Below are 72089 nucleotides of genomic sequence, written 5' to 3' on the forward strand. Positions count from 1 at the left end.
AAGTGAAGTAAAGTGACACTATAACGGCTCACAGCAACAGGTGTAGGTACTCTGATACCTCCCCCTCCCCCCCTTTACCCCCCCCTCACTCCTTTAATCTGCACTCGATCAAACCTCCTTTACATGCACTCTCACTTGATCACTCGCCCTTCATTCGCTCATTCACTCCCACTCGCTCACTCACGCACTCGCTCACTCAATCCCTTACCCCCTCACGCCACTCCCAGTCTCTGTCATTATTATCTCTCACACGTCTTACCAGAGGGGGAGGAGGGGTGGTGCTGGGGTGTTGAGAGCGTGCGTGTGTGCGTGCGTGTGTGTGTGTGTGTGGGTGCGTGTGTCGTCAGGCTGGTGTTGCAGTCTCCTCCCCCCCCCCGCACCCACCGACGCATGCCCCCCCCCCCTTGTCGCACTCTACCACCTGTTCGTCATGCGGCCCTCCTCTACTCTAGCACTGCTCAATATTCCACCCCATGGCTCAGTTTACCCCCCCCCTTCCCCTCACGGGTCAGTATGCCTCCTCATAGCTCAGTATACTCCCTCTTACGGCTCGGTATACTCACACGACTCTATACCTCCAATTTGACTCATACAACCTTGCACGTGACTCAGTATACCTCCCTAGGCACACTTCATTGCACTTATCAATGGTTCAGTATACATTGAATATGCTTTATTATACCTTTTCTATGGTACAGTGGGTTATACCTTGCACATGGCTCCGGCCATTACTGGGCCAAGGTGTGGCACATATGTAGCAAACAGGCCTATCCAACCCAGGGGACAGGGTGTTCCATTCCCTTCCCATAACTTAGTACAACTATACTACCCAATAAAGTTTATATTGTCCATAACTCTATTACACCAAACACAGGGTTCAGTATACCAAGCCCAGCGCTCCGCATGACACCTACATATATACCTCACACAATATACCTCACTCATGGTCAGTACACCACCAGTAAACACATATTATACCACCCCATTTGCTCGATATTGATCCATCATACCTTGTTTGTCACCCCTTTGGTTCAGTATTCCACCTCAACATTTTCCTTGGTATATCTATACGCAGTTGATGAGTCACAATGACGTGGCTGAAGTATGTTGACCAGACCACACACTAGAAGGTGAAGGGACGACGACGTTTCGGTCCGTCCTGGACCATTCTCAAGTCACAATTGACTTGAGAATGGTCCAGGACGGACCGAAACGTCGTCGTCCCTTCACCTTCTAGTGTGTGGTCTGGTCAACATACCTATACGCTATATGCTCCAGCTAAATAACCCTTTTAGCTCAGTATAGGCCTGTACCCCACCCCCCACCACCACCACGGCTGGCGTCCAAAATACCCTCCAAGCAACCACTGTTCAATGTAATGCCCGCATGGCATTACCAGGAGGTATATTCACTAATACATGAGCCCCATTACTAAGTATACCTCCTTGTGGTTGAGTATATCCCGAGGGTAGCGTGAGGAAGGGTGTGGGAGGGAGGCAGCATAACACCAGTCTTGCTTCAGCGTGGTGCAGGCACCCGGGTCATGTACCACACACACTCTGCATCACAGTATCCGCACCGTCTCTCTCTCCCACAGCTACAATTACACCCTAATGAGGCGCTCCTGACCTCCTCCTCATCGTCCACCATAAGTGTCTCATGCACAGCTACTGGACTTGCGGCTTGTGCATCACTGGCGGATTGGCTCGGCTCTTACGTGCGATTGTACTTTAATGTATTGTTGATAAGTGCTCGAAGTGTTCTTGAGTAGCCTGGTCTACTTGTCCTCCTCCTCTTCGACTCACCTTCGGGAAGGTCTTCCCGGATTCTGTTAGTATGGTCCTGGTGGTTGGTCCAGACCATAAGGCTCTGTCCAGCGCCTGGCCACCTTCTCTCTGCTCTCATTCCTCGCTTCTTGCAAGCCTTAACTCTCACTCATGTTTACTGCCTCTCCCGCTTCCCCACCCCTGATGTTTATTGCCTCTCCCACTTCCTCACCCCTGATGTTTACTGCCTCTCCCACTTCCCCACCCCTGATGTTTATTGCCTCTCCCACTTCCTCACCCCTGATGTTTACTGCCTCTCCCACTTCCTCACCCCTGATGTTTACTGCCTCTCCCACTTCCCCACCCCTGATGTTTATTGCCTCTCCCACTTCCTCACCCCTGATGTTTACTGCCTCTCCCACTTCCCCACCCCTGATGTTTATTGCCTCTCCCACTTCCCCACCCCCTGATGTTTACTGCCTCTCCCACTTCCCCACCCCTGATGTTTACTGCCTCTCCCACGTCTCCGCCCCCCTGATGTTTACTGCCTCTCCCACGTCTCCACCCCCACCGTGGTACTTATCGCCTCTCCCACTTCCCCCCCCCCCTGGTGTTTATCGCCTCCCCGCCCCCCTGCTGCCTGCCCCTCATCTTCCCCCTCACCTTCCTGCTCCTGCTGCTGCTGAACCAGACTGGCTGCGGCACCGCCGACCAAAATATCACCTTCCGTGTAAACTGGAGCGCTTCCTGTTTTGAGCGTGAGTCCCCCAAGTCAGGTGGGCGCTTTTAAAGAGGGGGAGGGGGGGGGTTCCGTGTGGCTGTGAGTGAACACACTTTGGGGGGGAGCAGCAGCAGTGGTAGGGAGGGGAGGGGGGGCCGACGAGGCCGTCCTCATACTCATTACCGCTATTACCTGACAGCCCCCTACACCACCCCCCATTTGCAAGTGGCAGACGCTGGTGGTGGGGGGATGGGGAAGGGGGGATTAAATCCCCCCTCCCCCGGGGGGGATAATGAAGACACGTCTGTTTGCAAGGCATACGCCTAGACGTACACGGTAGGGCAATACGTACACAGAGACGTACAGAGGGCAGCGGGGGCAGCTGACACTTCGCTGGCTACCACCACCAGGCACGCGGGACCCCCGACCCTCCGCCTCACACCGGCACACACCCCTCACACTCTCCCTCACTCTTAATCCCACTCTCACCTAACTGTCTTACACCCTTCATCATATCCATCATAGCACTATGATGCACGCGTACTTGACAATGCATCGTGCGCTGTTAGAAATAATATTTATAACATGCGAGGCTCAAAAATGGTGGAAAGAGTTAGAAAATGTGTGATGCGGCTTAAGCCACTCTGGTCGGCGGCCCGGTTGGTGGTTACAGAGGAGCGCAGTGGCGGCCGTCACAAAGGCACAGAAACCATAATGTCAGGCTTGGCGCAGGCCGTTGTGGCTCGGAGGTGGCCGGAGGCGTGTGCGAGACATGGCAGGCGAGCGGCGACGCCTCTCCGCAGACAACACGCGTTCCAACACATTTCGATTGTTCACCAGAGAACTTCAGCCGCCACAAAGCCAACTTCACGAGGCAATAGATTACCCAGAGTCAGTTTTTCACGGTGCAGCCGCTGGACGGCACACACCGGCCACCACTGCTTCAGGGCCCCTAGTGTGTTGCCGACACACACACACACACACACACAGGTGAACGAAAGTTTGAGGAGTGCCACCCACGGCCTCGGTTAATCTGAAACTCCACATCCTTCTCACGGCGGCCGAGGGTCGTAAGGGCGTCACGCTTACATAAATCACTTAAGACTCGCGCCTTTCTAGCCCTAGGAGGGTGAGCAGCAGCAGCAGCAGCGGGCCGGACACACACACACATACACACAGGCGGGCCGACCCAGATGACTCGCCCCGTCCCGTAGCGAGCAGGCGGGCCAGGGGGTGGTGGTGGTGGTGGTGGCGGGGGACGCCCACCCATCAGGGGTGGCAGCGGCGGCGGCGGTCGGGGCAGCGAAGGTTCAAGGGGACTGTTAGAACGGGCACGCCTAGTTGGGAATGAACCTCGGCATGATGCTGGTACTCCACGACACGCCCTGCAAGCGTGGTGGTCAGCGAGTCTGCCGCGAGAGCCAGCCATGATGGCACATCATTAAATGTCACATAATTGCAAGTGGACTGTCAATTATCTACCACCCTGTTTACGCGACCTGCACTGCGGCAAGACGTGAGCGCTGGAACGGCATACTAAACTGTTACCGGTCGACTACCCCAGGTGTGGTGGCTGTGCCACGGGACATAACTGCCCAAAGTTCCTTGAAAGATGTGGGTGGGTGGAGGGGGGGAGGGGGTTGGGTGACGGCGACTGAGTAATGGGCGAGGTCTGCCAGACGGCACCCGGCTGCTATGGGTCAGATATCAGCCAGACTACTCCATCCGGGCTCTGGCTACGTCGAACCTTAACCAGAGCTGTTATTGAGTTATCTAGAGGGCTCCTAGCGTACCAGGATAAGGGCGGGATGTTACTTAAAGTTGATGCGACAACGAGAACGGTAATTATAGTCTATGCTACATAACGCATCACTATACCCCAGATGTCACTGTTCCCGCTACACACAATGACATACATCGTGTTCAAGCTAACATATTTTGCTTTCAAAGTGGCATAATTCTAACACATGACAACATAAAAATATAATATATTTGTTTACCTTGTTTGTTCCAGTCTGGACGTATATGTCTGGATACGGGTCCTTGTCAGGGTTGTAATCGAGTCCTGGCGGAGGGGTGAGCTGGGTGATGACCGGGTCTTCCACCACCCCGTTCATGTACCCTGGCGGGGGACCGATCCTGAACCCTCGACCCTTCACCCACAGCTTGAACTTGGAAGTTTCGTTGTCAACGTAATCTCCGCGAAGGATTTGGAGAATTCGCTGATATTTATTCCGGGTTATGGTCTTGGTCTTGGCAGAATCTCCGTAGGTCTGCAGGACCCACGGCTGGTAGGTCTCATACATGCCCAGCCGAGACATTTTGGTAGGAGGAGGCCGGATCTCTCCTTTGAATTCTGTCGCCCTCATATCTTGAAGCTCAGGCCCGCCTCCCGGAGTTAATATGAGGCCGGCGGCGCAACGGTCCCGTTTACGAGGGGAGCGATCCTGTACCTGGTGGACCATCTTGTTGGTGGGTGGCTCTGCGGGTGGCACTGGGCACGACCTACTGTTTACAGGCCACCAAGGACTCGAGAATATGTTGACAGAATCACTCAAGTTCCCCGTATACTTTAAGATGTGCTGGGGATCCACCTTGTCAAGTGTGGGGTCACTATTTTACAGCGTTTCACTCCAGTCTAACCCCCGCTCTTACTAGAGTATAATGACTCGACACGAGGATAGATCACACCCTGCGCTTGGCAAGTGCTGGCTTTCTCTGAGGTGACGTTAGTAACAAGGAGAGGTGTGTGGGGGAGCCGGGTAGGCAGGGTTCCCCAGGTGGGGCTTGGGCAAGGAGCCTCGTCAAGCCTGTAGTGAGGCGTCTGGTCGGCAGCCTATACTTGGATCAACAGGTTCACTCACACAATTTGACTCTGTCCTCTGATTGTACCAACTCTTCGCACTTTTTTCCAAAACACAATATTTAATCTATAGTTACCATGTAATTTTTTTTCTCTCACACTTGACGCAAAATTGCACTGCAACTTAAAATTTAATATATTGTTACATTTTATTTCACATTGTTAAGTACACAAAAACCAAAGCCTCACGTGGAAACAACACAAGAAATCACAATACACCGAAAGTTGCAATAAATCGCGGCTGTGGAAGTGTGTGGGGCTGGAGCGGCGAGAGGTCGCGTAGCGTGTGACAGGGTGACTTAGCGACGGAGCGGCCATACCCTGACGTCCTCACTCTCCGGCCGCCAACCACCGTCTGGCTGGCCGGCTCACCGTCTCTACGGTTCACCACGGTCACCGCGCGGACCCAGCGGCGGCAAGTTCAGGCACTGGGACAATCCCACACCACTTAACCTTCGCACATATTGTGTCACTGCGAGCACGGCTCACGCAACCGCATCGCCGCCGCGCTATTCTTATACCTGCGGTACGTGGACTGCGTACTATACTCCCCGCCTCATTCGCATCAGAGTGAACACCGCGTTCTTGTTCTCCCTGACGCACAATGATCATATATATATACTCCCGCATGTTTAACATAATAAATAAATATATGTGTTGGAAAGGCGGCGTGATCATGCGCGAGGCGGGAGGTGTTGGGTGGCCACTTCTGGAGGCAGGCATAATGAGTGTGACAGTGGGCGCCCCGGGACACAGGCGGCACAAGAGAGAGAGAGAGAGAGAGGGAGAGAGAGAGGGAGGGGGCCGAAGGGAGAGAAGGGTCCATTCTCAATACCTTGAATTTACTGAGGTGCGGCGGGGCTGTGCTTACCCGGCCTCACCACCCTGGCCACACGTCCCACCCCACCGCTCAGTATGCCGCCCACACCCTCTATGCTGCTCCCGTGTTCTTACCCACTGAACCGTTACAACTTTTGCCTCTCCCCTACTCTTCCCCCACTCCCCCCCCCCCACTCTATCATGTTACTCCCCACCCCCTGTACATTGTAACTACCACATTATGCGGTTACTCCCACCCGGTATGTTGTTGCTACCTCCATCCTGTTTGTTGTCACTCCCATCCTGTATGCCGTTACTCCCACCCTGTATGTTGTCACTCCCACCCTGTATGCCGTTACTCCCACCCTGTATGTTGTCACTCCCATCCTGTTTGTTGTCACTCCCACCCTGTATGCCGTTACTCCCACCCTGTATGCCGTTACTCCCATCCTGTTTGTTGTCACTCCCACCCTGTATGCCGTTACTCCCACCCTGTATGTTGTCACTCCCACCCTGTATGCCGTTACTCCCACCCTGTATGTTGTCACTCCCACCCTGTATGCTGTTACTCCCACCCTGTATGTTGTCACTCCCACCCTGTATGCCGTTACTCCCACCCTGTATGCCGTTACTCCCATCCTGTTTGTTGTCACTCCCACCCTGTATGCCGTTACTCCCACCCTGTATGTTGTCACTCCCACCCTGTATGCTGTTACTCCCACCCTGTATGCTGTTACTCCCGCCCTTATGTGGTTATTCACACCGTATATGTTGCTACGTCAAAGGTATACCAGCACGTGCTGTTGAGGTGTAGTGAGTACACCAGTGTGTGTGTGTGTGTGTGTGTGTGTGTGTGTGTGTGTGTGTGTGTGTGTGTGTGTGTGTGTGTGTGTGTGTGTGTGTGTGTGTGTGTGTGTGTGTGTGTGTGTGTGTGTGTGTGTGTGTGTGTGTGTGTGTGTGTGTGTGTGTGTGTGTGTGTGTGTGTGTGTTGGGAAGGTGGGTGTAGTGAGCACACAGCCAAGGGGAGCGAGTGTGCACGGTTCATATCTATATTTCAGTTCATCAATATAGCTATACGTGATGGCAGCATTGATACTTGAACTCCCCCCCAACCTACCCCGGATGTAAACCCCACACTAGGACTACCTAAATTGTTGTATATCTATAGGCTCACTATCCAGCTTATATGTTAATATAATGTATCTCTTGGATATGTTTGTGGTAGACAGCGATGCTATCACTAGCAGTAGTTCTTATAATATCAACAAGGATTATTATTCAAATTACAGCAATTAATATAGGGAGGATAAATTTGTCAAAGCTCATTAGATTTTGTTTATCTACATTTTGGTATAAAAATACTAGCATACAATGTTTACAATTTAAATTCGTAAAAAAATTACTAGGATAGTTAATTGTCATAAAATTGGAGACTAATTCATTTTTCCCACTGATATGTGGGAAAACATATATGAAAAAATATATGTATTATATATACATATAAAATAAATATATATGAAAATGTGATATGTCACTAGGCTCAGTAGATTGCTTCATCTTGAGTTTCTTTGTTATAGGGCGCTCGTCCTAAATATACACCGTCAACCTACAATCTGTTCTTCACTTTACACCAGAATGCATAAAATCAGAAAATAAGCTTCTCCTACCACGGGTTAGGCTTGACAGAGAACTATAAATATCCACTGAATGAAATATTGATGCTAGGCTCTCAAAACACTAAATCATTCACTTGATCGATTACTAAACCTCACATGAAGTTAAGCCATAAGTACAGAACAATACACACATCACACTACCACTGTGAAGATTGAATAATTAATACTATGGCTGTTTTCTCAGTCAACCAAAATTCTCACAACTTGATCAATCAGGAGGAAGTTTAGCCAAAATTGTATGGTCATGGCCACTCTTATATGATCAAGTGATTCAATGTCTGTGTCTCCACGTGGCAACTTCTGGGATTTGGGTGCCATGTCACTGTTTCACACACACTCTTGTATACCCACTTTCAGGCCCCAAGATTGACAGTGTTTCGTGCTGTTATACCTGAGACTAAGTGTCTGAAAATACTCGAATTACTTTGAAGCCTCGCAGATCGTCACCGTATTGTGAGTGATGTATACATGTTACTGTTGCAAAGAAACACTCTTAAAGCAATTCAATATTACTTTTACCTAAATTGTAACACTTTATAGGCTTTTGAAATAGTGTTTCTTTAAAGTAGGTATTTGTAAGAGGATAGACACCACAGGTCGGCGTTTCCCAATACTGTACTTCTATATATTTGCCTTATTGAAAGTTAAAATGAGTTTAGGGCAGTTGTTCTAAAGATCCTAGAGTCCCACCATAGCAGTCCCAGGCCTTTTCGTATTCTTCCCACCATTTGTGATATAGTGGAGGCACATCGTCCACCTGTGTATTCAGAATACAGAATGAATATTCTGTATTCGTTCCGAATGGATTCTGTATTCAGTATTCTGAATGACTCGGAATACACTTGTGTATTCTGAGTCAACACAAGTTGTCAAGCGTCACGTGTAGCTTAACAGATGTAACAACTTTCTACTCATATTTTCCCAGAAATAAATATTATTTCCTTGTACTTTCCTTATATCACATATCAAGAAATACTTAACAATAATATATATTCAAGCGTCTAGGTAAAAACTACAATGAATTACAAAAACTGGATTTTTGTTTAACCTGACAATACCTGTACGTGACGAGAGGCAACCCGCGACAGCCGACTACAGACACCCGTTTTCTTCCACTTATATCAATGAGAGAAAACGGTGAGCCTTATATTCCACAAATAGTTAAACTGTATGGAATAGGTGCATCCCCCAGCCTATCCAACACAGTATTAATTAGTTAAAATATTATTTCAGATTGTAGTATTTAGCCTCAGTAAAGCCTCACCCCAGACATAATCTAGTATATTTTAAACATAGCCATACATGTATATTTTTCACCAATGATCATTACCAGCGCTAGTTATTCAAAATACCCACATGGTAATTCACCACATAGTGAATTACTACATACAACACCTTGCTCTATTACGCATCAGCCACCAGCCTCGACAGCTAAATACTTACTACTCGCTACTTATACGCGTTCTTGCTACTTACACATTCGAGGCATTGCGTCAGACTTGACACTTATGCAGTTTACCTCTACCTTTTGCTTCTGTGCCGCGGTAAGCGTATTGGCCACTTGACGTAGGCTTCAGACGTAACTCAGGGGGTGAATACCTGCCACTGCTTATGATTCCAGTATCAAGAGGTACTCGTCCAACCTCTCAGGACCCACGCCTATTATGTCAGTTGGAGCTGAGCCAGATGCGTGAGGCTTCACCAGACACCAGCGTTCTCAGATGGGCCACACTTGTACAAGATTCTTTTTTGATGGCCAAATAAGGTCTTCAAAATAGGCTTCGACCTATTATGTCAAACGCATTAACTCGTTGACACATTCACTCGATGACAAAAACATATTTACTTGTTGACAAAACTCATTCACTCGTTGACACAAAACACATTCACTCGTTAATAAAAAATATATTTACTCGTTGACAATGGTGTGGCGAGCAGCGGCAGGGCGCTTGTGTTTCCAGTTTCCTCAGCTTTTCTGAGCTTACGAGGCTATCGTTGTCCACCTTATCTATTCCTCTCAGTATATTATATGTTGTAATCATATCCTCTCTACTGCTTCGCTCTTCTAGGTTTATGAGATGGAGTTTCCTTAACTTATTCTCACAACTTAACTCTCATAGGTTTGGAACTAATTTTGTTACAAACATTTGTACTTTTTCACTTTTGGGTTTACACTCTACAAAATATGGATTACAGGCCGGTGCTGCATATTCCAAAATTAGTCTAACATGGGTTGTGTAAATTGTCTTAAAACGATTCCTCATTTAAGGTTTTTAATGAAGTTTAATGTTTGTTAACTTCCCATACGCTACCGTTGCCGACTCGAGCAGACTACAGGAAGTTGAATTTAGGCACCGTTGGTTGACAACGGCAACGGCTTTCAACTAACGATGCCCACTGAGGCCACACGCCATGGAAATATGTGACATGCACTGCAGGCGAGGAGTCACAATAACGTGGCTGAAATATGTTGACCAAACCACACACTAGAAAGTCAAGGGACGACGACGTTTCGGTCCGTCCTGGACCATTCTCCACGACTGTGTGTATGTCAAGAGTGTGACCTACACTCTTTGTTAGAACACTTGACTCCACGTCTTCTTGTGTGGGGTACAACATGCTGGAGCCTTAACAACGCAGCCGGCCCGCCTAACCAAGCCCTCCAAGCAGCGCATCTCTCCCCCTCCTCATATATTATGCAGGTCAGAAATTTCGCCCGACACTGGAGCAGGATTTTAGAGCGGTGAGCTGAGCGCCACGCACCAGTAATCCTTGATACACCCCTGCTTATATCTGGGGTCCTGTGTGTGTATATACCGTTGCTAGGTTCTTGGTGCATTCTCTGTTGCTAAAACCTGTATACGCTGTTGCTAGAACCTGTGTACATTGCTTATAGGTCCCGTGAACGCTGTTTCTTGGTCCTGTGAACATGTTTCTAGGTCCTGTATACACCGTTATATACATTCACTAGATCATTCCCTCACATACACACACACACACAACCTAAGAGCCAAAGCTCAACCCCCTCAACCACAACTAGGTGAGTACACACACACACACACACACACACACACACACACACACACACACACACAAAACAGTGGTTTGTGTTTGATAAATGGAATGCATTAGGAAGTAAGGTGGTGGAGGCTAGGTATTCTGTGCTAGGCCTTGTTTCTACAGACTGTTGCTAGATGCTGTATGTATACACACACGTACATATGGGTAACTTGTGTTGGAGTAGAGACGTTATTGTGGCCTAGTTGTGCTTGCAGGGGGTTACACTTTACCTCTTTGGTCCCGCCTCGCAACCTCTAATCTACTGGTGATCGCTGATTGAAAATGGTGAGATACAATGATATCAGGCGCCAGGGCTGTGAAGGAGTGACCAGGCACTCTCCCTGCCCTCTCGCAAGACGCCAAGGGTCTGAGGGAGAGGGATGAGGCACTTTCCCTGGCCTCTTACCAAGACTTGAGAGTAATTCTTTAAGAAATAGCAGCAAAGAAAACCTTTGAGCAAGATTAGGCTAGAATATATTCAGTAATGTTACGGCATCTTTTCTCCAAAAAGCACACGTCCAATAGGCTTGTGTTCAAACCTTATATCCAATTGTTGTTGTTTTAGATTCAGATACTGGGAACAAAAAGTTCCAAGTAGCACGGGCTATGGTGAACCCGTAGTGAACTTCTTGTATCCAAATAGCAAAACTTCCCATAGGTTTGTATTCTAATAATATTACGGTGAAGCAAACACTACTGGTGAAGGAGAGGTCGCTGAGAGTCAGCCTGTGTGGCAAGAGCCATGTTGACGGTCGCTGGCTGCTGTGTGTTTGTGTCCCTGACTCTTCTCTTAGTTCCTCTAAAGACTTTTATATTCATTTTCTTTTTTTTTACGACAGATTAGGCATTGTTCCAAGATATGACATGGTTGTGTATGATAGCGGTGCGTGTGCTTGATAACACCTGTGTACTCTGGGCTTGTGGTCACGGGTCTCTACTGGTCATCTGCAGTGGTGGTGTTGAGGCAACACTTATGGTGGCGAGAGGCATCACCAATGGTGGGGGTAGCGTCACCAGTGGTGGTGGTGTGGAGGTAACTGATAGTCAACACGCAAGTGACCGCTAAGCTGTTATCTCTCCTCACTCCACCTCTGATAAGCCCCCTGCAACACACCCCTACGGCAACACAAGGATCCTGTTCCTGGCGGCGCAGGAGCTCCGCGGTGGCCAGGCCCGACGCCCGGCGGAGGAGAGTCAAAAACCTTCCTCTGAACACAAACACAAGCCAGCGAACAATAGCCAGGCTGCCATAGTTTTTAAGGGCGGTTGGCGCGCACCGCGCCTCCCATCAGCGGCCATTGTTGACGAATTAAATGTACAACACAAAGGAGAGGGACTGTATGACGATCCATTTACAGATGAGAACCTTTTGTGCTGTGGATTTAATTACGGTAATGACACGTTCAGCGAGTGTTCTGGCACACTACTTGACACCTTTACCTGGCACCTCCTCCATCTGGCACCTCCTCTATCTGACATCACCTCTACCTGACATCTCTACTTGACACCTCCTCTACCTGACAACTACGGTATATCTGACACCATCTCTACCTGACACCTTCGGTCTCTGGCAACAGTATACGTGACACTTTCACTGCCAAACACGCCCTTTCTGGCCCAAATGGTTGGAGAGCAGTTCTCAGGTGTGGCGCGCACGCTCCGCAGCGCCTCCCACACACACCTGCTGTCCTCCAGTACACACCTGCACTTTGGCTGTGTGGACTCAACATATGGCAGCATGCTGTAAGACCCGAAGCTCAACCCCCGCAAGCACAACTAGGCGAGTACACGTGAACATATATGTGACAGCATGTTTTAACACACACACACTAGCATGTTACCTCACACACCTGAACACATGTGGTAACATTTGGACAGTTAAAAACCTACTTTTCACCTGTTTCAGGCAACCCGTTCTCGCAAATTTAATAAGTCAATATTGACTTATTAAATATGTGCATAGGTGACATACTTAACATAATAGATACCCTTAAAAAGAGTCATAGAAAACACCGACCTTACCTAACCTTGTTAGTATCTTAAGTTTCAGGTTACGGGCTGCTTAGGGAACGCGCTGATTCAAGAAAGGAAAACAACAGTGATTGAGGGGAGACTTAGCTTAAACACTCACAAACATAATTGGTCTTGGTGGCCATAATCGCCATGTTCTATACTTCACAATGTCAACTTTACATACGGTTCACAAGAATTAACATATGTGGAATACCAGAGAGAGTCAATCGACTTGAGAATGGTCCAGGACGGACCGAAACGTCGTCGTCCCTTCAACTTCTAGTGTGTGGTCTGGTCAACACCAGAGAGAGTCGTTCCATTCTTTTTGTACGGTCTTTCTAAACACATTTATTACTTAGAAAAATTTAACAGGGGAGATTCCGATAGCACTTTCATCTGACTGTTCTGAGTGGTAGACAGGCGGCCCACGGTGGGCCAGGGCATGATTGACAGGCGGCCCACGGTGGGCCAGGGCATGATTGACAGGCGGCCCACGGTGGGCCAGGGCATGATAGACAGGCGGCCCACGGTGGGCCAGGGCATGATTGATAGGCGGCCCACGGTGGGCCAGGGCATGATTGACAGGCGGCCCACGGTGGGCCAGGGGCATGATTGACAGGCGGCCCACGGTGGGCCAGGGGCATGATTGACAGGCGGCCCACGGTGGGCCAGGGGCATGATTGACAGGCGGCCCACGGTGGGCCAGGGGCATGATTGACAGGCGGCCCACGGTGGGCCAGGGGCATGATTGACAGGCGGCCCACGGTGGGCCAGGGGCATGATTGACAGGCGGCCCACGGTGGGCCAGGGGCATGATTGACAGGCGGCCCACGGTGGGCCAGGGGCATGATTGATAGGTAAAGCTCAAACAAGTCCCAACATGGACTCGTATTAATGTGTTGAATACATTATGTCCAGAGTGGGTAGAGATGACGTCACACTCACCCCTCAGATGGTCCACAAGTCTCCCGGTGCTCAGATGGTTCACAAGACCCCCGGTGCTCAGATGGTTCACAAGACCCCCGGTGCTCAGATGGTTCACAAGACCCCCGGTGCTCAGATGGTTCACAAGACCACCGGTGCTCAGATGGTTCACAAGTCTCCCGGTGCTCAGATGGTTCACAAGACCCCCGGTGCTCAGATGGTTCACAAGACCCCCGGTGCTCAGATGGTTCACAAGACCCCCGGTGCTCAGATGGTTCACAAGACCACCGGTGCTCAGATGGTCCACAAGTCTCCCGGTGCTCAGATGGTTCACAAGACCCCCGGTGCTCAGATGGTTCACAAGACCCCCGGTGCTCAGATGGTTCACAAGACCCCCGGTGCTCAGATGGTTCACAAGACCACCGGTGCTCAGATGGTTCACAAGACCCCCGGTGCTCAGATGGTCCACAAGTCTCCCGGTGCTCAGATGGTTCACAAGACCCCCGGTGCTCAGATAGTTCACAAGACCACCGGTGCTCAGATGGTTCACAAGACCCCCGGTGCTCAGATGGTCCACAAGTCTCCCGGTGCTCAGATGGTTCACAAGACCCCCGGTGCTCAGATAGTTCACAAGACCACCGGTGCTCAGATGGTTCACAAGACCCCCGGTGTTCAGGTGGTTCACAAGACCCCCGGTGCTCAGATGGTTCACAAGACCACCGGTGCTCAGATGGTTCACAAGACCCCCGGTGCTCAGATGGTTCACAAGACCACCGGTGCTCAGATGGTTCACAAGACCCCCGGTGTTCAGGTGGTTCACAAGACCCCCGGTGCTCAGATGGTTCACAAGACCACCGGTGCTCAGATGATTCACAAGACCCCAGGTGCTCAGATGGTTCACAAGACCCCCGGTGCTCAGATGGTTCACAAGACCCCCGGTGCTCAGATGGTTCACAAGACCCCCGGTGCTCAGGTGGTTCTTTCTTTCGAGTTTCTTTCACCCTATGCCCCTGTTACCTAGCAGTAAAATAGGTACCTGGGTGTTAGTCAGCTGTCACGGGCTGCTTCCTGGGGGTGGAGGCCTGGTCGAGGACCGGGCCGCGGGGACACTAAAGCTCCGAAATCATCTCAAGATAACCTCAAGATAACCCGGTTATCCAGAACTGCAGTTTTAACATCAAGCGGTGAGGTAGTGTACAGTCATTTACTATGCAAAGGAGATAACTATGGTAGATATATATTTGTTCTATTCACAAATGATCTTAAGCCTCCATTTATCCATTTATAATCGTGGCAGTGTGCGGAATCCATAATATGATAATTAATTTTTTTTAACAATCTTAGAAACTGAATTATAACCAATAAACTCGACAAATATTATCTAATCATTGCCGACGACCTTGACATAGTTCTGTGTCAACAGATGGCCCTCAAGTAGACAGTTCCTTATCTCTATAAACTCCTGCCTGCATGATAATACCCACAATAACTACATCCATGAGAATTGTGAATTTCTGTGGCGCAGTGGTAAAACACTCGCCTTGCGCTTCGCGAGCTATTTGGCCTGAGTTCGTATTCTGGCCGGGGAGGATTAATTAGGCACCAATCCTTGACTGTTACCTCTGTTCACCCAGCAGTGAATGGGTACCTGGTTGATAAATGAAATGGCGGGTCGTATTCCAAGAAAAAACTAAAATTAAGGACCTGCCCAAAACGCTATGCATGCTAGTGGCTTTACAAGAATGTAAGAACTCTTGTATATATACATTAAACAAAAAATATTACTGATATCTGCGTCAAGTGACTCAACCTACGACCACATCTGATCACTATCCCACTATAATGATCACTGTACCTTTCTTATAACAAACATCAATAACGCACACGTTTCAAAGACGTGTAGTGGGGTCAACTTCGACGTTGAGAAGGTCATCGGCTCCGGTTCCGTCTTGGGGCGTCGGAAAACAGGTTGTGATTATTACCTGTTGGGCCTCTGTAGTGTTGTGAGACATTCCTCCAAAAAGCTGGAGAGAGGCACCAGCACTGTCTTGGTCAAGAGGTGCAAGAATAATAGAGGTAATCTGGTATGTACTCGGGACGCGGTGGGCGTTTTGTTCTTGCTCTGGCCCGGGAATTATTGGAAGATGCTGCTGCATTTTTGCTCAACTAGTTGAAATTATGGAGTTCGAGTAGATTAACAAGAAATTTTGCAGCACTTTCCGGGTAACCCCAGGTAGAGCAGGAATCAGACGTCCTCCCAGTACAAACGCTGAACCAGAAATCAATGGGTGTTAGTGTTGTTGTTTTTGTTGATTTAGAGGCGACAACGACCGTGGGATCGGATCCGCCTCGGCATACCCGTGAAGGGTTAATCGCGAAGCCCGGAAAGGTGAATCGCCAAGCCGAATCGCGAAACGAGTGACGCCAAGCGCTGTAAACTAATATGCCTCGCGGCAAAAAAACGTAGAAAGGCAGATGATTGGGGAGCCTCAGGAGTCCCTCGGGGTGACAAGCACCGGCCCCGCCCCACACAGAGAACACCAGGTAGCAAAACCAAAAACTCGGCCCCCAACTAAAACGCAAAAGTCATCCAGTGTCCCCCGGCAGAGCAGAAGCCAGCCGCCCACCACGGCTAAGGGCACATCAGGAGCCCACCAAGACCCACCAACTGCACCTGGTGAAGATGGCGTCACCTACGATATACTCAATGCACTGTGTGAAGTGTCTGGGAATCCACTATTCCACCTGTTTAACAAGTCATTCCTAAGTGGAGTGTCGCCCACATAATGGAGACATGCAATAATTGTTCTCATACCGAAGCCCAATGACCCTGGTAATTACAGACCTATCAATCTCATGTCATGCACTTGCAAGATGCTTGAAAGGATCATCCTAAACCGACTGCTGCACAAAATAGGCAGGTTAGGGGAGGGGATCAATGGATTTGTTACAGGACGTAGCACAGCAAACTGTATAGTTAATTACTTGGCTAATGACATGGCTAGGTACTCCTGCCCGAAACGCTTTGCGTAATAGTGGCTTTAGGCATTGTATGTACTAGCTCTATCTATAAACTCATCAATATTTGTATCACCCCTTGTATGTATGTACTTTACCTGAATAAACATTTGACTTTGAATTTGAATTTGTTGACATCAAAGGAGCCTTCGACAAATCGCAGGGGATTGCGATCCTGGACGAGCTTGTATGCATGGGTGTCAAGGGGAGACTCTTGAAATGGGTTGAAGATTACCTCACAGGAAGGAAGGCCAAAAACTGAGTTCTGTGCTACTTTCAGAGGGAAACAGGAGAAGCAAAAAAAGGCCTCACAGATCAGTCTGCTACCTCGAAGAACTTCACCTGCTTGAGCAAGCCCGTGAGCTCCTGCCTGTAGAGAGGTTACCTCCCTGGGAGGATGACTCATGCAGGATTATCATTAATGAAATAGCAACGAAAAAAATCCAACATACCACAAGAAATGAGGCACAAGTATCTCGAGGAAAACTGAGGAAAGGAGGATAGAAGCACAAACCAGTGAATCTGTACGATGGTACAACATGGTTGCAGCTGGCAATCCCAGTCATTATGGACGAAGAGGAGGAGGACGCGCGATAGAATCAGTAATAGCGAGAATCCGTCTTAGATATAAATATCCATGGAGATACGGAATGGAAACAACAGTTGATTAGCGAAGTTGCAGAATCTATGATGAGAGTGACGGACACCGCCTTGACCACTATCTACGTGAATGTGAACACCTGAGAGACATATGTGTAGAATAATAAACCCCACATTGTTTGAGTTAGGAAAACACTATTAGTCAAATATTGTTACTGTCCTTAAAAGATTCCCCCATTTTGCACCTACAAGATAACGTAAGCTTTTAAGGGTTGACAGATGTTAATCTTCTTGTTTGAGGAGCTGATCACCTGAGACAGTTAAGCAAGTCCCAGCTGTGTCTGGGTACAAGTGACAGGATGAACAACCCAGCGAGTTTTCTTTCTTTTGGGGAGTGTTGTAGATGCTGCTATGGCAGTATGTCCACTCACAAGATGAGTGGCGCTGCCCAATAAACTCGCCCCTCGGGGCAAAATTTAAATTAAAAAATTTCCCTGCACCTCTCGGCCAAACCGGCGCCGGACACCGTCACCCCCGCCAGGAGAACCAGCCAGAACACGCGAAAAAAAACTATCAACAATCCGGTGACCCAAGACGATATGTGCGCCAGGCGTTGTACAACCGGACCGTTTAATACAGATGCCAAACGGCAGCTATCAAATCCAAAATCGCAAAACCAAACGTGATCCGGCGATTCCCAGGCGGAGGAGGCGTCAAGGTTGAATCAGGAGTCCATGGGTGTTAGTGGCTTTGTGGGAATGTACCATTATTATGAATATGTGTATAATTATAATATAATCCCCCTGTAAGTAAAAGAAAACTGTGTACAGAACATCACCATAGAAAATGTAACCGGTACACCTGCCGAAAACGATTCCCTGAAGGGGAAGCTTTTCGGTCGAACATGTATAGTGTTGGGGTGCCCTCGGCGGCCTCCTGCTCCTGCAACACCTTCCCTCCTCCCTCATACTGCTCCTGCAGTACCCTTGCAACTGACGGTAGCCTCGAGGCTTATATCAACCTAGCAGCTGACTAAGGCCACCGCTACCGTACTCCCCAACTAGCCAGCAAACTACATTACAGAAGCGAAGTTAAAATACAAATATAGAGCCAGGATGTACGGAGAGTGAAGGGGGACGGGTATGGGAGGTGGTGCAGGAGTGCCGGGCCCCACCATGAGGTCGGGCTTGGGCCGGTCCCCCACAGATGGCGCCCCGCAGCATCGTCTGCTAATTTAGCATCGGTGTTCGGGAGTCCCTCAAGTGCCCAGGTGAGGCGCTAACACCTCCTCCTGCAGCTTTATTAAGCGATTGTCTTAGTGTTTAAGAGGTGTAGAGTGTGTGTAGAGAGACGTGACCTGACCCAGGGGCGAGGCCACCTCCCTCCACCACCCAGTCTTTACTGTAGTAAACTGTAGTAAACTCCTCATTTGAAGCTGGTGCCTTGTTGACAACTAGTTATTAGTGGTGCTTATCATCCTCAATGGTCCCAAGATGTATAGTTCATGTGGGTGGCTGGGAGATAAGACCATTATGCAGGTTAAAAGTGTGATCATACTTGGGAAGACACGAGAAAATGTCTTTTAAGTTACCTGAAGCAACAGTTGGGTGTAGGAGAGGTGGTGGTGGTGGGTAAGACGTTCCACTATGGTCTAAGGTTCTGAACATCAGCCTAAAGAAGAAGTCAAGTAGCTTTGGTTGCTGTCCTTAGTATACACCTGGCAGGGTCAGTAGAGAGGCAGTACTGGTAGTTAATATAAAAATAAATAAATATAAATGTTTATTCAGGTAAGGTACATACATACAAGAGATTTTTACAAAAATTGCAAGGTTTATAAATAGAGCTAGTACATACAATGCCTAAAGCCACTATTACGTAAAGCGTTTCGGGCAGGAAAAACATTAAAGACTAAAACTTAATACTAATTGAGTTTAAAGTATAAAATGTGTTGAGAACAAATAAAAATAAGAAAAGGGGGGAACATGGCTGAAAAAGCAGCACAAATATAATTAGGTCAACAAACAGCGGTGTTTAAAAAAAAACAGACATGGGTTGACAGTACAGGGGTAAGGTAGTTATATAAATCTTTAGCAGTCTCCGTGGCGTAGTGGTAAGATGCTCACCTGGCGTTGAGCGCTTTGTCCTGGGTTCGTATCCTGGCCGGGGAGGATTTACTGGGCGCAAATCCTTAACTGTAGTCTCTGTTTAACTCGATAGTAAAATGGGTACCTGATTGTTAAACGATTCTTCGTGGGGGTCGTATTCCAGGAAACTTAGGATTAAGGACTTGCCCGAAATGCTATGCGTACTAGTGGCTGTACAAGAATGTGACAACTCTTGTATATATAAATAAAAAAATTAATAAATATAAAAATATAAAAAGTACAATTGAATAACCCCTCAAGCTATATATTACAGTAATGTTTGACACTTCCTAAATGTTTTGTTATTTTGTTCTTTGTTTTTTGCAAGGTTGGACTGTACCCCCCCCCCCAAAAAAAAAAAAAAAAGTGCAGTGCTTTCCTATTAGTAACTGAAGAATAGGGTGAATAATTACTTTTACCTAACCTAAAAGTTTTGGAATATATTCTGGTTAAAGGCCCATAAAACTCTGCACTTGGGATACAGGATACTGCAGTGTGAACATATGTTATTGGGCTCAATACATTGCTTTGTGTCCTGTATCTAAACAATGATTTACTATTATAAATCCAATGTTTGCCAAAGTTATCTCCCAGCTGTGTCATGTTTTCTTCCTGTTAGGGGTGTTGTACATGTTGCTATGGTGATACGTTCACTCATGGGCTGAGTGATGCTGCCCAATGAACTTGCCCTCTTGGGCAAAATTTAAAAGGACAGTCCCTTATAGGCCATTATTCAAATAGTGCAGCATGTTACCTAAGGTAACCTCAAGGTAACCTTTGCCTCTGCAATATACATCCTCAATCTTAGATTAGGCAAGGGTTAATTTTTCAACCGATTCTTAAACTCTGAATACGTGTTAAAAAATATCTGATGCTGTCTACTGTACAGTGATGCACAGATCATCTTTACTAGTTTCTAGGTACCACGATGAGACACAGCATGAGTGCTATGGTAATCAAGGACAGGTCACTGCCCAGAAGTTCCAGGTTCAGCTCTGCAGCAGGACAGCAGCATTTGGGGAACATTTCATATAGTACCTGATATATTCACCTAGTTGTATTCACCTTGTTGTACTTGCGGGAGTTGAGCTCTGCTCTTTTGGCACGCCTCTCGACTCTGTCAATCAACTGTTACTAACTACTAATTTTTTTCTCTCACACACACAATCCCCCAGGAAACAGCCCATAACAACTGTCTAACTCCTAGGTACCTATTTACTGCTAGGTAACAGGTGCATCAGGGTGAAAGAAACTCTGCCCATTTGTCTCTGCCGACACCGGGAATTGAACCCGGGCCACAGGATTACGTGTCCTGCGTGCTGTCCACTTAGCTACCAGACCCGATGTGTGTTCAGCTAGCAGTAAATAGGTACCCAGGAGTTAAAGAACTTTTGAGGGTTCTCCTAACAAGTTTCCTGTCCCCAGCAATGGAAAATGGGAACTAACTTGTCCCTTCCATCTAGTAATACTTATTTGGATGAGTTAGGTTACAATGAGTGGTTTAAATCGAGAGCAATTTGGAAATATGGCAACTTGTTGTGAACTTATTCGCTGCTTGATATGGCTGAATTGATACTTAAACTGACTGACTGATGTGCACAACAAAGAGATGTACAGTAGTCAAAATAAGAACCATATTTGGTAATACAATTTAATTTCTCAAACCCTAAACAATCGTTTGTTGGTTTGTTGTGTCGCGATGTCTTTTTTTCAATTAATACTCAGTACTGTACTCATTTTGAATATATCGTCTGTCCTCTCATAATTGTGTAACTAATGTTTGAGGAGTTGCATGTAAACTTGAAAGTGTGGTTGACCTACTATCGTTGGGAAGATATGGGCCTAGAGAAGGAAGAACTGTAGTACTATATGTAAGGAAAGAAGAGAAACAATATTAACTAATGGCACCTATCCATTCACCATATTTTCACTACACTGCTTCAAAGAATGAGTGGCTCCACACTCCACACTCCATCACTCGTATGTATACTGTATAGTGATCCTTGTGTGTTGTAAAGTATAAATATTTCAGACATTCATTCATCCTTTATGAACCTTGTCTTGTTTGTTAGCACATTCACTTTTCACATATGGTCCCTGCTTTGTGACACTTGATCATTGTGACTCTCCGTCTTTTTGTTGTCCTCTGTATTTTAGACTGTAAACTGTGTAACACCCTTTTAAGAAAAGTATGTCATGAACATTCTGTTTACAAAAGACCTCATTCTACATACTGTTTTCCTGAAGAATTTATAGTGATAAACTTAATGGTCCTAACATTAGTGATAAAATTTGATCTAAATACAGTATTCTCCCGTTGTCAGGGACAGACTTCCTGTCCTCGACAGTAATTCTCCCACTGTATTCTGGGTATGTCTTTTCACACTAATGGAATCAATCTTTCAACAGATACAATGCTGTAGTCATCAGAGCTAGGACCAGGGATGGATTACCTTATCTTCCTGGCTCAAGAGAGAGCAGAGTCTGTACAGGTGAAGCTCTATAATTCTTTTTCTTATGCTAACAAAAAGTTTATTCCACAGAGAGTAATCACACTAATGTGATGTGTCAGTGAAAAAATCCGTAGGAGCTAACCATGTCATGGCCTAGTTGACTAGGGCGTGTGCATGGCAAACCCTTATTACAGCTCCTACGGATTTTCTCAAAAAGTTTATTATTACAGTACTTTATTATTCATGCAATTTTTAAAACTTACTTTTTGCACTTTACTTTTTTCATGAAGCATACATTTCTGCTTATCACAGCAAAAGGGGTTAAGGAAATGGCTTAAAAATTGGAGTGTCAGTGGATTATGCTATACTGTACAGTAGTTATGTCTTATGGTGTATAAATATGGATTAAAGCAACCTCCCACATGGCTATTTATTCAACATTTGAATATACAAGATTTTGTACTGTATTTTTTAGCATTTTATTTATTGTTACAATATTTAAATTATTAATTGTTTAATCTTATTATGTGTGGCAGTAGCCTATGAGCATTATTATTTTTGTTATTAATAATAACAATATACTACTGTATATACTGCACAGCTTTCTACTAATGCCTAAGTGTGTCACATAATTCTTGACCTAGTTTTGTGTGTGCGAGTAATTCACTCCCAACAATAAAGTTGGCTGGCTGTCAGCCACCTGCAACAAACAATTCTGTATTGCCTGCATCGTTTAATAAATCTAAGCCTGGAAAACGTGAGGAACTCTTTAAATGTATTATAATAGCATGTCAAAATGTGAAAGATGTCTGAAAAGGAGTAATTGTAAGAATTTTGTTTTGTTGTGTGTGCTTGCTTCTAGTAAATATTTAAATTTGTTCTTCAAATACTAGGTGCTCTATTTTATTTTGTTCTTTTATATTTTCTGGCAGACTGACAAAAGTTTATTATAAGGGTAACATTTTAATCTGACCCCTGATGACTTGAGAACCAGTGGCCAGTTACCAAAATCTTGTCCTTGAAAACATTAAAACGTTCTGAAATTGCTATTCTACCTTTCCTATTAATATCAGATATTAAATTATCAGTTGTTCTCAAGAAAGAAGCCATTGACAACTTTACTGGGTATGGTGATGGTGTCAAAGTCTTGAAAAATGCCAATTAAAGTAAACTGACACAGTGCTTCATAGTACAGAACATTAAAGTCCATTACATTCATTTGGCTCATTTTCAGTAATGTAAGAAGCATCAAATGTTGATGCATTTGCTATGTTGAAGGTATTGGAACCTATGGGGACCCCACCTTAGTTATTGAAGCCAATACCCATTACTCCTCTAGAACAGTAAAATGAGATAGTGAGAACAGGTTGATCTGATACACCCCATGTACCCATTGTACGTGCTTGTACTTATTGCATCACCTGTACTCTTTACTAAACTCTTGGAATAATCAAGTGAATCTTTGATTACAAAGAAAGAGTTCAGCACAGAGCAACAAAAATCATCCCAGAAGTTATGCCCAATCTTTACTTTCTTATACACTAACTTGCCTTGCATTTCCATCTTTTCTGCCTTTCACACTTGTTTCTACCCTCATATTTGCGTAAATATACTCTCTCCACCAGTCTACCATCACCCCATTCATTCAGTGTGCACAAATGATTTCAGTACACACACACACACACACTGCTCAATCGTGTGATTTGCCTACTTTTGCACTGTGTACATCTTTCAGTGACATTAAAGGTAATGTAGCTTTTAACCAAAATATTATTAATTATAGTGTTCTGCTTTACTATCCAGTCTAAGTGTTCTTTGTGCATTCCTCTCCTTGCATTATATTGTACACTACGGTACTTCCTGCACACCCTTCTCATCTCCGTGCATCAGTGATGTTGACCATAATTACTGATTGTTGTTTTTCCACTTCAGCAATAAGTTGATTACCTACAGTATTTCATTACTGTTTACAATTACCATATCTAAGTATGTAATGTTTGGATTGATTCTTGGTGCTAAAATTGCGATTGTTACTCACAGGTAACTTTGCACTCGGCTACAACTCATTTCGCCAGTATTCTTAGATCTTTGGGACTTGGGGCCAAAGCATCCTTCAACAGTGCTCTCGTTTCTATTAAGAACCAAAGGATCGGCAGAGATGTGGCAGAAAAATTTTGCGACTGGCTTGCTAAGCTAAGGGAAAGATTAAGTGCTTTCTCTCCTTCTGAATTTTATAGCAAGTTTTTAATATTTTTCCTAACTGAAGGTATGTTGAATTGTGTATATTATTATTATTATTATTATTATTATTATTGTTTTTCTTTAGTATAGTAATAATAATAGTAATTGTTATTTAAAAATATATAAACAATTATACAACAGTAGTTGTATAATTGGTATAGAATATGTATATTTAATGAAGCCACTAGTATGCACAGCATTTTTGGCAAATTATTTATTAAATTATAGATTCTGTAATAATCTAGATACTGTATTTGCCTTTTGTTACCCTACATTCAGATTTTATACCATGAACATGAAGTATAAAGAATATTAATCTATAATTTGGCTTTATATTTGTATGAATTACAAAACATTTTGTTGCTAAGACTAATAAGTTGGGTGAATAAATAGATACACCAGTCACTAAATTTTTGTTATAGACCTCCAGACTTCATGACTGTTACATAGGATTGAAAATAATTCTGTGTATAAATTATTTTAAAAGCATAGGCCTCTTGGTCACTCCACTAAGCAATATCCCGCTCGTCATGACACATTGTGAACTCCAGCCTGGGTCAGAGTATGCTCTGATGCAATAAATTATTTTAAAAGCATAGGCCTCTTGGTCACTCCACTAAGCAATATCCCGCTCGTCATGACACATTGTGAACTCCAGCCTGGGTCAGAGTATGCTCTGATGCAATAAATTATTTTAAAAGCATAGGCCTCTTGGTCACTCCACTAAGCAATATCCCGCTCGTCATGACACATTGTGAACTCCAGCCTGGGTCAGAGTATGCTCTGATGCAATAAATTATTTTAAAAGCATAGGCCTCTTGGTCACTCCACTAAGCAATATCCCGCTCGTCATGACACATTGTGAACTCCAGCCTGGGTCAGAGTATGCTCTGATGCAATAAATTATTTTAAAAGCATAGGCCTCTTGGTCACTCCACTAAGCAATATCCCGCTCGTCATGACACATTGTGAACTCCAGCCTGGGTCAGAGTATGCTCTGATGCAATAAATTATTTTAAAAGCATAGGCCTCTTGGTCACTCCACTAAGCAATATCCCGCTCGTCATGACACATTGTGAACTCCAGCCTGGGTCAGAGTATGCTCTGATGCAAGCATGCTTTGATCTTAAGTCCATGTCCCTTTTTCCAGACTTGGTCTTGGGGTGGGGTTTTTCCTGGGATTCTCCTAGAGCAGGGATGGCAAACCTGTGGCACACGTTCACAATATTCCTTGGGGAGCGAAATATTCCTAATTGAGCACCCGAGTGACCAGCCCAGAGAGTAGTGTTTCCACTGCACTCTACTTGTTGTATTATATTGTATTATATATGGGCACTTGGCCATAACATGGGATTTTTCAGTGACACGAACTCACATATACTTCGGTGGAGCGTGTTTCTTTGCTGGAAGCCTCTGTGGCATCTTGCTGGGAATGAGGCTTCAGAGTAGTATAGTTGCACCCCAGCGCATGAGAGCTGTAGTGGCCAACAGCTACAGAGGATTGGAGGTAAGCTAACAATGGTGTGTAATTGTATTTTTCAAATATTTTGTACATGAAATACCATTACTTTATTCAAATAAAAAGAATTAATGTATGGTAAACCATTGCTTTGTGTGGTGAATGTACAGTATTCTGAAAGGCTCATGCAGAGCAAAGCCATGCAAAATGACCTTTATATCTAGAAAAATATGGTTACTTTCATGAGACTGCCAGAAGTTCACATGCTGAGCTAGAATTCTGCCACTCCCATAAATATATCTTCCTGAGTGTCTATAAAGCCTGTGAATTACAGTTAGGCAAGCTTAATATACAGGCATCTTTGGCATTTTGCACCGTGTATTGTTATGTAAGGTGCATTACTTGGGAGAACTAAAGGCAAACTCTACGGTCAGAATTATTACCCACAAACTATACATTGTGGGTAATAAGGATTAACTCCCATTAACTGGACATGCTTTGGTTAATGGGGGTAGTGTATTGAAAATATTCATGTCTGGCTAGTCTGGCAAAAGTTGTTGCATATTTTTTATTTTATGTTTATTATGAAAAACAATATGCACTTTCGAAAACAATACTGTATTATAGTATTTAATACTGTTGATTTTGTTGTACAATTATTTTTAGTGGAATTCCTGTGCAAATTTTTAAATTGTATTATTATTTATTTTTTTGTCCAGCAGTGACATGCATATACTGTATCTCTCAGTACAATGTTAAAGTGAAGATGGCCACTTGATTGTTGGCAAATTTTAATATGCAGAAGATTGTTTTGAGAATTTTGAGAGGTGTCAGTGTGTCATAGGAAGAGGCTACCTCAGCTTGGACTAAGATATACCTCTCCACTAAGCTCCCCACCTTTTGTTTATAGGAACAAGACACTTTAAAAAGGTTTTCATCATTCCGGGTCATAAAGCTGTTTAAAGCGTGTTGCACTATCAGTGTCCTGTGTGGGTCCAGTGTTAAGGCTTAAGGAAACTGCCTAGGTGTTCCAGAATGGAGCGCTTTACGCAACAAAATGCTCTATTTATTAATGAAAGCTCATTTACAAGTTCACTCATTAATTCTTTAATTCTATATTTTAGGCCATTGGAGTAGTAGAAGATGTCATTGCACCAAGAATTGTGGAGCCACACCAAGTGTTAATTCAAGTGAAGGCTGCTGGAATTGATTACCTGGACATTAAGGTGGCCGAAGGATATGGCCGTGTATTGAGACGACAGTTAAATAAATATAATCCAGTAAGTTTAGTATAATAAATTGATTATAAAGTCCTAGCAAATAAGAACTGATCAACATGAAATAACTATTCTCAGTTTTCCAAAATGGGTAAGCAGTGGCCACCATACTGAAAAATAGTTGGTAATCTGGATAGAATATGGGCCCATAATATGGTTCAAAACTAAATACTGTACCTGTATACATAAAATTAATTTAAAGCACCACCAAAGCATATTGATAATGAATGTTTGGGGGGTTGATGCTGGTTGTCAGCCAGGGGCTTTCCTTGCATTTAAGGCTGCCAAGTATGTTAGTTTCATATAAATATTGTCTAATACTTTAAAGGGAAGGTAGATATAACGTAGATTAGAGATCATATTTGCTTATACTGAGGAATTTCCTTTAAAAATGGGTGATATTAACTACCTGGCAGACAACTGGCATTGTGGTGGTAAATGTCGTGGCGAGCACCATAAAATCGGCTACCTATGTCGGTTAATACAGTACTGTATCTCGGTATGTGTTGCACCTACATGCCAAATTGTTGCGATATTTTATAAATGTTTTTATACGTTTATAAACGTACGTTTTAATTCGTACTGTTGGCTTTTCCTAAAAGTTAATAATATTTTCTTCTCTATGAGGAAAACATCAATATCATTCTTAAGCAGCTGAGGACTGACAACTTCACCACTAAACAGGTACTTTATTTTTTCTTTTAGAATGTGGATGGTGAGTTCCCAGTTGTTTTGGGGCGAGACTGTTCTGGAGTGGTGGTGGTTGTTGGCAAGGCAGTCACACGTGTGGAACAAGGAGAAGAGGTAAACCAATAAAGTTAGTTTGCTAACATTCCTAAGCAAAGAGTCTATATGATGTAAACAAGACTTATATTACCCACCTGGCTGGCTGTTGTCAACCGTGTTTCCCATCATGAAAATAAACTTTTAAAGTAGTTTCACATAATTAGGGGAGGTTGACAGTGGCGAGTGTAGGATATTACTCTATGTATCATAATATAAGTGAAATTGTAATGTTTGTTAACACTGTAGAACCTGAATTTTACACTAAAATTGGTTGTAGAAAAGTTGTATATAGACCGTATAGAATGTCCTGACAAATTTAGTAATTTAATATTATAGTACTCATTTGTAATATACAGTACAGTATCTAATTACTGTATATATATAATAAATATATATAAATAAATATAAATTACAGTATAAATTAAGACTGGCTATTAATGAACTGATAACACTGAGTCTGTGTGTAGGTGTGGCTTGCTGTTCCATTTTATCATCCGGGAACTCTGAGCGAATATGTGGTAGTGTCGGAGGAACTGGTGGCCCCCAAGCCATCACAATTGACTCATGAAGGTGCTGCTGCTCTACCCTACAGCATCATGATAGCTTGGGATGCTCTGGTAACACAAGGAGGACTTGGCCCAGACTCTACTACCGGCAAGAGGTCAGACTGTCATCAGCTCTAGTATATTTTATGCTGAGGTCACTAGGCATTTAAAGTGTATAAAACCTTTGAAAAATTTAAACATGAAAATTGTAATGTAAATTATATTATAATATTAATCTGTATATGTATGTAAACTCCTCCCCCCCCCCATTCTTGATATACTTATGGCCAATGGTTCCAGATTGTGTGTATATGTGTGCATATTAAGTGTATATAAATAAATACAGCTTATTTTAACCTTGCAGAGTTTTGGTTCATGCAGCAGTTTCCGGGGTTGGAGTCGTTGCAATACAGTTGGTGCGTGCGTGGGGGGGAAGTGTCACCACGACGGTGTCCTCACGAGCAGCACCCCTGGCACACCTGCTGGGTGCTGATGATGTCATCACTTACGATAACTCAAATTTTGATAAGGAGCTCATGCTGAGAGAAAAGTATGTTGTTTAAAAATCTTTGAGCATCTTTTACTTTTACTTACAAAATCTTTTACACTCACTTTATCCCACTTATTGTTTGTGTTGTTAGAAGCATTGGACATGCTTTGTGTAGCATACAAGTTTTCTTATACCATAAATTTTTGCAAATCTCACATAATTAATAACGAAAAATCCCAGAGGAGTGCTTGGTACTGGTACAGTCAAGCCTGGTGTACACGTAAAACTGTCTACAAATGGTGCAGTGTTGTCAGTAGACCAGGCTTCACCAGAACTGGTGCGTAGGGTACTTGGGGTATGTGCGGTACGAGTTCTAATAGGCCTGCATGGGTGACGGTATAAACATAACCATCATTATTCCCCTCACTTTCAATATTTCACCCTCACCTGCTGTTTCAGTTTCAACCACCTCACTATCTACATCACTGTCACTTTTGGCACTTTCAAGAGCAAGATCAGAAAATTCTTCAACAAAAGCCTGGAATTTTTGTTGGTGTGAGTTTCACTTTGCTGTACTTTTGGCGAACACTACGTAGCTTCTCCCTCAGATGTGTTTCTTTCCCTGCTTTCGTCCTGGAATGGCTCTGTTCTTGATCACTATCCATCTTGGAGTAAATGTAGTGTGTTTATAAGGACAGTAACAAATATAGCTGAGGAAAAATAGCCGGAACGGGCACATATTTTGGACGTGAGAGGAGCCTGCTGCGATCATGAGCATAGACACAATAATAATGGACCTACAGCACGGGAGGCAGTGCCGTGATGCCACATGGGCCATCACAGAAAATGGGAAGACGTTGGCGCACATTTTAAAACATGTCCCATATTGATCGGAAAAAATGGAATTTTAACAAATATTTTAATTTTGGACGCAACATGCATCCCCGCCGGACATCCGTAGTTACAGTATTTATAGATGCAATATCCGTCCCTACCAGCCGAAAGTGTTAACTGTGTGTCCAACCTTCACCGATGTCCCCTTATCATACATTATCTCCTTTAAATTAGGTTGATAGAATTTATCAACTACTCTAATGCCTTTTTTTCACCTCCACCCTGCTTCTTTTCTGAGCCATCTTGGCCTCTCAGTTGGGTTCTCAGTCGGGTTCTCAGTCATGTCTTTGGTTTGTGATACCTTCTTTAATGCTTTGTATTTGTTGGCACTCGCTTCTGGTTGTTGTGTTGGGGAAGCTTCATGCTCTCCTCTGGAAGCCAGGATTTTGTTCCTTCTGCCCTGGTGGGCAATTTCTTCACTTGCTGTCTTCTTCTTTTCTGATGAAGAATGAGTCCATTGGCTTTTAGAGGAGTCTTTTGGTTATTGATTCATAGGTTGCTTGGCTGGGGGTGCATCATTTGTTGTGGACATCTGTGGCTGTTTGTTGCTATTTGCACAGCACCCGGACTTCTTTGGGGAATGTGTTGTTTGTTGATCGTTTACCTTGGTCCCTGTTCCAAGGCTCATTTCTTTCAGGTTGTCTACACCTTTTATTAAGTCTAGCCAGCCTGTAGTCTACCCTTGACCCTGTGATGTGTGCAAGTTTGCATCTCTTGAATGCCTCTTATTTAACGCGTCTTTGGTTGATATACAGGCTTGGAGGTTTTGGAGATCTAACAGGGTCTAGGTAGCTTGATACCTGGTCTGTGTTCTGGATCCCTGTTGGTCGTATTACTCTGGGTTGGATTCCTACTCTGGTTTTTCTTCTTCAAGAGTATAATCTTAGCTCACCTCCTCACTGATAAGTCTTGGTTTTCTTCTTGTCCATGGTTGGTTAGTTTCAGGGTGCCACTGTTTGGCCCCTCCACAAAACCAACATTGAATGTAATGAAATGCCTCTTTCTAGTTGGGCCTCAGTGGCTCCCTGGTATTTCCCTCCTTCCAAGTGCATATGTTGCTTGTTTTAGGCTCCAGATTGAAGAGTAGTTGACATGGGAGCTGGCAGCTGTTGTTGTGCTGCTGCCTAGCAGTGGCCAGCTGTAACTAAGTGGGTATAGCCTGACTGCTGGGCGAGTTGTTTGCAGAGTCATTTACAGCTTCGTTTCTCACTTCTCTGTGAACCTTGCAGCTGTTTGTTTTGCTTAGCTTACTTTCTGAATGTTTTCTTGGTGAGGGTGATCATAACAATGGCCTGCACCTCTTGAGTGGTCCAGATTCTTTCTCTGATCTCTTGTAATCTATTAAGGACTCCTGGGGTTGATGTGAGTCGTATGGAGTTTCCTCAGTGTAACTAGCTTTAAGGAGCCACTGAAGCCTAACCAGAAAGAGGCATTTCATTACATTCAGTGCTGGCTTTTTGTACATTTGACCAAATAGTTGATATAAGTACTATTATTTTAGGAGGTTGGGCTCCATTCTCACGTGTGTTCTCAGGTATGATGTCATTCTCAACACAGTGGGTCAGGCGCTACACGAATCCTGTTTAAAACATTGTCTTCCTGGTGGAGTTGTCGTCACCACTACCTCATCGCTGTTGGCATCGGATTCGTATGGCTATGTGGCTGGTGGCCTCTATTCTTTATATATGAGAGCAAGATATTGGTTCACCAAGGTAAACTTTTCATAAGATTGTTGGGTATTGGTTAATAATACTGTATATACTATTATGACCTTCATGTCACATAAATCTAACTGATTCATATTATTCAGCCAAATATTTCATCTTATTCAGTCTGCAGTAATGAGTTTTGTCTATAACTGGGTTGCCTCATATATACATTATAAAACAGGGACCATGTTTTGTGTTGCCACACAGTACAGTACTTGACTACATCTACCTTTAATATCAAAAACTTTTAACAGAAACTATAACCTTTTTAAATGAATGTATAATACAGTATTTGGATAGCTTGCTTAATTTCCCTACGATTATCCCAAGGCTTCGTATAGTTATTTACCTGAAGGGCACCATCTTTAGTAGCCTTGACAGGGACAGGAAGCCAGCAGCTTGTCAAAGTCCCCAACCCCCTCCCCCTTGCATTAATGTCATGCAGCCATGTGTTTTATTTTATACATTATGGTAATGGAATTCAACCCCCTCCCGCCCCCCCTCCGGGAACAGTATGTAGTATTCATCAAATTCTCTCGGTTACTGTACTTTTATAAATTGCCGTACCATAACTGCCTTAAAATTATTTTTCTTGCTTTTCAATGCATTTATGCAAAAGTGCACGTATAATATACAAGAATATGCTGAACATGTTTGAATGTGTCTCGCCAGTGTCGGCAAGTGTCACGTGAGCAACATTTTAACCAATAAACATTAGCAATTGATGTTTTGCATATCATGTTTTTACACGAGATCCTTTTAATAGTCCCCATGCACTTGTTAGTAATAATTATTGAAGCAAATCTGAACATGCTCTGCGTATATACAGTACTGTATAAAAGTCTGCCAATATCCCACCTGTGGTCAGGAATATTATATTGCTGATGTGCATATGGCTAGTTCTGTACAAACACTAAACTGGGGGTTTATTACATATATATTGCATATGAACTATGTGAAGACAAAAGTGAGAATTACATAATTATTTCTGGGGTAGTTTATAGAGTGTTCGAGGTATGGAATAATTGTAGTAGGTGGTATAATTATTAAAATGAGAATATTCTCTGAGAATAATGACACGATGACTGTAAATGGTCTCCTGGGTATAAGTGACATTTGCTGTAAATTAAAAGGCTTTGGCAATGAAAGAGTTATGTATTATTAATACATATTGTAAGCATAATTATATAGATGCAGTATATATGTAAATAAATATACATGGTTAAGTAAAGTGATGGAATTGTAGGAAAAAGTTTGATTATATATAACCAACATAATAAATTTGTTACTTCTCATTTAGTCACCATGGTTGACTGGTGGTAGATGGGGGACTCTGGAGGTCAATGGAGAAGTGTTGGAGAAGGTTTCGCCACTTATAGATGCAGGACGACTGCAGGCAGTTGTGGACAAGGCATATTCGGCCCAGGATGCAGAGGTGGCATTTGCACATGTAGCCAAAGGCGAACAAATTGGTAAAACTGTTATCCGATTTAGGTAAGTTCAAAAGGAGCAAGTATGATTAATTGTGAGAGTATACTGTTATAGTGAGTGAAGTAACCATCTTACTAATACACAAAACAATTTAGGCAAATTGTCATTTGAATGTAACTTGTTTTCAGATGTGTCAGGCACAGTAGTTACATATTTTCCAGTAATGAAAAATATATTAGCTTAAAAATGTTAAGAAAGAAATTGGGGTGGTGGTCTATATGACAACAGAACAACATACAAAGCAGAGAAGCACAGCCTGAAAATGATTGGCAGGTACAGGATATTAGTTGTTAAATGTAAAGAATATTTTTAGAGAGTTGTTGCAGGGAGATTTATTGTGAGTTGTGCACAGTCTTTTGGATTATGTTAATGTGCACATTTATATTGGGGTTAAGGTAAATTAAATGTAATGTTACTGATGTATGTTGTGGGGGTAATATGTTGTTTGTTGTGGGAGGAGTTACAAGTGAAGAGAGGCAAAAATTTGTTTAAAGGTCCACTTAGCAAGTCTTGCTAATGTACACGGTGAGCAGTGATGGATGGAGCAGCACTCCAGCTGTGTTGAAGAAGCTCTTGACTTCAATTTCAGTAAAGATATGCATGACTGAACATAAGGAAGTCATCGATACATGTTCAGAAAGCACCGACTTTACCAATTCAGTTTTTTTTTCTCGTGTTAGCATCTTGAACAATCTTTAGTGCTTTTTTTTAATAACCCTTGACTCTGTGTTACATGGTCTTCCTGGCTTTGTGCATTATTTTGATAATTACCTGCACATGGTTGGGTACCATTGTCTGACATAATTGATCTCACAATATTAAGTAGTCATAGAGGTTTAACCTAAATTTTGCTTATTGTTTATTTTCCACTTTTAATTTCATTATATTTGTCCTCACGTTTATTAGAATGCCAAAAGTTGATCTACCATAATTGTTATACAGGTTCTGAGTACGTATCATCTCTGATGGTCATGTAATAGATCTTGGGAACCTGAGTAACAGTAGTTAACTAAATAACTTTGCTTCCTAAATCCGAGATGGCATGTTACTCTGGTCTGTTGTATGCAGTCATGTGCAGATATAGTAGTACTTAGTTTCCAGGTGTTGTTCATATGCAGCGTGACCGAGCTGAAGTGTGGACATTTCCTTACATCTACTATTTAAATAATAGTACTAACTCTCACTATATTTTGTTTTGCAGTATTAACACACCAATTAGGAATCTAGGAATGGCATTTTGTAAGTATATATGGTATTAATATTTAAGTAACATTTCAATTTACTCTCTTCTGAAGCTTATTTTAATGGCACATCATGAAGATTTTATTTTTAATATATGCTTTTTCTGGGGGGAAGCCCCGTCTACTCCCCGGAACTATCCAGGCCGATATGTATCTATTAGCTTTCTGGCATCAAAGTACATGGAGTTCTTGCCTACCGGGGACCACGAGCCAGAACCTGGCCCCCTCAGAGAAGCATGAGGAGCAATGGCCTATAGAAATCCCCGTGTGGTTGGGAGCATTGCTATCGACCAGGTGTGGCACCCAGAAAGATAGGCACCCCAAAATAAATCCCTATTCTGGTGAAAATATTGCTAAAAAAAGCCGAACGTGTGGACAAAACTCCCCAAACGAAAATTGGCCTTGCTGGCGCGAAGGTCTGGGGCTCCCTCTTCCGGGGGGGAGGGTTGCACAGACAGAGGTGCAGCAATGTGAGGATGTCATGCTTGTTTGCTAATTTTCATTTGGGGAGTTCTGTCCACTCGTTTGGCTTTTGGTAGCAATATTTTCCCTAGAATAGGAGTTTGTTTTGGGATGCCTATCTTTCTGGGTGCCAGACCCAGTTGATGGCAGACATAGAATGCTCTGTCACATGGGGGTTTCTATAGACAATTGCTCCTCGTGCAGGGGCCAGGTTCTGGCTCGTGGTCCCTGGTAGGCAAGAACTCCATGCACTCTGACTGATGCCAGAAAGCTAATAGATACGTATTGGCTTGGATAGCTCCGAGGAGCCTCCGGGCCTCACCCAGAAAATGATGCTTCATTACATTCAACGCTGGTTTTTTCTTATGAAGTAAGATCAGGCTTGGTTGCAGGGTTTTGGCTTGCTGTCATCATTACTGCTGCATATTTGAAAACCAAAGGTGTCTGGGAGGGCTCCTGTGGTGGTTTCTTGATGCTAGCTACCAGGATAGCTCCACCAATTAAATCCACACCAGGTCTTTGTGAGACCTGGTGTAGAAAGCTCCACTTGTAGCTTCCTTTACTTTCTGGATCCTTCCCAGAGGATCACAGGGGCCCATATTCATCTGGCATATGTTTTGTGCATCTGGGCTGTGATGGAGCTGGTCTCCAACCAGCTCCAGTGAAGCCTGCATGTTTTGGCATAGGTGGTGTCAATTCTGGCTTCAGTGGCTTTAACCGTGTTGCTCATTCCTCTTCCTCAAGAGGTGGTGGTTAATAACTTGCCGCCTCCTGAAGTTATCCTATGCTATGTTGAATTGGGTGGAGTTATCGATCAAGAAGCCACCAAGGACTTGCCAGAAAGAGGCATTTCATTATATTCAGTATTGTCTTTTTGTCCTAAGCTTCACCCTTTCAAAGGTTATGAATTTACAACTAAAATTGTATCACAGTAATGCAGTTCGCTGTTCAAATTTTGTCAATATACAATTGTCATAAAAATTCATTGTGCATTTAAACAATTTTTACCTGTCCTATGTAACATGTTATATATGGGGTAAATAAATTAGATTTTATTTTGTTTTTATATTGGCAAGGGTAGCCCTAATTTTATTGACAAATAGGAAAAGAACAACTATGTATGCTTAAGTTTGCAAGCTTGGATTAGTTGCAGTCATATTTACAGCTTTACTGCAAATAATAACAGACAAGGAGTTGCCAAATCTAGCCACTTTTTTGTTGGGTATTCTTCAAGAGAATAAATGTCAGTGATAACTGCAGTGTAATGTTTGACTTTTAAAGTATGTGAATAATGATTTTCTGGGGGGGGGCGGCCCCTTTGGCTACCCGGAGCTATCCGGGCTGATACGAATGTATTAGACCCTGGCATCAGTCAAAGCAAATGAAGTTCTCAGGCCTACCGGGGACCACGAGCCAGAACCTGGCCCCCTCGGATAAGCACAAGGAGCAATGGCTTATAGAAACCCGTGTGGTTGGAAGCATTCTGTATCTGCCATCGATCGGGTCAGGCACCCAGAAAGGTAGGTGCCCCAAAACAAACCCTATCTGGTTAAAAATTGCTACTGGAAACCAAACTGTTGAACAGAACTCCCCAAAGTAAAAAAAGAGCAAACGAGCATGACGTCAAAACATTCACCACACCGCTGTCTGCGCAGCTCATCCCCCTCTCCGGGAGGGGAAGGGGAGCTCCAGATCCCTCTTCTGCTTGCATTTTTGTTTTTTTGTTTTTTTTGAGATATATACAAGAGTTGTTACATTCTTGTACAGCCACTAGTACGCGTAGCGTTTCGGGCAGGTCCCTGGAATACGATCCCTGCCGCGAAGAATCGTTTTTTCACCCAAGTACACATTTTTACTGTTGCGTTAAACAGAGGCTACAGTTAAGGAATTGCGCCCAGTAAATCCTCCCCGGCCAGGATACGAACCCATGACATTTGGGATGGATGTTACTTCTGCTCCGTTCCGCAAGCTATCTCGTGTGTTGTTTCATCTCCAGCCTGCTCATGCGCCACCTGAGCCATCCTGGACGTTGGACCGGGTGCTCTCTTTCTTCTCCTTGGTTTGTGGTGGCACCTTTGGTTTAAGACTGTTTTTTGAAGGCTCTTCTTCTTTTTCCTGTTGGCATTGGCTTTTGCACGGTCAGGTTGGGAAGCTTCATGCTCTCTTCTGGCACAGAGGTCCTGGTGGTAGGTTTGTTTGCTGCTGTCTCCTGCTCTTGCGAAGAATGAGACCGCTGCTTTCCAGAGGGGTCCTTGGGTGGTTGTTGCTTGGTTGGTTCGGCCGGGGGTGCATCATGCATTGTGTCCGGTTGCAGCTCTTTCCGCGTTACCTGTGCGCCATGGCCTCGGTGGCCGAGAGACACGCATTAGGTTGACCGGGTTTCCCTTCTTCCCTGTTCCAGGGCACGGGTCTCTCAGGTCATTTGCAGGATTATTCGGTTTGGCCAGCCTGCGGTCTATCCTTGTACCCATGACGTTCATAAGTTTGCTGCATTGGCTGCCATCTTTGGTAATATGTCTTGAGCTGACATTCAGGCATGGGGTTTTTGGAGGTCGAACAGGGTCCTGCCTGCTCACTACCTAGTTGGTGTTCCTGGCCCTAGTGAAGCGTGTGTCTCATTGGGTCGGCAGTTGCAGCCAGTTGTCTTGACTTATGAGTTGAGGAGTGAGTGGTGACCGCCTCCTGGGTAAGTCCCTCTTGTTTTAATCTTTGGTTAAGTAGCTCCGGAGAGTCGAAGGGGCTTCTCCCAGAAAACCAGCGTTGAATGTAATGAAATGCCATTTTGTGTGTGAGACCTGGACGCTCTCCAGCAACCCTTCCTCCCTCAGGTTGGCGTTTTTTTGCAGTTTTGCCATCCAACTTCAGAATTTGGGGTGAATAGCTGGCATGGGGAGTATGGAGCTTTCCCCCTGATGGTTGGTGATGGTTGTGTCGTCATGCTCGTTTTTAATTTGTCGAGTTCTGTCCAACAGTTCGAACTTCAGTAGCAATTTTTAACCAGATAGGGTTTGTTTTGGGGTGCCTACCTTTCTGGGTGCCTGTCTTTCTGGGTGCCTGTCTTTCTGGGTGCCTGACCCAGTCGATGGCAGACAAAGAATGCTTCCAACCACACAGGGGTTTCTATAGGCCATTGCTCCTCATACCTCTCTGATGGGTCCAGGTTCTGGCTCGTGGTTCCCGGTAGGTCTAAGAACTCCATTCGCTTTGACTGATGCCAGGGTCTAATACATCGATATCAGCCTGGATAGCTCTGTGAAACCTTTGGGTCTCGCCCAGAAAAGGGCATTTCATTACTTTCAATGCTGGTTTTTTAGTGTTTTTCTCAATATGTTCATACATATTGTTAATGATTTTTAGACTGTGTTTGAACACTTCCTTAACATTTGCAGGGCAAGACCACTAGCTTCACGGATGGAAGGTTCTTTGTAAAACTGATGGGTTAACTGGCTTGATAATTCGTCCCAAGATTGAGATAGTCCTGCCGAATAATTTGTATTTTTCCCTATTTATATTTAGAAGTTTTTACATTCTTGTCACTCTTCTTAGGAAAAGTGTCATTTGCAATGCAATAGGGATACAATCGCAACATATATTTTTATAAAATAATGTAGTTTTATCAAGGATATCTTCAAGGCTCATAGCCTGCAGGTGGGCAGTGTTAATATTTGGCCAAGCAATCTGCAGTATACCAATTTGCGTATATTTTTAGACAGCAGTACTGTACATATTTGAGCAATACTCTTACTTTCTTCCTTTCATTTTTTGCTACTAATCTTACAAGTTAGAAAATAATTCTTTGCTTGTAGTCCTTATGCACTCAATTCAGCAATTTCATTAATACTGTATTTCAAGAGAGCTGGCCTCATTTCAGTTCTTAATTTTTTAATATGTGGAGTTACCATTTTTGTTCAATACTGCATCAAATGTGCACATGAAAGTATTTCTACCTCAGATATTTGAAGTTAGACTTGAAACTGTGCTTTATGTATGAATCTAGTGTGGAGCCGTACAACACTGCGAGTCTTGGCCATTTGATCTGTGCTGTTGATGTGATTAACAACACAGCACAGATATTTAACTGACTGTAAGAGAGCTGTCTTAAAGTGTTGTAAAGAAGGTGCTCACACCCATGCACTCACTACAGTATGTCAACATATTTTTATTACATTAGTCGAGGTTGGATCTAGGGTATAATTATTGTAGATCGAGCAAACTTCCATTATTAAGTACTCTGACGAGCTTGTGTGTGACCACATTTGTTACATACATTGTGATTATTTTGATTGTAGTCAAGTTATTTCAATATTATGAAAAAATATGTAATTTATCTATTTTGTTTAAATTTTCTTGTTAAGGTAATGAATACTGCATTGGTATATACTACTCTGTAAAACTGAAGTAGTGTAGTGTTAAGAATGAGACACTGAAGAATGTTCCATTTGACGTTGTAGTTACGGTGGTTTGTGTTGTATAAAATACCCTGGGCTGTGAGCTGATGGATTTTGTCGCAGTATAATCTCCCGTCCACTGTATGTTCACTTGCTAGATGCGTTTCATTTTGACGTAATTAATGTAAAAGTAGTTTAGAGTACAAAGTTCTTGTAATAGGTGAAAACATGATTGCTCAGTTTCAATAGAAGGGCATAAAGTTGGCTCTATATTTGAATATGTGGTGTATATTAAGAATTTGGTATGTCATAAACTGTTGAAATTTAAATAAATCTACATGAACCCAGATCTACCTTACATATCGAGTTATCATAAAGGCTAAATTGTAAAATTGAAAATGTTAGGCTTAACATATTCTAGACCATCTTAATAAGCTATTAATGCTGTTCCATATTTTTATACGTACAGGGAGTAGAAAGGCTGACCACTGTTTCTCCCATAGAAGCACTACTTTGGGGAAAGTTAAGAGGCTTCTTCTTTTCCAACTGTTGGCTCTGTTCTCTGGCTACTCTCTGCGGCACCATCTGCTGGCAGTGTATATCTTCTCAACTTTTAAGTTGTTCTTGTGATTGATGTTTCCCAGGTCTTTTGCTTTATTCACTTGTGACTTCCTTTCTAGCATTCCTCTTTCTCCTTTGATTTTTTAACACTTTAGTATACTTCAACTTTTGTGAAGGTCACTTCACTCACGTGATTGCCTAACCAGTGGAACATTGTTTAACCCTGCATTAGCACGTTGAAGTTTTTAAAAATCCCAAACAAATCATCTGCCAAACAAAAGAAAAAGGTTACTGTTTTCAGTAGTGTGCATCGTAATGACAGATTAATGCAGGGAATCACAAGATAGTGGAATATCAGCATAAGTCTTCATTTAATTACATAGACAACTAAAAAGTCATTTTTTTTCTGGGCTGAGCAAACTTCCCAGGGTGCTCATGTAGGGTTAAATGGCCATGACTTCACACGAATACAATATATCTCTTAAAACATTTTAACATGTAATATTAAGATACATATTGCTATACTGATGACCAGACCACACACTAGAAGGTGAAGGGACGACGACGTTTCAGTCATCGTCCCAATCGACTTGAGAATGGTCCAGGACGGACTGAAACGTCGTCATCCTTTCACCTTCTAGTGTGTGGTCATGGCCTTCATACTTTAGCCACGTTATTGTGACTCATCGCCTGCATATTGCTATACTGTATGTTAATATAATGTCGATTTAATACTAAGAAATCAGTAACATTAGATAAAAAGCAACTCTGGCTGTTACATGTAGATTGTCATCCTGTTTTCACCTAAAATAACTAAAAAGCTCAGGTGTGAAATATTGGCATTTTTGATAAGCTTAACTATTGCACAATGATCAACTCCCGACCCCCTGGGGTTATGGACACGAGACCGAGTAGAATAATTAGGCTCAAGAATTAAACATAAAGAATACTGATCATGATTCTTTTGTCACTGATGCTCAATAACTTATCAATGTACTGTGATTGTGCTGATTATTTATTCTTGTAAGACTGTTGCTCATTAGTAGCACTTGCTATGCTTTCTGCTGTTTTTAAGAGGTTAATATTGCAGTGTGTTATTGTATATAGTTTTTTTTTTTTTTTTTTTAACGGGGACAATCAACTCGTACATCTGTAGATAAAGGAAGTGACGATGTTTCGGTCTGTCCTGGACCATTATTCAGTCCAGACAATATTTAGCAGTGATCAAACTTTTCGAAGTCTTCCTTTTGTGTAAAATAATTATATGAAATTGTTTAATGTATAGCTGAAGTAAATGCGGTGTAAATAATGTTAGTGTTAAGTGTTGTGTACAGTCTTCTTACTGAATAAAGATGAGATTACTTGTTACAGTATAACTGCTTAACACTATTCTCTCTGCTGGTATGGATGAATGTTGAGGGCCTTACTGGAGTTATAAAAATTGTAATAATTATTATATACGACAATTATTATTATAATTAATATAATAAGTTATAATAATTTTTATAATAATAATTGTTGTATTTAATAATTATCACTCTTCCTTCTGCTTGGTCTTGAAGGAGGCTGGCCTCGGGTGAAAGGGGGCTGGGCGATTTCTGTCTGGAACCTGTAGGTGTGAGACCGGGACGTCCACCTCCCGAGGGTCGTGTGGCCCAGGCTCTGCTTCAGGAGGCTGGGGTCGTTCTTGCCCTTGATGAGGTGGTTCTTCTCCAGTCCCGACCACGGTGGTCTCCAGGTTTGGAGTCCCTGTGCCTTCTTTAACCAACTTCGAGGTCTACCCTGGAACTCGCAGTTCCTGCGACGGCGCTGGAACCAATCGTATTGGCATTGGCCTTTCCATTGGAGACTTTCAGCGCTGTGGAGAGGGGGGACCTGCTGCTTGGGTAACAGCTTCTCCTCCATATCAACCTACCCTGGAGAGGCCACTCCAGACCGACAACCAGAGCGCAACACCATAGTCTCCTGAGACTGATGGATGCCTACTATATACATTAATTTCACCATGAATACATATTTTTGTTGTTCATATGATTGATATGAAACAAAATCAGGATCCCTACAGTGTTTGACCTTTAACCAACAACACCATCTCTTCTTCCAGCCTTTTGATGTGTTTCACCACCAGTTCATGCTCCTTGCATGTGTCTTACATATGATTGCTTCTACTGATGCTTTATTAACAGTTCAAATTTTGTAATCCCAACGCATGTAACAGTGTCAGCACAACATGACTGGGCCAGTCTCTCAACATCAGCCTCAGACCAGGAATATTTTTATAATGAAATTTTCTTAACCCTTAAAGACAATGTGATACATTTGTAAACATTAACAAATGGCAAGTATCTTTTCTTAGGTCTATTTACATTTAATATTCAGTACACACTATCTTAATTGAAGTGAAAGTTTGGTATAGTAAGAGGCAGAGTGATCAAGAGTACATGCAGGGGAAATTATGTTTTTGAGAAAAGCAGTTGGTGTACTTATGTGGTATGAGTATAGCAATGAGGAAGTATATAGGGGTTGTTGCATGAGTTAAAAGGTGAGGGAATGAAATGTGGAATGGGTGAAATGAAATTTACTGACGGGACATTATAAGAATGCCCGAGGAGTTTTTAATGGGAAATGCATACAAGTGTAAAGTTAAGGGATCCTGTGATACAGAAAAATTACCAACATCTTGGAAAGGAAAAGTAGAATAATATAGAAAGAAATGATGGGGATGGGGTTTTGAGAGTTTGAAAGAGTGAAAGGTTTGTGTGATGATAGGGCCTTCTGGAGAAACTATGGCTGTGACTGTCACTTAATGGGGTGCTCCCTGGAGGAAGTATATTGTATTTTGATTTTAAGTAGCAATACCATGTGATGTATGACCATAGATCTCTTAATTGGATATATTAATAGACGTCTAGGTATACCAATTACACTAAGTTAGATTGATGCCATTCTCATAGTGCATACAATACTGACTCATGTTTGCTGAACTGTTTGGTTTCTAGATCATGGGTACTGTGCTCTACCAGTCCATGGATAGGCTACTCTGCTCTTTGAATTCTGGCCCATATAGTATTGTGCTATTTGGACACCAGTATATAGTGACCTGCATTATTTCAATACAGGTTAATGTAATTAAATATTGAAATTGAAATTCTTTATTTAGCTTAAAATTGTACAGTGTGACATAAGTTATCAGTTGAGTAAGAGGCATGATTCTAATTAACCTAACTGTATTAAAATTGGTAAAAGAAGAGAATAAGATTTTGGTATTAGTAGTGTCCTATGATGCAGAGCCTATAATAGTAAGTACTAAATATTATTAATCAAACATTAGCAATAAATATGATATTGTATTTCTTGGGAAAACGAGCTACAGGTATATATGAATTGTAATGTTACTTATTACTTGCATGTTGTCTTACTTACAAGGTGGACAGAACCCATCAGGTCAAAGCAAGTCATTAGTGTTTCTTGGGCACTTACATAAGCCTGGTTGGGGTGGACAGTATACTTATCAAGTAACATCAACAGATTTACAACTATGCCCATTAGGCTTGGAGAGACCTTGCCGTTATTGATCTGTACCGAGGCTTTTATATACTCTGCCCAATATTTATTCATTTGCACTTGAGTTTTAGGTGCATCATAGAGCTGAACACCCGCCTCAGTCATGGCGTCTGTTGTACATACCAAGTCACAGATCCTGCAAGTGAACCCATTGAGTGCTTGGCAGCATGAGGGACATCTCATACTTGGCTTCATCGGCAACTCGTGGAAGAGTGGCCAATCTGCTTGACAGGCAGCACAACTACAACAGAAGAAATAATGTTGCTGAAGTGCTGCACGTCTGTCTGTGCGCCTGTGACTGACGTATCGCTCTCCATAGCTGTCTGTGATCTCTGCTCCTTGTGGAATGATACTTACACTGTACAAGAACTTAGTGCTACCTAGGGAGGTGGTCAGGGTATTGGGGACGCATGAATGGTTTACCAGGCTAAGAGCAGAATACACTGACCAACCCACTTCTTGTCCTCGATTCTTCCCAATGTTGCCTTCCTCTTCCCCATTACTAACTACGATTTCTTTAGTGCCATGGACATTGCACTCCAGACCCAAGATGAGGCGCATTATTTGCCCGCCCACTAATACAATATCTTCTTGGGTGACTGTAACTGGATGGCCGTTTTGGTCTTTCAAGAAAGTGGGGCATTGTTCTATAAGGATGTGTGTTAGAACACACGCAACAGCAGCTGCTTCTTGGAGCTGACACTCTGGACGGGCTGTGGTGTGTCCTTCCAAGTGGTATAAGGTACGATAATCGTGTGCAACTTGCATCATAGGTCGTGTGCCTCTTCCACAACCTTCGTGTTGGATGGTGGCCAATGTGTTGCGAAGGTCGGTGAGCGTAGTGGAGGCCAGAATCCTGTGAGCAAGAGCTGCAGCGGGGTCCAGCTGCAGGGCCACCAGGACTGCGAGAACTCTACATTCCGCACCGTGGCCACCATCAACACCAGCATGCAGACAATCCTCGCTGCAGAATACTACCTGTAATGTAAATGTTCTAGAATTTATTCAAAGCATCACAACACTGTTGGAACTAATTCACATTTCTTTGTTTAGAATAGAAAGATAACATTCTGTATGAATGAATTTCTAGTATATTTGGCAAGAAATTACAAACAAGCTATGATCTAAGCGGTCCAGATTTTCACATGTAAACCATAGAATGTTACACAACAAGTGAGAAATTGGATCATGTCTATCAGAAATGGGGCTGGAAAAGATGAAAGCAAAAGGATACATACCAGGGAGCAGGAGGGGCATGGGAGTGGGACTGGGCAGCGACGCAGACAGTGAGAACAGTGAGACCTGAGAGTACTGTCCAGCTTCACCACGGCCGCCAGGGCCTCTTCTACCACAAGCACCTCGCCTGCAATGATTGAAATTGAAATAGAAATAAGTTTATTGAGGTAAAATACACACAAAGGGATGAGGTAACTCAAGCTATTCTCACCCCGTGGTGCTACATAGCCTTCCCGGTTTGGTGCCTTCTATTGATAATTACTTATTCTCACCCCGTTCAGTACATCGTGTTAATACATACATAGACACACATCACAAACAATAAACGTATTACCGAACATTCTGAGAGATAAACATATACATATCCTGCGTTACACAAGTACCTGCAATGATTGATCACTTGCAATAACACTTTACTCTCGTGCAGTAGTAAACAAACTTTCACAACAAGATTTCTGAAACAAGATTAAAACATTAGAAATATTGTATGTATATTAAGAAATGTGTTGTAAAATCCATAGATGAAGTGCATGGTGATACTTCAGCCCATTGCCTGGATCTCGCCAATCAATCCGTCAAACAATCGAGGGATAAATGTTTGATTAAATTATAACAATACATAAGACTAAAGGAACTTGTCACACAGGTTTTAATTATATTTGCATGGCGAGTTATTTCATATATATATGAAATAACTTGATTGCAGTATCAAACTACCGTATCTGTTTTTTTAAGCGGAATTATATTTAACTGTGTTAAATCAGCAGAGTATTGTAGATAGACAATGAATTTGGCAGACGTAAAGCAGGCAGGAGCATAGCTGTACCATGACTATGCTTATGGTACATCAGTTGTATTGACCTATGGTGGTAAGAACGTACCCCTCTGTCCACAGTACAGATACGCGGTGGTATTACAGTAGCATGTCTGTGTACAGTGGTGCAAAGTGTGTTAACGTACCTGGTTGGATGTCCCTGCTGGCTACCAAATGTCTGCCTCGGATGGGAGTGTAGTGTATCCTGAGGGCGTCGCTGAGGCAGGGCACGTCAGGTTGCGGGGAGGACACCGGTGGGGGCTGTGCTGGACCTGTATAAAACACCTGCTCGTATTGGTGCGTGGCAGGTGTCGAGTCTGAGCTGGTCTCACACTTTGCCTGTAGCTTGGTGAGCGAGCTCTTTACAGTTGCTGCCTCTTTTTCATTTAAAGACAATGAAGAGAGCATGCTCATAGTTTCCGCAAGGATAGTTTTTGCCTCCTGTCCTCTTCCAAGTATGTGAAGACACTTTGCTTGTCGCTCATGTAGTCGATGTCTTCTGGGAGGTGGATACCCGCACGTGAGCGAGCGCTGAATGTCTGCAAGAGCAGACTCATACTGACCCATCTCGTACAGAACAGCAGAGCGGTTGGCATATGCCAGGGCCAGGCTCTCCTGCTCAGGAGTGGAGTCTGCTAGGGCTGAGTCTCTCGTGGCCAAATGCGGTGCCGCCAGTATGCTGTAATTGTACGCCAGCAGCGCCTGCTCTAGCTTCCGTTCTCGATAAAGACGGTTTCCCTCATTCCGGAACTTCTCTGATTCGATGGCTCCCTTTCTGCTGATACGGGAGTTGCCAGGAGGTGGGACGAGCACCTGCTGCGCCTCTGGCCGAAGCCATAGGTACCGGAACATGGTGTCCAGCGTGCTAGTGGGCTCAAAGTGGGCCATTACTTCGCTTGTCTGCCAGGACTCTTGCAGCATCCCACGGAACTTTGCGTACAGTTCTGTGAAGGGCGCCATGGTGCCACGTCACGTGCCTACAACTTCTGTTAAGAGTGGCCTTCTGCTCTAATGTTATTACGCTAGAACAATTTAATGCATTTGCCTCTGAAAAAAAGAAAACAATTAAGTAACAAACACCGGAATACAAATGCAAATATATATGTACATACATACTCAAAATCTTGTATAATTCGACTAAAATTCTCTACGTATTTGACATTTTTATGTCACTAAAAATTATGTATTCAGAGTTGTATTATCCAACGCTTTTCTTATTTTAACACATTATATTTTTATGGCCATCGACAGCACGAGCAATGGTCAAACTTAAAGAGTCAACCCATTATAATGTTATAAGGCTTTGGATTACTTTTTCTAGTTCTACTGAGATATCGCATTCACAAGTACGGTGTGCAGGGTAACAATAGTCTGATAGTTCTTGTCTTCCCAGTGTCCGTAGACTAGATGTGGCGGGGGGGGGGGGGGCACTGTGCCTTGGGATCTATCTGAGTGTTGCAGTATTTTTGTGTCGCGTCAAGGGTCCTCACTCTAAGTTCCCCACACACGCCGCCGACCTCCACCCACCAACTGTCCATGAGGCCCGTCCTCTAAACAAAGACCCAAAGTCCATTCCATGCACTCGCCAAACCCCCAGTTTATGAATGAAAACGGTTTACACACGACTCACAACTGTTGACGTTCGAACACTTCCGGAACAAGTGCTTCATTGACGAATTTTGTTCGAACCACAACGCTGTAAATGCTTCACCCACGTACTACAAATACAAATAATTGCCAATAGAACTTAAACACCTAACCTAACCTATGCCTATGCCTATATATGCACAATATGCTAATATATTATAATATTAATTTATATTTGAGAAAATTCCCGTTTATAATGAACAGCATGTAAAAATTTATGAATGTGTCTGTGGGGTCGATCGCTGGATGGAATGGACTTGAGTCGAGGACGGGTTGCAACCTTGACGACGAGCGAACGTCGACGCCGCCTCCGCCTGGGAGCCGCCGGATCACGTTCTGTTTTCGCGTTTTGGATTTGCTACTGCCGTTTGGCATCCATATTCAACGGTCCGATTGTACGACGCCTGGCGTACATATCGCCTTGGGTCACGGGATTGTTGATAGATTTTTTTTTACGTGTTCTGGCTGGTTCTCCCGGTGGGGTGTGGTGTCCGGCGCCAGCTTGGCCGACAGGTGCCAGGAGTTGGTGGGCTCCTGATGTGCCCTTAGCCGTGGTGGGCGGCTGGCTTCTGCTCTGCCGGGGGGCACTGGATGACTTTCGCGTTTTAGTTGGGGGCCGAGTTTTTGGTTTTGCTACCTGGTGTTCTCTGTGTGGGGCGGGGCCGGTGCTTGTCACCCCGAGGGACTCCTGAGGCTCCCCAATCATCTGCCTTTCTACGTTTCTTTGCCGCGAGGCATATTAGTTTACAGTGATTGGCGTCACTCGTTTCGCGATTAGGCTTGGCGTTTCACCTTTCCGGCCTTCGCAATTAACCCTTCACGAGTACGTCGGGGCGCATCCGATCCCACGATCGTCGTCGCCCCTAAGTCAACAACAACAACCGTTTTTCATTCATAAACAGGGGGTTTGGCGGGTGTATGGAATGGACTTTGGGTCTTTGTTTATGAGGACGGCTCTCAACTGATGACGTCCGGAACAAGTGCTTCGCTGACGACTTTTGTTTGAACTACAATGCAGTAAATGCTTCACCCTAGTTCTACAAATACAAATAATCGCCAACAGAACCTAAACACCTAACTTAACCAGTGCCTAAATATCCACAATATGCTAATATATATTAATATTAATTTATATTTGAGAAAAGTTCTGTTTCGAATGAGCAGAATGTTAAAATTGATGAATGTGTCTTTAGGGTTGACCGCAGAAAGGAATGACTTGGTCTGAGGATGGGTTGGCCCACAAGCCCAGTTCCCCAACCTTAAAGATCACACACAAACCTATCCATCCAAGAATCATAATCCCCCCTATCCCTTTCAACACAAGTCCTCGCGGTCGAACGGATAGTGTTGTGGATTTGCAGTCCATGGACCCGGGTTCAATTCCCGGACGAGGCAAAAACAAACGAACAGAGTTTCACCTGATGCCTATGTTCACCTTCATGTAGTAGTAGTAGTAGTAGTAGTAGTAGTAGTAGTAGTAGTAGTAGGCATCCATCAGTTTCAGGAGACTTATGGAGTTTCGTTCTGGGTGTCGGTTTGGAGTGGCCTCTCCAGGGCGCAAAGCCAGGGTAGGTTGACACGGAGAAGCTGTTACCTACCAGCAGGTCCCCTTTCCCTCTCCACGGCGCCGAGAAAGTCTCCAATGGAAAGGCAAACGCCAATACGATTGGTTCCAGCGCCGTCGCAGGAACTGTGAGCTCCAGGGTTGACCTCGAAGTTGGTGAAAGAAGGCACAGGGACTCCAACCCCGGAGACCGCCGTGGTCGTGGCCGGAGAAGAACCACCCCAACAAGGGCAAGAACGACCCCAGCCTCCTGAAGCAGAGCCTGGGGGGCCGCACGAGCCCCAGGAGGTGGACGTCCCGGTCCCGCACCTACGGGTCCCAGACAGAGGTCGTCACAGCCCCTCTTTCAGTACCCAAGATTGACCATGTAATGTATCAATTATACATCATCTACGGGCTCACCATAGCCCGTGCTACTTGGGACTTTTTGTTCCAGGTAGCGAATCTTTAACAACAACAACAACATCAATTATACAATGTATGTACGTGATGTCACTATGTAACCTGAGCTTGCAAAAGTATCTTAATCACCTTCAGTGGTTAAGTACTTAATAACACACTAGTTTCTCTATCAGCTATCTTACCCTGTCAGAGTAGGAGAGCCATAAATGTATGTGTATGTATGTACGTGTCTGTATATGTATATGTATGTATATATATGTATATGTGTGCGTATGTATATGTATGTATGTGCATAAAGTATATGTGGAAGCTGATCAGAACTACATTTCACCTTTGCAAATGCACATTAATGACACTATGTAAAGAACACATCGACCATTTTATGTAGGGCAGACGTAACTCTGTGTATCTATGTATTTATATCTGTAGGTTAGATTAGCATTTTAAAAGCACTACAATCCCCTTCTGTGGTTGATTGTTCAATAAATCCGTGATTAGCATTGTAAATGTGTGGCCACGTCTGTGGTAGAAAATAATAATAATAATAATAAAAATCTCCTCACACACACACACACACACACACACACACACACACACACACACACACACACACACACACACACACACACACACACACACACACACACACGCACACACGCAAACTTATCCACCCAAGCCCAACCCCTTCCGCCTTGACCACCGAACAGCTTGAGGGGAAGACGAGGCCTAGAGTCTGAGGGGAAGGTTGTTGTTGTTGTTATAGATCAGCTACTCGGAACAAGTTCCAAGTGGCACAGGCTATGGTGAGCCCGTAGTGGACTTAGCTGTGAGTGGAAGGGAAGGTAACTAACAGTCACAGTTTCTGTAAGGAAGACTGTCATTAGGTGGCTGTACAGCAGGTGTGTGAGTACAGCAGGTGTGTCCGTACAGCAGGTGTGTCCGTACAGCAGGTGTGTCCGTACAGCAGGTGTGTGAGTACAGCAGGTGTGTCCGTACAGCAGGTGTGTGAGTACAGCAGGTGTGTCCGTACAGCAGGTATGTCAGTACAGCAGGTGTGTCAGTACAGCAGGTATGTGAGTACAGCAGGTATACTGCTGTATACCTGCTGTATACCTGCAAATGAAGTATATTGTAGAAGATCATCATTTTAGTCTTATATTCACATGCCCTCACATTACCCCGTGAAGATCCTGGAGACTTGTTGTTCCTTATGTCATCTTACCAACTGTCTTCCTTAAGACATCTTACTCACTTCATATCCATTAGGGAACTTTACCAATTAACCTGCCTTAAGACGAGTAATCATCTCCTAATTAGATATAGTGCACTTATCCACTTGATCATCTTAAAGACACTTTGATGACTTCTCTCCCTCCCTTAAGACGCTTTTATGTCATTGTCTTCCTGAAGCACTTAACAACTCCACTTTTCTTAACGCAAGCAATCACTTAACTTTCTAAAAGGTGCTAAACACTTAATCTGCCTAAAGACCAATTCTTCCTTAGGGGCCCATCACTTTCCTAGGGGCCCGTCACCTTCCTAGGGGCCCATCACTTTCCTAGGGGCCCGTCACCTTCGTAGGGGCCCATCACCTTCCTAGGGGCCCATCACCTTCCTAGGGGCCCATCACCTTCCTAGGGGCCCATCACCTTCCTAGGGGCCCATCACCGTCCTAGGGGCCTCTGACCCGCTGGAGGAACGGGTGTGGGGAGGGAGGGAGGGGGAAAGAGGAGCTCTGACGGAAGAAGAGTAATTCCGTCTCTCTTATCACACACTCTTCATCAATAAATACAATGTTCCTAAAGTTTACAAACGTTAGGAGCAGTTTACACACACAGCGGCACTGGCACTCTCCCGGCCCACTAGCTGGCTCTGCCGCCCGCCCGTCCTCCTTCCCTCCCTCTCTCCCTTCCTGTCTCCCTCCCTCTCTCTCTCTCTCTCTCTCTCTCTCGCTCTCACCCTCCTCCGTTACTAACACCACAACCCTCTTTTCTCCTTCTCCCCTCCGTCCCTCCCTCCCTTCATCGCTCCCACTTGTGTCTCCTCCTTACCCCCCCCCCCTCCCTCCCTCCTGCCATCCCATCACATCTCCTCCCTCCCACTAACTCCCCCACCAGGGTGTCTTCCCCTCTGCACGGGGCCAGCCTCTGCAACCTGGTCAGGTATATATGCCAAGAATTACTCCCCCATATTGTCTGCTGATGTTGCCGCTGCGTTGTGATGGCACTGTGGCACTGCCGTGGTGGTGCCTTAGTATTGTTGTAATGGTATTGTGGCAGTGGTGTGGTGGCACTGTGGCTATGAAAACTGCTTTGGTAGAAGATGCGGAGCACTACAGACAGATGGATGTCAACAACATCTTTGCTTCAGCGAGAGAAAACTAAATTTATTTTCAACTGGGACAAATTCCAACTACACACTGGACACAAGACACAAGGTGGATAATACACTGGACACAAGACACAAGGTGGATAATACACTGGACACAAGACACAAGGTGGATAATACACTGGACACAAGACACAAGGTGGATAATACACTGGACACAAGACACAAGGTGGATAATACACTGGACACAAGACACAAGGTGGATAATACACTGGACACAAGACACAAGGTGGATAATACACTGGACACAAGACACAAGGTGGATAATACACTGGACACAAGACACAAGGTGGATAATACACTGGACACAAGACACAAGGTGGATAATACACTGGACACAAGACACAAGGTGGATAATACACTGGACACAAGACACAAGGTGGATAATACACTGGACACAAGACACAAGGTGTATAATACACTGGACACAAGACACAAGGTGTATAATCAGATCTTTTCACTGAATGGAAACGACGTGTTACAGATCTAGGAATAATGTCCATCGCCCAGAATTCAGTAAGCATAATAAATAAGGCTTAGCATAAGCATAAAAATGATTGAAAGAATAATACAAACCAATACAGCAGAGGACCTGCTTTTCATATCCCCTTGTGCTATTTAGGCTTGCAATATTGCATTGCACTCAGCTTACCGTTCAAGACGGGCAAGACATCCGAAATGCGAGGTATACAAAGATCTCAAACTGAACGGTTACTTTAACCATTTCTTGTGCCTTCAGAAATTCCTCTCTGGAATTAAGACGAGAGAGAGAGATATACAGAGAGAGAGAGAGAGAGAGAGAGAGAGAGAGAGAGAGAGAGAGAGAGAGAGAGAGAGAGAGAGAGAGAGAGAGAGAGAGAGAGAGAGAGAGAGAGATCACATAATCTGAAGGTCAGGGTCCCCAGTATGCACAATCAAATAACGACCTGATGGAGCGTGAGATATGGCAAGAAGTGGAGGCTACAACCAGGCACCAGTAGAGGAGCCATGACCACAACCACACACCACGCTAATAAGTATTTGAGGTCCGGGACGTATCGACCTTCTACCAGGAAATACAAAAAAATATTGTCTGAACAAAGGTTGAAATTTTTAAGAGAATATTAGACAGATTGGTACAGTAACTGCCTCCGGGTCATCCGGATTGGTACAGTAACTGCCTCCGGATCATCCGGATTGGTACAGTAACTGCCTCCGGGTCATCCGGATTGGTACAGTAACTGCCTCCGGGTCATCCGGATTGGTACAGTAACTGCCTCCGGGTCATCCGGATTGGTACAGTAACTGCCTCCGGGTCATCCGGATTGGTACAGTAACTGCCTCCGGGTCATCCGGATTGGTACAGTAACTGCCTCCGAGTCATCCGGATTGGTACAGTAACTGCCTCCGGATCATCCGGATTGGTACAGTAACTGCCTCCGAGTCATCCGGATTGGTACAGTAACTGCCTCCGAGTCATCCGGATTGGTACAGTAACTGCCTCCGGATCATCCGGATTGAGATGTGTGTACTTGGGCCTCTCGGTCGCTGTCACCAACAGTCTTATCATATTATTACAACAAAAGCTTGACCCTTGTCTGAACTGCAGGACTGCGGGAATTTAACTCTTGAACCCGGCCACAGGTAACACACATGTAAGCCCCAGAGGTATTTAAAGCATAGTAAATCAACCCGTCCTTGATTCAAGTCCATTCCATCCAGCGGTCGACCCCATAGACGCATTCATAATTTATTAACATGCTGTTCATTCAAAACAGGAATTTTCTCAAATATAAATTAATATTATAATATATTAGCATATTGTGCATATATAGGCACTGGTTAGGTTAGGTGTTTAGGTTCTGTTGGTGATTATTTGTATTTGTAGTACGTGGGTGAAGCATTTACAGCGTTGTGGTTCGAACACCAGTCGTCAGTGAAGCACTTGTTCCGGAAGTGTTCGAACGTCATCAGTTGTGAGTCGTGTATAAACCGTTTTTCATTCATACACAGGGGGGTTTGGCGGGTGGATGGAATCACTTTTGGGTCTTTGTTTGGAGGACGGGCTGCAGGGTAGACATAGATGCTTGAGCTGCTTCGAGATGCTGTGCTACCATCTCGAAGCAGCTAGTGAGCTCTACTTTTGCAAGACGGAGAGCGGAGAGGGAGGTGGTGGGGGCGTGAGTGGGCTTCCAGGTGATGGGGTGAGTGGGGTTGCAGGAGGTGGGGTGGTGTGGCGGGGGTAACAGGTGGTGTGGTGGGGGAGGGGGGAGGGGGGGTGACGAGTGGCGGCTTGCCAAGAAACCCACGTGGTGGCCCGGCCTGGCACAGTGCCTCTAAGTCATGATTATTAATGTTCTCAGCTCATGTATTTACGGAGGGTGGCACCCGGGCTCCGGGCCCGAGGTGGGTCACCTGGTTCTCACACCCGAGGTAAACTTTGCTTCAGGTTACCCAAGTTACCCAGGCAACCTGTGGTGTACATGTGTGTGTACTCAGACCAGGCAGCCTGTGGTGTACATGTGTGTGTACTCAGACCAGGCAACCTGTGGTGTACATGTGTGTGTACTCAGACCAGGCAGCCTGTGGTGTACATGTGTGTGTACTCAGACCAGGCAACCTGTGGTGTACATGTGTGTGTACTCAGACCAGGCAACCTGTGGTGTACATGTGTGTGTACTCAGACCAGGCAACCTGTGGTGTACATGTGTGTGTACTCAGACCAGGCAGCCTGTGGTGTACATGTGTGTGTACTCAGACCAGGCAACCTGTGGTGTACATGTGTGTGTACTCAGACCAGGCAACCTGTGGTGTACATGTGTGTACTCAGACCAGGCAACCTGTGGTGTACATGTGTGTGTACTCAGACCAGGCAGCCTGTGGTGTACATGTGTGTGTACTCAGACCAGGCAACCTGTGGTGTACATGTGTGTACTCAGACCAGGCAACCTGTGGTGTACATGTGTGTACTCAGACCAGGCAGCCTGTGGTGTACATGTGTGTGTACTCAGACCAGGCAACCTGTGGTGTACATGTGTGTACTCAGACCAGGCAACCTGTGGTGTACATGTGTGTACTCAGACCAGGCAGCCTGTGGTGTACATGTGTGTGTACTCAGACCAGGCAACCTGTGGTGTACATGTGTGTACTCAGACCAGGCAACCTGTGGTGTACATGTGTGTACTCAGACCAGGCAACCTGTGGTGTACATGTGTGTGTACTCAGACCAGGCAACCTGTGGTGTACATGTGTGTACTCAGACCAGGCAACCTGTGGTGTACATGTGTGTACTCAGACCAGGCAGCCTGTGGTGTACATGTGTGTGTACTCAGACCAGGCAGCCTGTAGTGTACATGTGTGTGTACTCAGACCAGGCAGCCTGTGGTGTACATGTGTGTGTACTCAGACCAGGCAACCTGTGGTGTACATGTGTGTGTACTCAGACCAGGCAGCCTGTGGTGTACATGTGTGTGTACTCAGACCAGGCAACCTGTGGTGTACATGTGTGTACTCAGACCAGGCAACCTGTGGTGTACATGTGTGTGTACTCAGACCAGGCAGCCTGTGGTGTACATGTGTGTGTACTCAGACCAGGCAGCCTGTAGTGTACATGTGTGTGTACTCAGACCAGGCAGCCTGTGGTGTACATGTGTGTGTACTCAGACCAGGCAACCTGTGGTGTACATGTGTGTGTACTCAGACCAGGCAGCCTGTGGTGTACATGTGTGTGTACTCAGACCAGGCAGCCTGTAGTGTACATGTGTGTACTCAGACCAGGCAGCCTGTGGTGTACATGTGTGTGTACTCAGACCAGGCAGCCTGTGGTGTACATGTGTGTACTCAGACCAGGCAGCCTGTGGTGTACATGTGTGTACTCAAACCAGGCAGCCTGTGGTGTACATGTGTGTACTCAAACCAGGCAGCCTGTGGTGTACATGTGTGTGTACTCAGACCAGGCAGCCTGTGGTGTACATGTGTGTACTCAAACCAGGCAGCCTGTGGTGTACATGTGTGTGTACTCAGACCAGGCAGCCTGTGGTGTACATGTGTGTACTCAGACCAGGCAGCCTGTAGTATACAAGTGTGTGTACATTTATCCCATTACTGTTCTAACTTGTACGTTGACTCTGACACTGGCAGAATTATAAAGGTGGAGACGAGACCTTCCTGGCCGTGGCAAGGACCTCAATTTCTCACGGATGGAAGAGTTCAAAACTTCCCAGACTCCCGGGGCTCGTGTGACGTATTGGGACGGCTTCACAGCCTTCCTCCCCGGGCACACACTCAAGCTTTATGAGAGGTAGGGAGTGATGGGTAGGGAGGGGGGGGGGAAGGAGTAAGGTGTGTGTGTGTGTTAGGTCACAGGGTGTAGCACCCTACACAGTGTGTTAGAGAGTGCCTTAAACAAGCATAGTTTCCTACCACCCACAAGTGTGTTACGGAGGGCCGTGAGTGCCACAGGTATTTGGCACTCACTCTAGGCACTCTATGTTGGCAAGAGGGAAGAGAGGGGGTAGGAGGAGGTGAAGAACCCCACTGACGGAGGGTGAGAAAGATAAAAATGGAGTAGGGAGAGAATGAGGGTATGGGACAGAATGACAGGAGGGAAGGAAGAGAGAGAGAGAGAGAGAGAGAGAGAGGGAGGGAGGGAGGGAGGGAGGGAGGGAGGGAGAGAAGAGCTGAGGAAGTGTGGGGAGAGAGGAGGGAAGGGAGGCAGCAGGTGAAGGTAGAGAGAGAGAGAGAGAGAGAGAGAGAGAGAGAGAGAGAGAGAGAGAGAGAGAGAGAGAGAGAGAGAGAGAGAGAGAGAGAGAGAGAGAGAGAGAGAGAGAGAGAGAGAGAGAGAGACGAGAGGAGGGGGGTTGGTGAGAGAGGGAGGGATGTGAGAGCCTCTCACCATGGTACACAGAAGACACTATAGGGAGGTGCACTCTGCATATTACACTACGTTACTCCAGGGGAGTTAAACACTCCTCGCGGGCAGAGACTCAAGGAGCTCTATTTTCTTTCTCTAGAAAGGCAAAGACTAAGGAGAGACTTAACTGAAGTACACACATGAAAGACTATAACAAGGGAGATATTAATAGAGTGCTGAGTGCCTCAACTGAATATAGAACACAAAAGTTTTCTATTCAACAGTGAAACTTATCGTTCTTGTCGTCATCACAGAAATACATACATACACACACACACATATGTATATACATACATATATACGGAGAGTCATCTTAAAATAACAAGAGGAAATATTTCAAAAAGTGCAATAAGCTCCTTAAGTCGATATGTGAGACTATCGGGTGCAAGAAGGCGTCTGGGGTCCTCCGTCACTACAATGGAGCCGAGAATGTCAAAGGAAACTTCCAACACATTATACATTTTGAGAAATAAAATCCTCTCTAAGATGCCAAAGAAAAGTGACGTGTCACCAGGCTAAGACGGTTAATATTGAGGAGGTGGAGGAGGAGGAGGAGGAAGAAGAGGGAGAAGAGCAGAAAAAAGACGAGGAAGGGGAAGAGAAAGAGTAGGAGGACTAAGAAGTTGAAGAGAAGTAAAACTAAGAAAAAATAATAGGAGGGTGGAGAAGAATAGGAAATAGAAGATGATTTTCTATGACGACGAAGAGGTAGAAGAAAAAGAAAAAGAAGAGGGAGGAATAAGAACAGGAGGAGGTGGAATAAAAGGAAAAAGAGGAAAAGGAGGTGGAAGAAGATATGGAGGAGTTAGAGAAGAGTGGGAGGAAAGTGAGGGGGGTGGATTCAGTGAGGATAGTGGCAACGTGTGGACACTCCGAGGACAGGAGGAGAGGTGAGGCAAGGTGAGGCAAGGTGAGGCAGCACCTTGCCTTAAGTGCTGGTGAGGCACCTTGCACCTTCCCAGCAGAGCCGTCCAAGGTGACGAGTGCCCCGTGAGGCTGGACGCTTACAAGCCCACTACAGTTTACCTGTATCATTACAGCAAACAAGACAGTGAAGGGAATCATGCCCCAGCAGCGGGGTGATAGAGAGACAACAAACACAAGTTTACATGATCCCCGTCATGGCGGTGCTTCGAGGATACGAGCGAGAGTTGAGTGTCGATTATAAACCTTATCTCCCGGTATACTGTGAGTAGTGAGACAAACTCTGGTCTGAGGCAGTCCCAGCCGTGTGTTTGAACTGTCCGGAGCGGCTCGTCCTCATAAACAAAGGCCAAAGTCCATTTCATACTCCCGCTAAATCCCCTGTTTAGTGAATGAAAAAGGTTTACATACGACTCACAACTGACGACGTTCGAACATTTCTCGAGCAATGCTTCACTGACGACCTCTGTTCGAATCTCAACTATCAACCCGTCCTCGACTCAAGTCCATTACATTCCAGCCCGTCCTCCAAACTGTAACGGGGGGTGGGGGAAATAGCTCTATCTTGTCCATTATTCCACCCCCCAGTTAACTAACGAGGCCGGGGGAAACAGCTCTCTCTAGTCCGTTATCCCGTCCCCAGTTAGCTAACTATTCTAGAGCACCTCCAGAGTTCCTAAGGCAACCTCTCTCGTTCAACACCTTGTAACCTAGGTATTCGACTACCTAGGTGCTAAGACTACAAGGCGCCGTCACTGGATCAGCTACCCGAAACTCTAGAGAGAACTCTAGAATACATATTCACTGCCACAAACGTATAAGAGAAAACGAGAGGAAAGAAATGAAATGTGAAGTAATTAGTGAGGGTTTGGGGTGAGAGGCAGAGGGGTGGGAGGAGCGAGGAGGGTCATTAGTTGAAAGTGAGAGTTTAGAGAGGGGGGTGGAGGGAGAGGTGTAGATAGGTAGTAGTAGAAGAGTAGAAAGTAGACGTAGAAAGTGTAGATAGTAGAAGACGAAATGCTGCCACCATCCATTCATGATCATTACATACAAGACAAGGAATGGAACTTGCCTGTATCACAAAATTCTCAAAAGATGTTATCATGAGTTCATTATTAGTATGTTCCCTCTGTACCATGTATCAACTCCAAACATGTACTCATTTATATCATGAACCCAGTAACCACAGAGGCTTTCTCACCTCAACTCAACTCTAGGGACACAGTGAAAGACCATTTAAATAATAAATTCAACAATTATATTTTTCATGATAAATATCATAACTTAAGCAATTCAATTAAAATGTTCCAGTTTAATATGCAAAGTGAGTCATCATCCAAGAATTCGAGAACCCTACAACTTGACTGCCCCTGATCATCACACAACATATGTAAACACGACCAAGTCACCTTAATGTTCACTCACCGAGTACTGAGTCTAAGTTGAATAGAGAGGGGGGGGGGTCTGTAGCTTGACAGAGACTGTCTCGCCCCTGCCGGCCGACAGCCTCCCTGGTAGGGACGTCTTCTCTCTCTCGTCTGCTGCTCTGTCTGTTAATGCTTCATGCTCGATAGTTCTCCGAGTATTTATTGGGAACCTAGTAGCTAACTCCGCCCACAAGTAGATAGCCTCCGGCACTACCAAGCCACTCCTTAAACGTCGGCATGTTTGAAGGCTACCAGACTACAATTATAAGCTTAGCGGAAGCAAGGTGAAATTCTCATGATCTGACCTCAGGTCACTTGGGGTCGTTAACGGTTAGAGGTGTGAGATCTCAGGCAGACAACTGGCGCCTCTCCGATCCTTGTCTGTGACTCATGTACTCTATGTATGTATTAACCTAAACCAAACACTTTTACAGTGTTACATCTCCCCTTCTCCCCGAAAATAAAGTTTTTGCAACACTGCTAAAGCAAGCTAGCTGTGTGCGACAACTTTATTAACGAAAAGAATACATCCTAGCTAAACAAATATACATCATCCTACTCTAAAAAATGAAATATATAGACAGACGTCCATTGTCTCTGGCTGGGCGACGTCACTGCTTGGTCTTGTAGATAATCCTGTACCACATTTCTTCAACACAACTGCCTCCGTCGCTTCTCCGTCGTTAACGCACAACAACACTTGGTCAACCCGAAAGCCGTTACTACTTGAACTGAGCACAGGACCGTGGAATTCGGTTGTCCCAGCTGATCTGTAATTGGCCCTACGTCAGTCACCATGAGAGACGTATATTGGGGTTCTTCACAGCTATAGGGACTACAAGTTTCGAGACCTTCATATAGTTGCCAACAGTAGGAATCCCATCCTACTCTTCTTCCTCCCTGTTGCTCCAGCACGCCTCCTTCAGAGAGCTACTTCTGACAGCCACATCAAGTCTGCATGACACAGGAAGAATCACTCAACAGAGCTACCTGCTTGCAGGAGGGGCGGCCAGTCAAGGCAAACGATCCTGTCTTGCAATTACGCTCCATGCAATGATGCTGACACCAGCAAGGGACACTAGGTATCATGTCTCACTCAGCTTGTCTTATCTTCTCTTCTTTCTTCTTTCTTCTCTCTTCTTTCTTCTCTCTTCCTTCTTCTCTCTTCTTTCTCCCATGGGTCTTTGATAAGCGACCTGGGGTCCATTGGGGTCCGTCTGTCCTGGGGTCCATCCTGAGCAGACCGGTGTTGGTGGGACAGACTGGAATCGTTGTTGTTCCTCTTCCATCTTTACTGGGTCGTCTGGGGTCGTCTGCAGAACGACCTGGGGTCCACTGGGTAGACCAATGTTGACTGACCGAGAGGGCTGCATCTTGGGGTCCCCTGGGGTGGTGATGGTGGTGGAGCCGTGACCTCCAGGTAGTGGGCTGGTCGTGGTGGTGGTGATTAACGCCCCTGAGTGTGGTACACGGCAGCCGTCTCCCTCTTCTGTATATGCGTCGCGCCTCTCCTCTGGCTCCCACCTGTGAATGAACATAAAGGCGACAATACCCGTGTTCCATGCTGTTGTGTGACCCTGTAGTTTGTATAGGGTTCACACAGTCCAATTATAAGCTCTCCTCCTGGCAACAACTACACTTAAATTTTTTAAAATAATCCAATTAACACTGAATGATACTGACTTGGTGGAACATAAGACAGTAACAGAGGAAAGTTAGAGAAGAGAGAATAAGGTCATCACTACCTTTAACTTGTCACAAAAAAAATCAACACTAATAAACAAAACACTAGCCTAAACTTAACTGTACCGTTCCTAATCTTAAGTACATAATTAACCGTTACTCCCACCCTTAACCTACAGCCACCTACGTGACCCAGAGTGTTTCCCTAGCATCTCCGCCGGTAAACAACTCCAAACTGTTGCCACCCCTGTGACCAGACTATCTAACGTCGAGCGTCCCCAACGTGAAGTCTACTGACATACTATGCCTCCCCCTAGCATGCTGTACAATACCAGTACACCTCGGGTTATTGCGTTCAAATGGAGTAAAACAGTCGATCGCAATAATCTGAGCAGAACCACTACTTAAAAACTACACCTGCCACTCCCCACTGACCTGGAGACCAGCGGTGGCTGGGTGTCCCCGTGGGACATGCGAGGTCACCTGTCACACTCAGCTGACCTGCACTACCAACACCGCTAAGTTCCCAAATCGCCAAATCTTATTACTAACATAAATCACTACACACGCAAGTTCTGGTGAACATTCCCTGAATACCACAAAACTCACAAAATCACTAAACACAACACCAGAGAATCACTATCTCCTAGCCTGAAAAAACTCGCTAAATCGCGAAAGTAAAACACCTGTCAAGATCTCCTTGATAGCGCCTGAGCGGCAAAAAGACACGTGGGACTGAACAATGTTAAAAGAACACCAACTACCTACAACATTGTTCAACACCGCTGCCATCATTGTAACGGGGGTGGGGGAATAACTCTATCTCTAACTTGTCCATTATTCCACCCCCCAGTTAACTAACGAGGCCGGGGGAAACAGCTCTCTCTAGTCCGTTATCCCGTCCCCAGTTAGCTAACTATTCTAGAGCACCCTCCAGAGTTCCTAAGGCAACCTCTCTCGGTCAACACCTTGTAACCTAGGTATTTGACTACCTAGGTGCTAAGACTACAAGGCGCCGTCACTTGATCAGTTACCCGAAACTCCAGAGAGAACTCTAGAATACAGAATCATTGCCACAAACGTATAAGAGAAAACGAGAGGAAAGAAATGAATAGTGAAGTAATTAGTGAGGGTTTGGGGGTGAGAGAGAGAGGTGGGAGGAGCGAGGAGGGTCATTAGTTGAAAGTGAGAGTTTAGAGAGGGGGGTGGAGGGAGAGGTGTAGATAGGTAGTAGTAGAAGAGTAGAAAGTAGACGTAGAAAGTGTAGATAGTAGAAGACGAAATGCTGCCACCATCCATTCATGATCATTACATACAAGACAAGGAATGGAACTTGCCTGTATCACAAAATTCTCAAAAGATGTTATCATGAGTTCATTATTAGTATGTTCCCTCTGTACCATGTATCAACTCCAAACATGTACTCATTTATATCATGAACCCAGTAACCACAGAGGCTTTCTCACCTCAACTCAACTCTAGGGACACAGTGAAAGACCATTTAAATAATAAATTCAACAATTATATTTTTCATGATAAATATCATAACTTAAGCAATTCAATTAAAATGTTCCAGTTTAATATGCAAAGTGAGTCATCATCCAAGAATTCGAGAACCCTACAACTTGACTGCCCCTGATCATCACACAACATATGTAAACACGACCAAGTCACCTTAATGTTCACTCACCGAGTACTGAGTCTAAGTTGAATAGAGAGGGGGGGGGGTCTGTAGCTTGACAGAGACTGTCTCGCCCCTGCCGGCCGACAGCCTCCCTGGTAGGGACGTCTTCTCTCTCTCGTCTGCTGCTCTGTCTGTTAATGCTTCATGCTCGATAGTTCTCCGAGTATTTATTGGGAACCTAGTAGCTAACTCCGCCCACAAGTAGATAGCCTCCGGCACTACCAAGCCACTCCTTAAACGTCGGCATGTTTGAAGGCTACCAGACTACAATTATAAGCTTAGCGGAAGCAAGGTGAAATTCTCATGATCTGACCTCAGGTCACTTGGGGTCGTTAACGGTTAGAGGTGTGAGATCTCAGGCAGACAACTGGCGCCTCTCCGATCCTTGTCTGTGACTCATGTACTCTATGTATGTATTAACCTAAACCAAACACTTTTACAGTGTTACAAAACAAAGATCCAAAAGTGATTCCATGCACCCGCCAAACCCCCTGTTTATGAATGAAAAGCGATTTACACACGACTCACAACTGCTGAAGTTCGAACATATCCGGAACAAGTGCTTCACTGACGAATTTTGTTCGAATCACAACGCTATAAATGCTTCACCCACGTACTACAAATACAAATAATCGCCAACAGAACCTAAACACCTAATCTAACCTATGCCTATATATGCACAATATCCTAATATTTATGATATTAATTTATATTTGAGAAAATTCCCGTTTTGAATGAGCAGCATGTTAAAATTTATGAAGGCGTCTGTTGGGTCGACCGCTGGATGGAATGGACTTGAGACGAGGACGGGTTGATTCACCATCTTAGCATTCCTGGGGGTAGGTGATCTACACGGGAGCCATCTTTCCCTTCCTGTCTTGCTGGGCTCCACGGTGGATGTTGGGGCGAGATGTCTTGTTATTGTTTCATATCTCATTTATCATCGCCCTCTGAGGCTCGTGTGCTGGACGAAGAGACCAACTGATTTGTTTCATCTCGAAAATTTACAGTTACAGTTACGGGGAGCCGGTGACTGAGCGGACAGAACACTGGACACATGATCCTGTGGACTCGGGTTCGATCCCGGGCGCCGGAGAGAAACGATGGGGCAGAGTTTCTTTCACCCTGATGCCCCTGTTACCTAGCAGTAAATAGGTACCTGGGAGTTAGTCAGCTGTCACGGGCTGCTTCCTGGTCGAGGACCGAGGCCGCGGGGACACTAAAAGCCCCGAAATCATCTCAAAATAACCTCAAGATAACCTCCCCTGTACTAAGAGCAGCTGGCTTGTGGTACAATGGCTGTAGAGACCCCTCTGGCCTCTGACCTTTGCTCTCACTTCTATACTTTCCTCCAGACTCGTCTTCCATTTGCCTGTTCCACACCTCTGGAAACTGACTTTACATCTCCCCGAACCCACATTTTAAATCATCTCACTTCATTTCATTTAATAATATCCGAATCGGGACCGCTTTCTACTCTCCACACTGTCAGTGTGAGTTAGCGCCCCAAGGCAAGGTTTAAAGCTTCGCCAACACTTGCATCACGTCTTGACATATTACAAATATCGAGGCTGAGCTGTTCAATTATGAAAGTTCCGCTGTACAGGAGTCCTCAGCCAAGTTATGTGTCATACCAGGGATCATGAGCCAGGTTATAGCTACTACCGTGTGTCGTGAGGCAGGCTGTGTGCTGCACCACGTGTGTCGTGAGGCAGGCTGTGTGCTGCACCACGTGTCGTGAGGCAGGCTGTGTGCTGCACCACGTGTGTCGTGAGGCAGGCTGTGTGCTGCACCACGTGTCGTGAGGCAGGCTGTGTGCTGCACCACGTGTCGTGAGGCAGGCTGTGTGCTGCACCACGTGTGTCGTGAGGCAGGCTGTGTGCTGCACCACGTGTCGTGAGGCAGGCTGTGTACTGTACCATAGTTGGCGGGCCAGGCTGTATGTTTGCTGTAAGTGAATTTCCTCCGGGCGTCTGGACATGCTACCACATAGTCTCCGGGCGTCTGGACATGTACTCCTAGTCCTCATTAACGACGTACCACCATGTGGTGTAGCAGCTCCCGTGGTGTAGTGGTAAGACACTCGCCTGGCGTTTCGCTAGCGCTTTGTCCTGGGTTCGTATCCTGGCCGGGGAAGATTTACTGGACGCAAATCCTTAACTGTAGCCTCTGTTTAACTCAACAGTAAAATGTGTACTTGGTTGTAACAACGATTCTTCGCGGCAGGGGATCGTATTCCAGGGACCATAGCATTAAGGACCTGCCCGAAACGCTACGCGTACTGGTGGCTGTACAAGAATGTAACAACTCTTCTGTATATATAAATAAAAAAATGTGGAGGCAGTCGGAGCCTCACCTGTGAACTGAGGCGTAATGATGCCTGTTTCAGTTCATTCACTTTCCACAGAGAAAAAGAGAAAGCTACTTATACGCTTCCAGGAAACGCGCGTAAATTGTACTGGTGATAATGATATAACTTGTGTCGGCTGATCACGCAGAGGTCCTCGTTACGCCACTAACAACTACCTCATAGTTCTTCCGTTATGGATATTCCTTACGTAAATCTAAGCTAAGAACTCGTTATTGGGCTCAGATTATAACTACCGTGTCAGATGCCAGTAATGAAGTGTATTGTGGATTCTTGCTTTGAGAATGATGGAGATGCAGTAGATAGTTCGATTATTATTCATGTGATTCAATTTTTCACTTCACTAACACCCACCCCCCATTGAGGGCCGGTGGCTGAGCAGACAGCACGCTGGACGCGTGATCCTGTGGTCCCGGGTTCAATTTCGGGCGCCGGCGAGAAACAATGGGTAGAGTTTCTTTCACCCTAATGCCCCCTGTTACCTAGCAGCAAATAGGTACCTGGGAGTTAGTCAGCTGTCACGGGCTGCTTCCTGGGTGTGTGTGTATGTGTGTGTGTGGTGTGGAAAAAAATAGTAGTTAGTAACAGTTGATTGACAGTTGAGAGGCGGGCCGAAAGAGTAGAGCTCAACCCCTGCAAGCACAACTAGGTGAATACATAATTCTCCATAGCGTCATTTGACCCCCAGAGGCAGTCTTGTAACGTTTGTGGAAGGATGGCACCTATAGGCACCTAGCTAGTCGTGTCTAGCCAGCTCTGGCAGAGGTCCTCATCAATCAGCACATACAATAAACCATGGCTCTTTACATCAGACATAAACCAAATACCAGCCAGTTAATTTGGGTACCGGCATACCAAATTTTTAAGTTGTTAAAGACTCTTTTTTTATATATCGACAGCGGCACACATTACCCACAAATTTTTCGCTCATTTTTTAATTATGTTTAACTAATAGTGTTAGATATAGTGTTAGATAAAGAGTGTAGATATTTTCACCCTAAGCTATGCACACTCTCAGTCAATGAGAGGAAATGCTACGATCTTCACTGCCCCGATTTCCACGTCAGAGGTACACAGCGCCATATAAGAGAAGAAGTCCAACATAATAGCCCTGAAAATTTTTTAGAGGCAGGTACAAACAGAGGGAGAAACAGACAGGCAGAAACGTGGCAGGAGTACGGATGGAGAGGGGGAAATGCCCAAGACTGGACTACAGTTCGTCATCAAGCCCACACATACTACACCCCCCAACTACACAGAGACTACCACACTCCCCAGTATCACTTCCAAAACTGGACAAACCATTGCCACAACAACACACCCTGGGTCAGGGTAGAGAGGAGGGAGAACTACCAAAACCTTCCAGAAGTGACACACAATATGGACAATCATTCATATTTGCAAACATTCAAGGTTTAAAGCCAAAGTCAAGAAATAAAGTTAAGTTCATAAATGGCCTTCTATTAGAGTCAAACTCAATATTTGGGGCATTCACGGAAACTCATACAAAAGATTACATGGATGGTGAAATCTGGATTCCAAATTATAATCTATATAGATGTGATAGAAAAACTAGGTCAAATGGAGGAGTAGGTCTGTATATTAAAGAAGACCTGGTATGCACAGAACTATTAAATTCAACTAATGAGGTGGTAGAGGTACTTGGAATGAAGGTAGAGAAACTAAACCTAATTATTATTCTAATATATAAACCGCCAGATACAACGATTGAGGAATTCACAGAACAGATGCACAAAATAGAGAACATACTTGACAACCTAGCAAACCCAGCTCCAGATATTATCTTTCTTGGAGATTTCAATTTACCGAGTCTAAGATGGAGAACGGCAAACACAAATATCATAGCAGGGAATGACCCGGGAAATAACCAACCACAGGTTAGAGAACTTTTGAGATTCTGTGACAAATTCTCGCTCAATCAACAGATTACAGAACCAACTAGGAACGAAAACACACTAGACTTGTTATTCACAAACAATGATGAACTAATCAGGGATATCACAATCTCAGATACTTCATACTCAGACCATAAGCTCATTGAAGTGCGAACTAGCATAAATAACGGTAGTAGGTCTAAGAGACCCAACAAGCGAGAAGGAATATTCAATCAATTCAATTTCAACAATAAGAGGATTGACTGGGAAAAAATAAATGTAGACCTTGCAACCATTCAATGGGAGACGGTCTTAAGCGACAAAACTCCCACACAGGGAATAGCTCAACTGACAGCTGAAGCTTACAAGGTCTGCTTGAAGCACGTACCTGTGAGGAGGGGCAGAAAGAGGACCACTCTAGAAAGAGAACGGAGACGACTGTACAGGAGAAGGAAAAAAATAACGGAAATGCTTCGGCAGACACAACTATCACAAGCAAGGAAAACAAGCCTAAGCAGGGAGATTGAGGAAATAGAACAAACGTTGAAGCGATCATATGAGTCTGAGGAAATGGAATTGGAACAGAAAGCTATACAAGAGATAAGGAAAAATCCGAAATATTTTTTCACATACGCAAAATCAAAATCCAAAACCTCGACCAGTATTGGACCGTTAATTACAAATGAAGGTACGTACACAGAGGACAACAAAGAGATTAGTGAAATTCTAAGAAGCCAGTATGAGGCTATGTTTAGCACACCAATAAACAACATGAAAGTTGATGACCCAGACAGCTTCTTTATGAATGACATTCAAGCTGCAGATAATATAACGGATATTACCACAAACTCGGAAGACTTTGAAAGAGAAATTGATAATATGCCTATGCACTCAGCTCCTGGGCCTGACTCATGGAATTCAATATTCATAAAGAAATGTAAAGTACCAGTAGCGAGAGCACTCAGCGTAATATGGAGAAAGAGCCTGGATACAGGGGAGATACCAGCAGCACTTAAATCTGCAGATATAGCTCCGTTGCACAAGGGGGGGAGTAAAGCCTTGGCAAAAAATTATAGGCCAGTTGCACTAACATCACACATAATAAAAGTGTTTGAAAGAGTGATTAGGAATCAAATTTCTAGTTTTATGGAAAACAATGAATTGCACAATCCAGGACAACATGGATTTAGAGCGGGAAGATCCTGTCTGTCACAGTTACTCAACCACTATGACAAAATCACAGAAGCCCTAGAAGAAAAGCAAAATGCAGATGTTGTATACACAGACTTTGCAAAGGCGTTCGACAAATGTGACCATGGGGTGATAGCTCACAAAATGAGGTCAATGGGAATAACTGGAAAAGTAGGACGCTGGATACTCAATTTCCTGTCGAACAGAACACAAAGAGTAACAGTCAATCAGATAAAATCGAGTCCAAGCGATGTTAAAAGCTCTGTACCTCAAGGTACAGTCCTTGCACCGCTACTGTTCCTTATTCTCATATCTGATATAGACAAAAATACACGCCACAGCTTCGTGTCGTCCTTTGCAGATGACACAAAAATCAGCATGAAAATTACCTCTGCTGAAGACATTGAAAAACTACAAGCAGATGTCAACAAAGTTTTTGATTGGGCAGCAGAAAATAACATGATGTTTAACAGTGATAAATTTCAGGTACTCAGGTACGGCAAAAATGAGGATCTGAAACATAATACAGGGTACAAAACACAATCGAATCTTCCCATAGTAGGAAAACAGCATGTCAAGGATTTGGGAATAATGATGTCCGACGATCTAACGTTTAGGGAGCATAACCAAGCAAATATCGCGTCAGCCAGAAAAATGATCGGATGGATTACGAGAACTTTCAAATCCAGGGATCCCATCACAATGGTTGTACTCTTCAAGTCACTTGTGCTGTCCCGTCTCGAGTACTGCTCAGTACTCACTTCCCCCTTCAGAGCAGGAGAGATTGCTGAAATAGAGGGAATACAGAGAACATATACGGCACGCATAGACGAGATAAAACACCTAAATTATTGGGATCGTCTCAAAGCTCTCCAAATGTACTCTCTAGAAAGGAGACGAGAGAGATACCAAATAATATACACCTGGAAAATACTGGAGGGTCAGGTCCCAAATCTACACAGTAAAATAACAACGTACTGGAGTGAACGATATGGAAGAAAATGCAAGATTGAACCTGTGAAGAGCATAGGTGTCATAGGCACAATCAGAGAGCACTGTATAAACATCAGGGGTCCGCGGTTGTTCAACGTCCTCCCAGCGAGCATAAGAAATATTGCCGGAACAACCGTGGACATCTTCAAGAGAAAACTGGACGGTTTTCTAAGAGAAGTTCCGGATCAGCCGGGCTGTGGTGGGTACGTGGCCCTGCGGGCCGCTCCAAGCAACAGCCTGGTGGACCAAACTCTCACAAGTCGAGCCTGGCCTCGGGCCGGGCTTGGGGAGTAGAAGAACTCCCAGAACCCCATCAACCAGGTAACCAGGTAATACACCAAGACTTGTTGATGGAGCAGCGGGAGATCCTTCACAGCCTCCACACTAAGACTTGAGGTTATAAGGGCGGGAGATCTTGCCCCTTCACACAATGTAGGAGTTGTAAATATAAAATTATTAAAAGAGTTATGGAGTAAGAAGGAATGGTTGAGGAAATGGTGATAATTCGGCTTATTAGTAGTGCATCCTCGGCTCATTGCTCCTCACGAGTTCTCGGATCTCTTGACGTTCAAGTTCTGCGTCGCGTTTGTTCCCGAAATTGTGGACGATGCGGGATCCTCGACGTCTTATATCAGTGCTTGACACTTATTGACCAGCAGTGGGGAATCTACCCCAGTCTCCCCAAACATCAGTTCACTATCAGACCATCGCTCCAAAAGATAATATTTGTATTAATTTCACTGATTCCCTTTTATCTTGGTGGTGGGGGGTACGGGCTTGGTCTGTGTCCTTTAGTTTAACTTCCTGTCTGACTGGTCTCATCCAGTGGTGGGAGTGCCAGTTACCTCAGTGCCAAGCCTCTGTCTGTTTCCTGCTTATTGCAAACAATTATTATATCTAAGTCAAATTGACAATGTTACATACAACGTTGGGGGGTTTTCCCCACTTCGGCTGGGCGGCCATTTATATTTTCTCGTTTCCTCGTCCCACTAAACATGTATCCGATGTATTACGTGCATTTATGGGGAGCCTGTATCCTCTCACTGACGATACATTCATTATGTGTCTTCCTGTATATATATACATTGTCGTCTGCGTGCTCTTCTTGCAAGATCTAGGATATTATAAGTTGTATATTAGCGAATATTGTGTTCCTTTACTTTATAAACATTTCCTGTGTTTGCCACAACTCGCTGTCTGATCTCGGTGTTAAGTACCTTGATGAAAGAGTAAGTGGAAGCCTCGCCACATGAGGGCACGATGCTACTCTTAGCGGGGCATCTTAAGTGATCTCTACACCAGCTGATGGGCTCTACAAAACAGCGGTAGGCTGGTTCTATCGTGTGTATGTGTGTAGAAAGTCGCCCTTGAAGCCTGAGTGTTTCTCCTGGAGCGGGCAAAAAGCGGGACATCCTGCCCCTCCACCAGTCAGCACAGGCGCTAACAACAGCGATCAACGCCTCTACTCCAGTCCCACCAAACTTTCATTGAGTGCTAATCTCGTTTTGCCAAACTCACACACACACTATCCAGAGTCAATAACGTTTTCTCATCAACGACAAAACTCATTTCAAACTAACGATTAAGTGTGAAACTTCCCTCCGTTGTCGATAGGCGCGCGCGAGAAAGAGAGAGGAGCGTCGACTTTCGGAGACGGTCTGAGGGTCGGGGAGGGCTGACCGTAGGAGGGGGTGAGGAGCGGCAGGCGAGGGGCGGCGCGGTGGTGTGGCCCTAGTTGGTGCCTGGCCACAGCAGGAGCAGCACCGGGATTTCTCCACCTCTCTTAGCGTTGGGCTGACTCACTCACTCACTCACTCCCGCTACTACTGACACACTTATACTCTCTCTGCCGACTACCAGTTGGGTCTCCCGGCCCTGTGTTGTGACGCAGCTACCTTGTTCACACTACGGCTTTTGACAGCAGTTAAACAGTATATATATATCGTCCATGGTAATTACTCAAGTGACAACCTAAAGCCGAAGGAAGTCGTGCAGCTTGCGAGGGGCGTGCATGCACGCTGGTAGTGTGTACTGGTGACGATATTCCGGGAATAGATATAATAGTACTAGTGAGCAGATACACGAGAAACACATTAGGGGAGGGAAGACGGGCAGTTCCGACTTGCTGACTGGAAGTGTACTAGTGACTGTCACAACAAGGTGTGTGAGTGGCGGTTGCTGGGAGGGGCGACGGAGCTGTCCTGCACGACACTTCCTCGCGTCGTCGGAGCCATATGATGTCAACAACTGCCTTGCCTTGAGTTGCACCTCGCTACAGATCAAGGTAAGTTTCCTACCACCTTCGTCATCTGTAGGTTGTCCAGTACAACCCGGTCAAGCCCACACCTAGCACACGCGGATCTCATCGTTATATGCAACCAAATCAGTTTTTTTTTGGTTAATGTGTGTGTGTGTGTGTGTGTATGTGTGTGTGTGTGTGTGTGTGTGTGTGTGTGTGTGTGTGTGTGTGTGTGTGTGTGTGTGTGTGTGTGTGTGTGTGTGTGTGTGTGTGTGTGTGTGTGTGTGTGTGTGTGTGTGTGTGTGCGTGTGCGTGTGCGTGTGTGCGTGTGCGTGTATCTGTAATGTGCGTGTAGGTAAATTTGACTAGCACATGGGCTAGCTTCTTCATTTTCTGCTATAGAATGTAACAATTACACTCAACTTTCATGAATATGTTTTGCTCAAGCTGTGGACTGAGTTGGCCGGTTAGCTTCCAGCTCGTTCTACTCATTCCCAACAGCAGTACTCTTCTAACGCCTTTATCTCTCTCTCATATGCGTTTCTAGTTTCCATTTGTGCTTTCTCGATAAATCTTTCCTCATTTAAGAACAGTCTGTTCTCGTGTACGTTCTCTGTGTCACTCAGTATCTTGTACTGCGTGCGTGTGTGTGTGCGTGTGTGTGTGTTAGAGAGCATGTGTGTGCTGAAGGTAATCCCTGCAGGCAATTTGGATCACTATCAGCGCATGGGCGGGGAGCGTTGAAGTCTCTGTGATTACGAGAGAGTGGACGAGAACTGGCCAGAGTCATGTGTTATTACAAGTGGGTCACACATCTTAGAAAACATAACAACTAGGGCCCTATTTCATTACTCCTCCGTCTCTGTCTGTCTGTCTGTCTGTCTGTCTGTCTGTCTGTCTGTCTGTCTGTCTGTCTGTCTGTCTGTCTGTCTGTCTGTCTGTCTGTCTGTCTGTTTGCTACAGCCTTCCCGAATTTTTGCTGCAGTTTCTTCATTGTAGTTCATCTTTAAATTGTTCAGTGTGTTTACTTTTCTTTTGGTCCGAGACAGAGAGAGAAATTAAGAGTCTGAGCATGACACCACAAATTTATACAGTGGTCTTTTATGAAACTGGGCTACAAATGTCACTGTGTGGAGTAATATAACAGCTACAAAACTCAGCTATTTTATTCAAGCACAAAGACAATAAAAATGTTACCTTAGTATAAAGCAGGATCATCTCACGGAAGAACACCATTGTAGCTTATAAAGAAGACGTTAAGTTATTGCGAAACGACTTATAGTGTAATTTTAAAGTTAAATGAACGTGAATAAGGAAACTGGTAAATTAAGAGTATTATATTGAGATTTTTTTAAATATATAAAATTTATAATCAGTTATATTGGGAGATTTTGCCTTTTTTTTTAATATCTTGATCTATCATTTGCAAAAATAATGATTTATTAAGGTGGAAATAAGTCAGTTCGTGCTTCTAAATTTGCTTCTTTAGAAGTTCGTTATATTAATACAAACATGACAGTTGTTAATTTATAAGATAAGAAAGCTTTCTGAATAAAAGATGTTAGAAACTGAGGAGTT

At 44.6% G+C, this 72089-nt stretch overlaps 4 protein-coding genes across 12 annotated transcripts in view; 2 read left to right on the forward strand and 2 right to left on the reverse strand.

The window, feature by feature from the left end:
- The window catches only part of LOC123763296 (nucleolar protein 4), a 196722-nt gene extending 190952 nt beyond the window's left edge, over positions 1–5770 (reverse strand). For both annotated transcript variants that reach the window (XM_069301632.1, XM_069301625.1), the window contains exon 1: positions 4488–5770. In XM_069301632.1, the coding sequence (XP_069157733.1) occupies positions 4488–4952 (465 nt within the window). In that variant the 5' untranslated portion in view covers positions 4953–5770. The remainder of the gene's footprint in view (positions 1–4487) is intronic.
- A 12584-nt stretch (positions 5771–18354) lies between these two features.
- Positions 18355–40964, forward strand: LOC123766199 (reticulon-4-interacting protein 1 homolog, mitochondrial). Of its 5 annotated transcripts, none has more exons than XR_011222171.1 (12): positions 18355–18730; positions 22014–22096; positions 24098–24323; positions 25660–25805; positions 26882–27037; positions 27740–27838; positions 28288–28481; positions 28730–28915; positions 31307–31461; positions 32759–32952; positions 34151–34188; positions 38042–40964. XR_011222171.1 is itself a non-coding variant. In XM_069301678.1 (12 exons), exons 2-12 carry the CDS (start codon positions 22049–22051, stop codon positions 38053–38055), a joined length of 1479 nt encoding a protein of 492 aa, XP_069157779.1. In that variant the 5' UTR covers positions 18356–18730; positions 22014–22048; the 3' UTR covers positions 38056–40964. The 5 variants fall into 5 exon arrangements, 4 of the variants coding, with proteins under 4 accessions (XP_069157779.1, XP_069157802.1, XP_069157787.1 ...); XM_069301678.1 differs by having other exon boundaries at positions 18356–18730; positions 31284–31461; XM_069301686.1 differs by lacking the exon at positions 18355–18730 and adding an exon at positions 18759–19185 and having other exon boundaries at positions 31284–31461.
- Positions 40965–42737: 1773 nt separating this feature from the next.
- On the reverse strand, positions 42738–50713 carry LOC123763256 (SET and MYND domain-containing protein 4). Of its 4 annotated transcripts, none has more exons than XM_045750376.2 (4): positions 50643–50713; positions 45362–46262; positions 44404–44528; positions 42738–44143 (listed from the first exon to the last, which is right to left on the reverse strand). In XM_045750376.2, the coding sequence occupies exons 2-4, from the start codon at positions 46173–46175 to the stop codon at positions 43001–43003; spliced, it is 2082 nt and encodes a 693-aa protein (XP_045606332.2). In that variant the 5' UTR covers positions 46176–46262; positions 50643–50713; the 3' UTR covers positions 42738–43000. The 4 variants fall into 4 exon arrangements, with proteins under 4 accessions (XP_045606332.2, XP_045606325.2, XP_069157769.1 ...); XM_045750369.2 differs by having other exon boundaries at positions 50663–50702; XM_069301668.1 differs by lacking the exon at positions 50643–50713 and adding an exon at positions 50002–50619.
- A 19240-nt stretch (positions 50714–69953) lies between these two features.
- The window catches only part of LOC123763277 (mucin-2), a 67777-nt gene continuing 65641 nt past the window's right edge, over positions 69954–72089 (forward strand). The window contains exon 1 of the mRNA XM_069301716.1: positions 69954–70556. The gene's annotated coding sequence lies outside the window, so the exon portion shown is untranslated. The remainder of the gene's footprint in view (positions 70557–72089) is intronic.

The sequence above is a fragment of the Procambarus clarkii genome, chromosome 5, assembly GCF_040958095.1.
Source record: "Procambarus clarkii isolate CNS0578487 chromosome 5, FALCON_Pclarkii_2.0, whole genome shotgun sequence".
Lineage (NCBI taxonomy): Eukaryota > Metazoa > Arthropoda > Malacostraca > Decapoda > Cambaridae > Procambarus > Procambarus clarkii.

Bases quoted from the DNA above. Each gene is read 5' to 3' on its own strand.
- LOC123766199 (XM_069301678.1), top strand. From the start codon at position 22,049: ATGGATTACCTTATCTTCCTGGCTCAAGAGAGAGCAGAGTCTGTACAG. The intron at 27,038-27,739 runs GTAAGTTTAGTA...TTTTTCTTTTAG, and splicing joins AGTTAAATAAATATAATCCA to AATGTGGATGGTGAGTTCCC. The intron at 28,916-31,283 runs GTATGTTGTTTA...GTGTGTTCTCAG, and splicing joins GAGCTCATGCTGAGAGAAAA to GTATGATGTCATTCTCAACA.
- LOC123763256 (XM_045750376.2), bottom strand. From the start codon at position 46,175: ATGGCGCCCTTCACAGAACTGTACGCAAAGTTCCGTGGGATGCTGCAA. The intron at 44,529-45,361 runs GTACGTTAACAC...CAATCATTGCAG, and splicing joins CAGCAGGGACATCCAACCAG to GCGAGGTGCTTGTGGTAGAA. The intron at 44,144-44,403 runs GTATGTATCCTT...TTTACATTACAG, and splicing joins CATGCCCCTCCTGCTCCCTG to GTAGTATTCTGCAGCGAGGA.